The sequence below is a fragment of the Henckelia pumila genome, chromosome 1 (assembly GCF_033568475.1).
Source record: "Henckelia pumila isolate YLH828 chromosome 1, ASM3356847v2, whole genome shotgun sequence".
Lineage (NCBI taxonomy): Eukaryota > Viridiplantae > Streptophyta > Magnoliopsida > Lamiales > Gesneriaceae > Henckelia > Henckelia pumila.
The window spans coordinates 69,981,770-70,053,858 of record NC_133120.1 but is presented as its reverse complement, the minus strand read 5'-3'; positions in this window follow the sequence as shown (position 1 = coordinate 70,053,858).

The window sequence follows — 72,089 nt, the reverse complement described above, 5'->3', positions numbered from 1 at the left end:
AGAAGACCATATCGAATAGGAGGTCTAGAAGTCCTCTCGGATCTTCTAAGTATAGGCGTGTCCATCAATGGTTCCTGAGGTGTAGGATCGTTATTTTGTATTTCGGGTTCTTCTCGAATTTCTTCGAGTTCCATCATCTTGCCTTTCTTATCCAATAAGAACTCCTTCTCCAAGAAGGTGGCATTCCTTGAAACAAACACCTTTGTTTCAGCAGGATAATAGAAATAATATCCGATTGAATTCTTCGGATACCCTACAAAATAACATAAGGTGGATCGACTATCCAACTTATCTCCCACTGTCTGCTTCACGTAAGCAGGACATCCCCAAATCCTCAAGTACGAATACTTAGGAGCTTTGCCATTCCATAACTCGTATGGTGTTTTGTCCACTGCTTTAGTGTGGACGTTGTTCAACAACAATACCGCCGTTTCAAGCGCATAGCCCCAAAACGAAGGTGGAAGCTCAGTGAAGCTCATCATGGATCGAACCATGTCCAACAAAGTTCGATTACGACGCTCCGATACACCATTCAGCTGTGGTGTCATAGGAGGAGTCCACTGAGAGAGAATCCCATTCTCTTTCAGATAGTCCAAAAACTCGATACTTAAGTATTCTCCACCTCGATCCGATCGAAGTGCTTTAATACTTTTACCTAGCTTGTTTTCTACTTCAGCCTTGAATTCTTTGAACTTTTCAAATGCTTCAGACTTATATTTCATTAAATATAAATACCCATACCTAGAATAATCATCAGTAAAGGTAATGAAGTAGGTGTGGCCATATTGAGTACCAACTCTAAATGGACCACAAATATCTGTATGGATCAAATCCAACAGATTTTGACTACGCTCAGGTTTCCCCTTAAAAGGAGATTTAGTCATTTTTCCTTTCAGACAGGATTCACAAGTAGGTAGAGAGTTAATATCAGACATATCAAACATGCCCTCTCCCACTAGCTTGTTCATCCTCCTTGAGGAAATATGACCTAGCCTAGCATGCCAAAGGTTTGCCGGGTTTTGGCTATCAATTTTCCTTTTGTTTGTTGTTGCCGGTTTATCAACATAATTTATTGGAACGTCTTTTAGTTTTAAGTTATATAGATCATTTTCAAGTTGTCCATTTCCAATCAAACATTCATTCTTGTAAATATTGCAAATCCCATTCACAAAATTGCAAGAATAACCATCTCTATCAAGCATAGAAACAGAAATAATGTTTTTAATCAAATCCGGAACAAATAAAACATCTCTCAAAAGTAACTTAAAACCGTTCTGCAAAATTAAATAAATATCTCCCACAGCTTTAGCTTCAACTCTGGAACCATTTCCGAGCCTCAGCTGGGTCTCACCCATTCTAAGCCTGCGACTTCTTGTCATCACCTGCAAATCATTGCAAATGTGAGATCCACATCCGGTATCCAATACCCAAGAAGTAGTATTAAGTGAAACATTTATTTCAATATAGAACATACCCTTCGCAGTTCGCAACTGCTCTAGATATTCCTTGCAGTTACGCTTCCAATGACCGGGCTTCTTGCAGTAATGGCAAACATCCTTGGATTTTTCCATGTTTGAAGCCTTTGTCTTGTAATTCTTCTCGGGTTCGATTTTCTTGGGTGGGGCAGAACGTTTCTTACCCTTTGTACTTGGCCCTTTCTTAGCAGAAGAAGAGGAGCCCACCAAGAAAGCCGGTTTATCCTTCTTTAATGTGGATTCATATGTCACAAGCATATTGACCATCTCCTCAAGGGAGGCCTCTATCTTGTTCATATTGAAATTCACCACAAATCCGTCAAACGAAGAAGGAAGAGATAGAAGTAGTAAGTCCACGTTGAGTTCATGCTCCAACACCAAATCAAGGGTTACCAACTTCTGTATGAGCCAAATCACTCGTACCCCATGATCACGGACCGAAGTCCCTTCACGCATGCGACACGTCATTAGCTCCTTTACAGTAGCGAACCTTTCAGCCCTCGATTGAGCCCCAAAAAGTTCCTTGAGTTGTATGTGAATGTCAGCAACATTCACGGTGTCCTCAAATCGCCTCTGGAGTTCATCAAACATCGAGGCTTGCATATAGCATTTGGCCTTGATATCATGGTCCCACCATGTATCAAGTTTGGCTAACTCTTCCGGACTTATGTCAGCTGGTGCTTCCTTCGGAGGAGATTTTTCTAACACGTAGAGCATCTTCTCCGAAGTCAAGACAATCTTCAACTTACGGAACCATTCCGTATAGTTTGCGCCAGTCAATTTATTTTGTTCGAGGATCGAGAAAGTTGGATTACGCGAATTCATCTTTATGAAATACTGAAAAGAAACAGACAAATATCAGTGATTGTTTAAGCAATTTACTAAGACATAAAATAGGCGAAATTTATTTTATGAATCTCACTCCCACTATTTTAACGATTTCACTACCCTCTAGTGAAAATGGAAAACTGTTTTCCTTAGTGAGAACATGGAGTCCAATTGACAAACTATGTTCCCGAATAATATCAGCCAACCATAATTTTCAAAAGGTAGAGCCCAATTGCTTCCAAATCAACCTCCACGTTTTTACCTCATGTCCAATAAGGGCCCAATAATATGACGCCGTTTATTGTGACATGTCAAGATGACCCATCAATATTAAGTTGTGATGGACGGTCGCCATGTGGATCCCCCAATAATATGAGCCGATCCCATAGGAGTTTCACCCAACTTACAACATGTGTCGATCCAATGTACAGCTTTCCGACGAACGGGCCCCCCCAATAATATGAGCCGGACCGTATCCGCGGGTAGCATCTCATACATTGATCGTTGATGGAAGGTAGGAACATTTAAACAAATTTAAATTTCCTTTATTTATCTTGATATTAATTTTAAATCATATTTAAAATGAGGGATTTTAATTTTAAAAATTTGTCTCATCATTTTTAAAATTTTGTATGCTTGCCGGATTCACACAATTTTGTCTAAAACATGCATACAACAATAATATCACATATTATATAGGATGATCAATTCCATTTCTAATCGACCCGTGGTTGCCAATCACGAGTCTTAGTCCAATCCTAGGTAATATGCAGTATGCAATGCAATCCTATTACATTTTGCTTCCAATTTACATTTCTTCTGTCTTTATTGTCTGTTGGGCCCACCTCCATCTTCAAATCTTCATCTCCCACTAAATCTAATGTATTTACAATAAATAACAATGACAAGTAGGGGATACATTTTTAAGGGGTGGGAACGGGCCATAAACCAAGCCCACTTTTATTACATATGACAATTCATATTGGGCCATAAACCAGGCCCATTAATAAATCCAACAACAATAAAAACAAATGTAAATTCCTAACATACACCTACAAAATTGGTCATGGCAATCGATCATCCTTATCCAATAACATTTAATTCAAAATTAATTTATTGGATAACATGCAATGACAATTTAAATTTAAAAGGATAAAATCATATTTCATATATAAAATCTTATTTTACATACAAAATCATATTTTATATTTTTATCAAATAAAATCATATTTTATCTATAAAATCCAATTTTATACATAAAATCATATTTTACTCAATACATCCATAAGATCATATCTTATTATCAATTGTACCAAAAATAATTAATTTCAAAATTCAATTTAACGGATAAAATATTAAAATTTTCCAAAAATTCAAATTTATCCAAAAATCAATTTTAAAATTTTCGGACTCAAACAATTCGATCCGACGCCTCGTGGACCAATCAAAAACAATTTTCGATCGGCCCAAAAATAGAATTTTAACATATTAAAATTTAATTTTAAAATTAAAAAATTAATTTTTCGCGGGCCGCCCGGGACATTCCCGGGCTGCCCGCGCCCCAAAGGGCTCGGGCCGGGCAGCTCGGCTGCCCCTAGGGCAGCGACAATCGCTGCCCGGGTTTTGCCCGAAATTTTTTTTTTTATTTTAAAATATTTATTTTGTTTCAAAAACCGAGGCTTAAAAATTTTTGTACAATCGATTAATTTAATCGCTTGATCTGAGCAACCTGGCTCTGATACCACTGTTGGAGAACGCGGCGATCAGATCAATCAGAATTGATACCCGGTGCAGCGGAAGTTTAAAAATTTTATATGGAACGATTCCATAATGGGTATCAAAACTTAACGATTAAATTGTGTGTGTAAAAATTAAATAACAATTATAAATTTTTACCTCCAATCTCGAAGCGAGATTATGGACACCAACAGATTGCTCTGCTCTTGTTGTATATCCCTGGAACTGATGGACGAACTGTTCTTCAATCAGGTCCACGAACGGATAATTAATCTCTCTGATAGATTGCACTAGAAAATCTATCAGAAGTTTCTACGAAGAGAATTAACGGATTTGATCCGTTAAACCAGACTGTAATTCAAAATTCACAGACTGGATTTTACCGAGCAGGGGGGAAAAGGGGGCGGCCACTATTGAGAGAAAATAACTAGGTTTTCGAAAATTTGTGACCTGTTGTGTATAATTTCTGTACTGCAATAACTTATTTATAATGTAGGCCGCTAACAGCTTAGGGCCCATTAGTCATAAGTTCAAGCCCGACAAGCAAAGCCCGCATGTTCAGAAATTAATATAAAATTCATCGTGACTCAGATTGATAAACCGATTTCACCAATGTGCACAGAAACCATTTCTGCACCTTTTAAAGTCAAGATAAATTTTTCTGAATCCGAATTCAGTGATTTCCAAAAATGCCCATCCCTATGTCATTTTAGGAAATCTTACTCCTCTACTCATAATTAAGAAGTCCAACTTCTTTGTTCATTAAATTTAACTCTTTAAATTTAACTATCTCAACGGGGATTAAAAAATCCATTACTCTGTGTGACCCTCAATGGTTCAGGGATACAGCTAGCCGTGGGCTCACAACTCCTTGTGACTCGGAACAACAATTTCAGACTTGCCCATCGAATCATGGTAAGAGCGCCTAGCAACATCGCCCCATGATTCCCTAGGTATCACTGATAGTGCCTGCAAGAACCAATAGATTTTGGTTAGCGTACAGTACGGTCCCTTCATCCATATATCCCGATCGAATCAACAACCATTGGTATATCGAGAGTCATTCGAGATTCGATAACTATGCAATACATCTTGAAGATCAAATAGTGACATCGCATGTGTTACTAAGAAACCATTTCTTAAAACACATCATGTACTCTGGCCAGAGATTCGTCACACTAATATCTCCTCAGATCGCATAGGATATCCACACTCGCAAGTATGTGGTGAATCCTTGACAACAAAGCATCGACTCCTATATGTGTTATAACTGTACCCAATCCCGACACCTGATGACCCCAATAGAGTCAGTAAACGAGTCAAAGCACAGTACTAGCATATAGAGTCTCAATGATGTTTCAAGTAGTAAGGACTAATGGTGTACAACCAAAACCGCTGACTTTATCCACTCGATAAGTGATAACCACTTGGAAAGTCCGGATAGGGTAGTTCGATCATTCATCGTATGAATATCCATTTGCATGCTTCGAACATCTCTATGTTCCTTACCAATGAAATGTGGTACTCTGCATCGCAAATGCTAGTCTCAAACTCGAGCGATCCTTATCCTTATTATCGGACGGCTCAATCGACTAGGAATAGTTTAGAATATACAGTGACTATAAGATGTGTTTCATGATAGACATCCCCATGTTCTACCACATCTTACATACACTATAGTATATTCAAGGTCTTTATCAAAACAACAATAGTATATCACAATATAACAATATGAAGAAAGATAAAGTCATTGCCATTAATAAAAGTGTAAATTATATTAAACAAAAGATTGTTTATACAAAGAGTCATCAAAGCCCTTAGCCACAAGTTGGCTCACCGGGCACCTACTCTTTCAGCGTTATTGCAATCCATGGAGACTAGCATTGGGCAGTTGGCAAAAACACTGAAAGACAACAACCGCGGCCAGTTCCCTAGCAATACTGAGGTGAATCCTAAGGAACAGTGCAATGCCATAGAGTTGAGAAGGGAAAAAGAAGTTGGAGTCCAAGAACTTGCTGTTGAAGAGGAGAAATCTGAGGAAAAAGTCGAAGAGAAGGAGTCTAAATGTGAGCCAAAATCGATGTACAAGCCCCCACTTCCCTACCCGCAGAGGTTCAAGAAGAAAGCATTGGATGAGCAATTCTCCAAATTTTTGGAGATTTTCAAGAAAATTCACATCAACATCCCCTTTGTTGATGCTTTGGAGCAAATGCCAAATTATGCAAAATTCATCAAGGAGATGATGTCCAAGAAAAGGAGACTGCTAGAGAACGAGGTGGTGAATTTGAATGAAAAGTGCAGTGCGGTGCTTCAAAAGAAGATGCCACAAAAGCTTAAAGATCCAGGGAGTTTTACTATTCCTTGTTCTATTGGTGGTTCTTATTTTAATAATGCACTTTGTGATTTAGGGGCCAGTATTAACTTAATGCCATTATCTATTTACAGGGCCTTGGAGTTGGGAGACATGAAATCGACTAAGATTTCATTGCAATTGGCGGATCGGAGCATTACATATCCACTAGGAATTGTTGAAGATGTTCTAGTCAAGGTGGATAAATTTATCTTCCTAGCGGATTTCGTGATCTTGGATATTGAAGCGGATCATGGTGCTCTGCTGATTTTTGGACGCCCGTTTTTGGCTACTGCTGATGCCAAAATAGATGTCAAGAAGGGTGAATTATCGATGGGTGTGGAGTACGAATGAGTGATCTTCAACTTATTCACAAAAGCACCCACTCCACCCATTGAAGAATTGTGCTTAATTGAACCGGTTGTGAAGTTGGAGAGCTATCCAAGAGTCGATATTGAGGTTGAATCCAAGAGTAAAGCGCCAAATTTATCGACAAAGAAAACCGCGAAGAAGAAGAAAGCAAAATTTAAAAGGCGGTTTTGGAATTGATTTGGCGAGTTAAAGAGAAAGGGAAGATCTAACACCAGTGAAGGTCGGGCTGACGACTCTAAACCAAGCACTACTCGGAATGTAACCCGAGCATTTTATTTTATTTTATTTTATTTGCTTTTAGTTTCAGTTATTTAATTTTTGGTATTTAATTGTTTTAAGTATTTTTTATTTTAATTTTTTGAGCTTATTTTTTTCTTAATTTTCAATTTTTTTCAGGCTCCAGAAATCATAAATTCGAGCAAGCGACGTGCCCGCCCCATTTATCGGAGCGCTCGCGCTATTCACTGAAGAAATATGCGAGCAATAGGCGCGCCCGCGCCACTCCATTCGAGCGCCCGCGCCTACCCTTCGTTTCACTGATGCACGAACTGCGCTACTCCTTGCGCTATCGCGCTCATCAACCGTGCTCACCATCGCGCTATCGCACAGCCACCCATCAACAGTGCTAGACCATTGCGCTAATGTGCCCCTCACCCCACCATCAGCGCTGCCCGAAGCGCTAACGCGCTCCAAGAGTCTCAACAGCGCTAAACTAAGCGCTATCGCGCATCTTTTCCCCCCTTCAGCGCATGCTCCCAGCCTTCTCCATTAGCGCCTCTCCATGCGCTAACGCGCCTCCTGCTCCCCAAAAGCGCAGCAATCATTCCCATCAGCAGCTCCTCTTGAGCAAACCAGCAACACGCTACTGCACACCATGAGAAAACGCGCTCCTGCCCAGCTACACTCCATGCTGCTTCAATCCTATGCACGAACCAGTTCCTTTATCCTTTAATATGCGCAAACGAGATCTTTATTTGCAATACATGCTGCTGCAACACCACTCCCATTCACAAACGGGCAATCACCAGTGTTTAATCCTATGCGCAAACCAGCTCTTCCATTTGCGCAGCAATAAGAGTAAACGTGCATCTATCTAACTCGGCATCCATGCAATCGTGCATCAAGTTCCTACAACAATGAGCCATCATGAGCAACCCTACAGCTCTGATTCCATGACAGCATAGCAAGCAAGATCTTGTGCTAACAGCTTCTCCAAGGCTCTTCTTTCATGCACCATCGACCTTCATGGCTACTATGCCTAGCATTTGTTCCTTTTCCCTTAGCCATTAAGAGTTGCTATTATTTTGCTTGCTTTGGGCTTTACAGATTAAAATAGATGTGGTTGTTGCTTATCATCTCCTCTCCAATGGTTGCGGTTGCAGTTGCAAGTTTTACTGGAAATTTTAATCACATCGAGTACTGATGCTCGGTGTCGGAGGTATGAGTCCCTTGTTCTTTTATTGTTTTTTAATCATCAGGGACAATGATTACATTAAGTTTGGGGGGGTGAATTAATTTTTGATTTTGTTGATAAGGTTGAAAGTTATTTAGTTGATTACTGTGTGCTTCATAGATAAAATATTTGTTTGATTTGTTGTGTTAGTTGAGTTGAGTTTAAAGAAGTCAAGAAAGAAATGGATGCATGATAGAAAAAAAATTTTGTGCTATAACTGAAATCCATGATTGTCTACCTATCTGACAAATATTTTTGAAAAAATGGAATCAATTGAATGAATAATTTTCTATATACTCTGTGATTAATACTTGAATTGGTTTTTTGAGACATACAGACATAGATATGATTGGGGCATTGTTTGGATTTTTTGGGCCTGATTTTCATTGAATTAATTTATTCCTAGTTGCACATTTGAGCTACATGTATATGAGTACTTTGAGGTACGGAATAATCTGAATTTTGTTGTGAAAATCATCGTTAACTGCTGATGATTATCTTTTCTGCACTGATTGAGATTTGTATGATTTAATTGTGGATTGATACTTGTCTAGAACTAGTTCGAACACTCTTCGAGGCAAAATACGGGTAATACTGTGATTAGGAATGATTTAGGTGATTTTTCTTAATTCGTTTGAGCCTTTCAAGCTACCTATTAATTTATTTTATCCCTAGTACCTTGTTTGAGCTTATTGAAAATCGAATGACATGCGTGTAAACGTGTGATTAAACCCCCATTCGTCATTTTTTCAAGGTCCTACATTAACTACTTGAGTAGCCTAAACACTAATTCCTACCTTTAAGGAAGTAATTTGAATGCTAAAATTTTATATGCTCCTAGTGTTATTTGTGAAAAAGGAATGGTGTGGTGGATGAATTGAAAATGATGAAAGAGGTAGTAGAAAAAAAAAGTTGAAAAATGTGGTTGAAAAAGTTGTGAAAGAAAGAAAAAAATTTGTGAAAGAAGTTGTGAAAAGTTGAAATTAGAGTTTAAGTGAATTGAGAAAATAAAGTGTGGAGTTGTGAAAGAAAAAGAGTCGAAATTAGAATTGAGTTTAAACAATAAATTACTCCTTATTTGAATTCTTATCCTTCATTTGTAGCCATAAGCCAAGCCTTACACTATAAGCTAATTAAGTCCTATTGACCGAGTCTCAGTTGCCCAATATACTAGTGGAAAAGAGTTGCGAGAATTTAGCCTATGGACTATTGATTGATGCTTTTAATGATTATGAATTTTGATCGAAACATGCACACACTATTATTCTTTGCATTTACCTTATTGTGAGTGTTTTTGATTCAATATCCTATAATTTGATCCTATGCTACCTTGAAAAGTCCTCATAATCTATGAATGTTTGAATTGAATTTGGACAATGTTGTTTTGAACGTGAGTTGCGAAGATTGTGAGTTTATGCGGTTATTTTGATATTGGCTAAAACTTTCAATTGTTAGTAGGTTGGATGGGATTGGATTTGAATTTTTGAAATCACTACTGAGGCCATTGCTCCATAATATTTCTGAATAGGACCATTGGAAAATACACTGTTAATTATTTATACAGCTCGGGAGAGTGTATTATTTTAACAAAACTTTTAAAGAGAACATTGTTTTGTGATAGATCACTGCGATAAATTCTTAATAGGGATATTTGAATTGAATTGTAGTTGATAAAAATTATTTGTTGCTCGGGAGAGGGAAATAATAAACTTAAGTGTTCTTGGCTATTAATTGACTGAAATTCATGAAGATTAATTAATTAGGATTGATTTTCGTTTGTTGAATCCGATATTTTGGTGATAACAAACAACAACTCATTGTATAGGAATGTGCTGCCAACCATTGTATTTCAGGAATCTACTACAACTTCTACCGGAAGCTTGTCAACCGCCTTTGCTCTCGACCGGCTGAAGTCACAAGCCTATCGACTGGCTATCAAAATCAGCAGAGGATAAATCTATCTACCGGAAGCTTGTCAACCGCCTTTGTCTCTCGACCGGTTGAAGTCACAAGCTTATCGACTGGTTATTCAAACCAGCAGAGGACAAATATCTCTACAGGTAGAATGCCAACTGCCTATCAGGATATCTCAAGACAAGTACCTGTGACAAGATGTTCTTTGCAAGATCTTTTATTAAAAGCAGAACCGGCGTGTCAGAAGATATGTTGACTCCTGCAATCGAGACAACAGGTTGCACCAAAATGGCAAAAACACAGAATGACTACAGATAAAGCATTCGACCGTTCATTCCAGTTTTGGACCCTGGAAGTTGTCTGCAGTGTACGATCTTCATGCAGAATCATCAATGCATTTATGAGCATTAAATGTGCATTCAATGCAGCATCAGAACGTTCAAAATAAAGACGTTGATGATTGACCTATATAAAGGGAAGATTGCTCAAGAAGTGAGACAACAAAAAAAAAGGTAGACAACAAAGAGAGACAAGCAATTCAGAAAAATCTCAATCAACTCAATCACTTGAATAATATCAGAAGTCCTCATCTGATATACTTGAGCACACTTACAAGATCATTCATTTGCTACTCAAATAAACCCTCGCCTACAGTTCACATATCTGATCGTCAAGGATCATCCTAGGGTTTTCAAGCCTCTCGACCGCTCTGCAGTTTGAGAAGCTCAACTCAACTATACTCATTGTTGAAGAGAATTGAAGCTACTCTGAAAGCTTCCACCAGTCTGATAAGAACTGAGAATCTTATCTGTGTAAATCTAGGAGTTTCGGATTAGGCATTGGATAAGTCCTAAGTCTGAAGTGGGTGTATTACAAGACGTTGTAATAACCAAAGTCTTCTAGTGAATTCCTTCCTAAGTGGAAGAAGGGGAGACGTAGAAGGATTAAGCCTTCGAACTTCCATAAATCGTGCCTTAGTCTTTACTGCTATTTATCTTACATTCTGCTCATACATTGCATTATAAACTTTGCATCACTAAAACCTCTGAACTATTTCCGCACTATCCTCTACCCTCTGAACCGATCCCAACAAGTGGTATCAGAGCGGGTTCCTTTCTCAACTGCTGATCTGAAGTTTTAAAATCATGACTTCTTTCAACAGAATTCCTATGTTTTCTAAAGAAGAGTATGATGATTGGAAAATTCGCATGCAGGCACATCTTGCAGCACTGGATGATGACATGCTATATGTCATAACAGACGGTCCTATCAAAATTATGAAGGTCAACCCAGCTCTAGCCGATGGTGCAGGACAAATGATTGAGAAACCAAGAGCTGAGTGGACCACTGAGGACAAAAAGAAGGCCAATCTTGACAATGTGGCCCGGGACATCCTATACAAAACACTGGATAAGAATATGTTCAGCAAAATCAAGTCATGTTCCACAGCAAAGGAGATTTGGGAGAAGCTCACTCAGCTATGTGAAGGGAATGACCAGACAAAGGAAAACAAGCTCACTTTGGCCATTCAAAAATATGACAACGCCAAAATGAAGCCAGGGGAAACCATGGCTGAATTTGATGAACGGTTCAGTAGTATCATCTGTGATCTTATTGCTTTAGGTAAAACTTATACTAACCGTGAAATTGCTGTGAAGGTTATGAGAGCTTTACCCAAAGAATGGGAGATCAAGACAGTGGCCATGAGAGAGTCAAAAGACTTAAGCAAGGTTGAACTGCATGATCTCTTTGCAGATCTCAAAGCCTACGAGTTCGAGCTCAACATGAGAACAGAAGATGAACCATCTACTTCTCAACCAACCAAGGCCTTAACCTCAACCGTGATATGTCCACCGGTCGAGGAAGCTCCAAAGAGATCAGCTGAGCAAATCAGCAATGAAGCCATGACACTCTTTGTCAAGAAATTTGGTAGATTTATGCGTAAAAACAATTCTAAATTTAAAAATTATCATAAATCGGACCATACAAAGGATGGTCCTACTTGTTTTAACTGTGGCAAGTCAGGCCACTTCATTGCAGACTACACCAAGCCTAAGAACAATGATCAGAAGCAATTCTCCGAAAGAAGAAGGGGTAAGGAGGATAAAAGGACGTTTAGAAAAGGAAGAGACCAAAGGGTTCTAGTAGCAGACGAAAGCAAAAGCAAGTGGGCTGAGTCTGACTCTGACAACTCCAATACCGGAAGCTCTTCAGATGACAGCGATGATGAAAAAGTGGAATGCCTTATGGCCGACATCGAAGAAGAAGCTGAGGAGGTATTTGAATTTGGCTCACCTGAATTTACTCACAGTGATTTAGTTACTGCTTTACACGAAATGGCTAATGAATACAAAGCATTATCCAAGGAGTTCGAGGAAGTAAAGGCAGAAAGAGCTGACCTAAAAGATAAGTCAAGCAAATCAAGCTGCATGCAGCAAAAAGAGCTTGATGGTCTTAAGGTCAAGCTAAGTCTGCTGGCTACTGAGAACGACACCTTGAAAAGAGTATTCCAAGCTACCTTGATTAAGAATAAAAAACTACTTGAAACCATTAAGGCTTGGAATAAATCTTCTGTAACCATTGACAAGATTCAAGAAATCCAAAGACCGGTACATGATAAAACCGGTCTAGGGTTTGGAACAAATGAACAGTCTATGGAATCCTGTATTCAGTCAAGCCTGGACAAAGGCAATCTTAACAAAATAAGATTTGTCAGGTCCAGCACGATATATGAACACGATAAGTGCAGCTTTGACAAAAATCAGAAAGTATCTAACGAACGAAGCTCTAAGCATAGAGGGCTGGGATATGTGGATCCCCAGACCTCTAATCAAAGAGGAACTTGGATCAAACCAAAACCTAATGAAAGAAGAAAGGGAAACCAATCTAATTTCAAAAGGCCATGGAATGAGTCTAACTACTCTAAGAAAAGATGGTCAAAGGAGAAGCCTTACCAGTACTTTAATTGCAGGCCAGTTCAAAAGAGGTACAGGCTAGCTGATGAAAATCAAAAAGGCAAGCAGCACACAGCAACCTCACAAGCACACACATTTACTGCCTATCGACCGCACAGATTTCTGGACACACACACGGGCAAACCTGTAAGGGTGTTCCAGGTGTGGGTCCCGAAAGGGCTAATCCGACCTGGACCCTACTAGATATGGGTACCAAAAGTTCTTCACTCTTTGCAGGTACTAAAAGTCCAAACGGGCGAGAAAACCACTTCTATCAAGGACACTACCTGGTATTTGGATAGCGGTTGCTCACGACACATGACAGGGAATCCAGAACTTCTAACAGAAGTGGTGTTGTGCAAAGGACCAAAGATCAGCTTTGGAGACAACTCCAAAGGTAAAACCGTGGGTAAGGGTAAGATTATCCATGGTAACATCATTATTAAAGATGTGTTACTTGTTGACAAACTATGCTATAATTTGATAAGTATTAGTCAACTATGTGACAATGATCATTCGGTCGAGTTTCACAAACACACTTGCCTCATAAAAAATGACAAAGGTGAGACTCTTATGACCGGTGTACGAGACCTAAACACCTACAAGGTAAACTGGTCTTGCTCACATATTTCTTCACCTACTTGTCTTATTGCTCATCATGATAAACATTGGTTGTGGCATAAGCGGTTAAATCATCTAAATTTTAAGTCCATTTTTAACTTGAGGAAGCATGATTTGGTTTCTGGTCTGCCCGAAGGAGATTTTATAAAAGACAAAGTTTGTCCTGCTTGTCAACTAGGAAAGCAGGTGAGAGCAACCTTTAAAAATAAAGGGTGTATGTCTTCTTCCAAATGTTTAGACTTACTTCACATGGACCTATTTGGTCCTATACCAGTAAGAAGCATAGGGGGAATGAGATATGCTCTTGTTGTTATTGATGACTTTTCTCGATTTACTTGGGTCATCTTTCTCTCTTCAAAAGATCAAACTGCACCTCACCTGATTAAGCTTTTTAAACGCTTGCAAAATGAACAATCTACTGTTATAGATAGAATCAGGAGTGATAGAGGGACTGAATTTTTAAACACCACTCTTATGACTTATCTAGATGATCAGGGAATCAAGCATGAGTTGTCAGCTGCTAGATCCCCACAGCAAAATGGGGTGGCTGAAAGAAGGAACCGTACTTTAAAAGAAACAGCCAGAACTATGATTGCTGATTCAAATGTTTCTCAAAGGCTTTGGGCAGAAGCAGTTAACACAGCTTGCTATACTCAAAACAGATCTATGATTAATAAACGATTTAACAAAACTCCATATGAGATCTGGAATGGCACAAAACCTGATATTTCATACTTCAAAATTTTTGGGTGCAAATGCTTTATCCACAACAATGGCAAAAACCATTTGACAGCCTTCGATGCCAAAGCAGACGAAGGAACTTTTATTGGTTACTCAGCCGTTAGCAGAGCTTATCGAGTGTTCAATCAAAGATCACTAACGGTCGAGGAAACCATTCATGTTGTTTTTGATGAATCTACTCTTTGTACAGAACAAACTCAAGGGAGCATAAATGATCTGAGTCATAGACTGGAAAACACAAATCTACAGGAAGAGAGTGACAGTGATCTATATCCTCAAAAGAAGGATGATCCAGTTCCCTCTACCATGTGTGATCAAACAAGGCCAGAAGAGGATCCACCGGTTGATAACGATCCTCCAGCCAATAATGATCCAGTAAACGAGGACGTTCGTAAACCAATTGATGACAACCCTTTAGGGAATTATTTTAGGTGGAACAAAGATCATCCACCTGGGTTGGTCATAGGTGACCCTTCTGCTCCTCGAAAAACACGTGGTCAAATGATTAATGAATTCTTGCATGCAGCTTTCATATCTCAAGTAGAGCCCAAAAAGATAGATGAAGCTCTATCAGATGCCAGCTGGATTGAAGCTATGCAAGAAGAGTTGAATCAATTCACCCGCAACAATGTTTGGCATCTAGTTCCTCGACCGGAAAATCAAAATGTGATTGGAACTAGATGGGTGTTTCGTAACAAGCTCGATGAACATGGCACTGTTGTGCGTAACAAAGCTCGACTTGTTGCCCAAGGATTCAGACAAGAAGAAGGCATAGACTTTGAGGAATCCTTCGCGCCAGTTGCAAGACTAGAAGCAATCCGCATCTTTCTTGCCTATGCAGCTTTCAATGACTTTAAAGTTTATCAAATGGATGTCAAGTCTGCATTCCTCAATGGTCTACTTCAAGAAGAGGTGTACGTTGAACAACCACCAGGTTTTGTCAATCCTACTCATCCTCAATATATCTATAAACTTGACAAAGCCCTCTATGGATTAAAACAAGCACCGCGTGCATGGTACGATACATTACTAAAATTTTTACTAGAACATGATTTCCAAATTGGAACGGTCGATAAGACCTTGTTTAAATTTGTAAAAGGTGATCATGTGTTACTAGTACAAATCTATGTTGATGACATTATATTTGGGTCAACTAACCCCAAGTTGTGCTCAAAGTTCTCTAAGATGATGCAGGAGAAATTTGAAATGAGCATGATGGGCGAGCTAAATTTCTTTCTTGGATTGCAAGTAAAGCAACTTGAAACTGGAATATTTATCAATCAATCCAAGTATGCCAAGGAATTGGTAAAGAAGTTTGGAATGGAACAGTGCTCAACTGTATCTACCCCCATGAGTACATCAATTAAGCTTGATAAAGATGAAGGGGGAATCCCGGTCGAGGTAACAATGTATCGAGGCCTTATTGGCTCATTGCTTTATTTGACTGCCAGTCGACCGGATATCATGTATTCAGTTTGTTTATGCGCTAGATTTCAAGCAGCACCTAAGCAATCTCATTTCATTGCCGCCAAACGAATAATTAAATATATTAAAGGAACTACTAATGTGGGTCTTTGGTATCCCAAAGATTCAAATCTTAATCTTATTGGCTATTCAGATGCAGATTATGCAGGTTGTAGAATTGATCGCAAAAGTACAAGTGGCACATGTCAATTCCTTGGAGATAGACTAATTTCGTGGTCAAGTAAGAAGCAGACATCAATTGCTACCTCGACCGCCGAAGCAGAATACCTTGCTGCTGGCAGCTGTTGTGCTCAAATACTCTGGATTCAACAGCAGCTTAATGATTATGGGATTTGGTCGAGTGAAGCTCCAATCTACTGTGACAATACAAGTGCCATAGCCATCACTCACAATCCAGTGATGCACTCTAGGACAAAGCACATTGATGTCAGGCATCACTTTATCCGAGATCATGTCTTAAAGAAGGAAATCAGGCTGGAATACATCTCTACCGATCAGCAAGCAGCAGATATATTCACCAAGCCTCTACCGGACGCTAAGTTTTCATATTTTTGAAATATTCTTGGCTTAGTAGATTTAAGTTAGTATGCATGTGTTTAGGGGGAATGATTGTCAATATGACATTAATAGATTAGCTGTTACGTTGCCATAAATATTGGCATATCATCCGCCTTTAACTAGTCTCTGACAGGCTTCGTACTAGCAGCTTGGTGCTTTGAACCAAATGACATTAATTGGGCGCCGTGATTATGCTCTTCAAAACTTTTTGAATTTCAAAAATACTTTTCATGACGTCACCCTATGGCCCATAGGTTCCTATATATACTTCTTTACACTCGTATATCAATCTTTCACCTTTGCTAAAAGCTTTCATATTGTATTAAACGCATCATCGAATTACTCTCTAGATTTTGCTTACTCTCTGCTCGAGTTCTTATCTACAGCTATCATGTCGATCCAGAAGACTTGCCTCGCAATCAACTTTGATTCCGTTGTTAAGGCAAACAACGCAGGAATATCTGAGGTCTTCACCATGCTTGAAGCCTCTGGACTGAAGAAATTTCTGGAATGCAGCGCCATCTGCGATTTGCCTGTTTTGAAGGAGTTCTTCGCAACCGCTCAAATCGAGCATGGGACTATCAAATGCTTGATCAAGACAGAGGTCTACTCCTTCAATCAGAAGTTCTTCGCCAGCACATTTGATCTGCCCTCCAGGGGTTTGACAAAATGCACGGATCTTCCAGATGGTAACTGCTCTTATTGGTTGAAGGAGTTCTCAACTACTGATGCTCCGATCAAACTGCCGGCCCAGAAGACATCTCTCAAAGCTCCATTCAGGCTACTGACTAATATCGTGGCCAAGAATCTTCTGGCCAAGGCTGGATCTTACGATAAGGTGACGCTGGAGAAATTTCAATACATGGCTTGTATTGCCTCCAAGATCAACATAAACTGGTCAGACATTCTGTTCAATATTCTATGTGAAATGATCAGGGCAAAGGGCAATCCGAGGGATTTGCTTTGCAAATCTGCCACATCTTGGGCGTCCTTGGAGTGGACTTTTCCAAGACTGAGCCTCTGCATCCCACCAAATGGCTCAACAAGTCTACGATTCTCAAATTCCTGAACAAGAAAGAGACTGCGGTCGACACCTTGCCCTCAACCGCAAAGGTTATTGCTATCCCTCAACCGCTTTCAACGGTTCCGGTCGTGGCCAAACCAGTCCATACCAAAAAGTCTGCCAAGCGTCAACTGATCATCGAATCTGACTCTGAAGATGAATCACGTGAGAATGTTCCACTGATTCAAGCTTTCAGCAAGTCATCCCCTTCGGTCTCCAAAGCAGCTGTGTCATCCACGCCTGCAGGCGAGAAGAAGAGGCAGCACAAGAAGCTAAAGTCTCTTTCTGGACTTGCTCCTACCCTGCCAACGGTCGAGACTACTACCGTTGTTGCTTCTACTGCTCCTCGTCCTACAAAGGGTGTGATAATCCGGGAAGGTGCCTCATCAGCTCCTGAGGTCACTCTAGCTGATCCCAAAGACAAAGGGAAAGGTGTGATGATCTACACACCCAAGGCTCAACCAGCAGCTATGATAGAACTCAATGTGATCATCTCTCACGTGCTCCGTACTGTCAAGCGTCATCTACAACGTTTTGACAGATGGCATCACTCCCGCACTCACTTGACACTCGCTCAAATATTTCCTAAATGGAAATCTCTAAACGTCATTGAGCAGAAGATGCTTCTATTTGCTGATACTGAAGACATCGTGGAGGCTCTGGGAAGAAGACATCTCATAGACTTGAAGCTTCGAGGAAGCCTGCTATCTCTGCTAATTAATGAGCGTGTCAAGAATTTCAAATCCAAGAGTCCTACCGCTGCCGATGACTTTGTGATTTTGACTGGACTACAGGATAGTCTACGTCAAATCACTCAACTACTTCAGCACTTCCAAGCTCTCAACAATGTCAAAACACCAGCTTCAGCAGCCTGTTTACAAGCTTATGTGCTGGAAGCACAAGTGATGATGAAAACCTTTCTCACTCAAGATCAGGGTGAAGAAGACGTCTATGCTCTCCCTTTTTCAGATGGGATTCTGACCGATCTCATCACTGCTGACCTCTTTCAATCATCTGCTCTAAGATCGAGTGTGGCAGCATCTTCATCGGTCGACCCCTCCTCAACCGCAGTCCAAGCAGTTACTCAACCGGAAGCAGTTGTGATTGCTCACTCCTCTCCAGTGACGACCGCTCACACTTCTCCCGGTCATTCACAAGATGTTTTAGAAGTGGTTGCACAAGAGATACCTGTCACCTCTGTGACAGAGGCTCCTTGCAGTAGTGAAGCAACAGTGCCCCCAACGAAGATATCAAGCACTATTGTATCACCTGCATCTCCAGAACAGCAAGTGACTGATGCTGATCCAGCACTTCAACCGTCTCCATCTACTGAAATGTTTATGGAAGATCTCATTATGGATGAACCAAGTGCTGATCCTGGTACTCCACCAACCATATTGGCTGCAGTCGAAACTATTACATCTCCAACTGTACCATTATTGGAAGGTCCATCGGGTAGCTCTCCAGCCAGTTCACCCGCACCACATCATCGTGAGTCTAGCCCGGTTTCACCAAGAAATGACCCAGAAGGGCAAATGCTTCAGACTGATGATTCTTTAATTGAAGCCATGGCCGCAGCTCTAGATCATACCTTGATAAATCGGCTTCATGAGCTCATGCAAACGGTTAGGTCCTTCTCTCAAGACATAACAAACTCATCCTTATCGGTCGATAATTCACGCCAGACGATGATTCGGCATTTCGAGACCGTGTCTCGAGACCTTGCTCGTCTGTCCACAGAGATCACTAATCATCATCGCACTCAAATCAACACGCTCTCTACCGTCTCCGAACAAGTTATCCGATCCGAAAACCGCCTTCATAAGCAGTTGAATGATCGGATGGACACTATGCAAGCCACTCTACTTGCTCAAATCGATGCAAAAATGGACACTATGCAAGCCTGCCTTGGCACTCAACTCACTGAGGTCATCCTTAGACTCAACCAAGGTGATGCCAAAAAGGGGGAAGAAGAGCAACGTAGAGCAGCAGAGGCAAGAAGACGTGAAGAAGAGTCCAGAAGAAAAGAAGAAGCCGACAGAAAAAGAAGAGAAGGCGATAGGTCAGGAGGAGCCAGTTGGTTCAAAAGATGAACAACTTATCTCTTCTTTACTTATCGCAGCTGCATCTTATTTTTTTCTGTAGGTGTAATAAAAATGCTTATTGTACTTAATGAAATTCATTCTCTCAATGAAGTTCATTTTAATGCTTTCATATTGTTCTTGGAGCACTTAAGTTTTGTCATCACCAAAAAGGGGGAAATTGTTGAATCCGATATTTTGGTGATAACAAACAACAACTCATTGTATAGGAATGTGCTGCCAACCATTGTATTTCAGGAATCTACTACAACTTCTACCGGAAGCTTGTCAACCGCCTTTGCTCTCGACCGGCTGAAGTCACAAGCCTATCGACTGGCTATCAAAACCAGCAGAGGATAAATCTATCTACCGGAAGCTTGTCAACCGCCTTTGTCTCTCGACCGGTTGAAGTCACAAGTTTATCGACTGGTTATTCAAACCAGCAGAGGACAAATATCTCTACAGGTAGAATGCCAACTGCCTATCAGGATATCTCAAGACAAGTACCTGTGACAAGATGTTCTTTGCAAGATCTTTTATTAAAAGCAGAACCGGCGTGTCAGAAGATATGTTGACTCCTGCAATCGAGACAACAGGTTGCACCAAAATGGCAAAAACACAGAATGACTACAGATAAAGCATTCGACCGTTCATTCCAGTTTTGGACCCTGGAAGTTGTCTGCAGTGTACGATCTTCATGCAGAATCATCAATGCATTTATGAGCATTAAATGTGCATTCAATGCAGCATCAGAACGTTCAAAATAAAGACGTTGATGATTGACCTATATAAAGGGAAGATTGCTCAAGAAGTGAGACAACAAAAAAAAAGGTAGACAACAAAGAGAGACAAGCAATTCAGAAAAATCTCAATCAACTCAATCACTTGAATAATATCAGAAGTCCTCATCTGATATACTTGAGCACACTTACAAGATCATTCATTTGCTGCTCAAATAAACCCTCGCCTACAGTTCACATATCTGATCGTCAAGGATCATCCTAGGGTTTTCAAGCCTCTCGACCGCTCTGCAGTTTGAGAAGCTCAACTCAACTATACTCATTGTTGAAGAGAATTGAAGCTACTCTGAAAGCTTCCACCAGTCTGATAAGAACTGAGAATCTTATCTGTGTAAATCTAGGAGTTTCGGATTAGGCATTGGATAAGTCCTAAGTCTGAAGTGGGTGTATTACAAGACGTTGTAATAACCAAAGTCTTCTAGTGAATTCCTTCCTAAGTGGAAGAAGGGGAGACGTAGAAGGATTAAGCCTTCGAACTTCCATAAATCGTGCCTTAGTCTTTACTGCTATTTATCTTACATTCTGCTCATACATTGCATTATAAACTTTGCATCACTAAAACCTCTGAACTATTTCCGCACTATTTAAGTTGTTCAAATCGTTTTAGAAGTTGAGAAAACAGATTAAGTGAACTAAACCTCACTTGATCATTTTGAAGAAGAAGAAGAAAAGTTTCAGAGTGTATTCACCCCCCCTCTACCCTCTGAACCGATCCCAACATCGTTGAAACCAGGTGAAATCTATACCTCTAGACCATTTTTCTCTGATTGATATTATCTGAAAGTTGTGTGCGTGCTTATCAAAAACATCTTGCTATTTTATTATTCTGCAAAAATTCTCAAAGTTTGATTTTCTAGATAAAGTTTAGACTATTTTAATTACAAGTACTAATTATTTTCATTTTACTCCCTTTGGGGTCGATATCTGAATTATTCACTATATTAAAACTTGACACTCGTACGCTTGCGAGGAATTTTCACAACAAGTCTCTAACTCTTTACTAAGTTTGATACATTCTAAAGAATAGTCTTTCAGCTACAACCCAAGTTCTCACTTGCTAAATCTCGCTACCGAGCTATCAATGTCGTCGTTGACTAGCTCCTGCCCCCTCTGTTGCCATGCACACATACAAAACAAAGCAACAGCCGGATAAACTCCGGTGAGAAAACATTCCCAGTATAATCGACATATATAAAGCGTTAAATAAATCATATCGACTCTATCATAATCGACTCAACAATAGAGTAAATAACGCATATATCGATTAAGAATTGATTCATGAAACGTCATTTTCCATCAAGATTCGTAAACGATCTTGACATGGATATCCATATATCGAAATCATTCCTGATTCGAAAATAAGGTCACCATCCGACCTCGGCATAGAATCAATTCAATATCATCTCGTATCATAATCATATCGACTGAAATCAAAGATCCATTACCTGGGATGGATCGAAAACATCAAAATTAAATCGAAACATAAACAAGTATGTGGTTTTGGCGGGACAACTCAAGAATAATTGTTCTTGAGTTTCAAAATCCCTGATTTGCGATGTCGTCATTATACCTTCGTGTTTCTCGGTTCTGAATACTTCAAATCTGAAATATAACATCAAAACATTCATATCAAACTTTGTTCAAGTCTATCATATCAAAATCGAATCAAAACCATCAATAGATCATCAATCATTCTCATTTCAACCTCAACTTCTTCTTCTTCGGTTCAACTCGGAGTCTGGAGTCGTTAGCCTTCAAAACTCAACTGAAACTGAAGAATAAAAATGCTATAACATCAATAACATCTAAACAAAGATCTCAGCTCAGTCATATGTTGGAAAACTGGCGAGTTCCCAGACCAATTACGATTGATACCCGGTGCAGCGGAAGTTTAAAAATTTTTCATGGAACGTTTCCATGGTATGGGTATCAACCGTTCATCGATTGAATTACGTGTGTGTGTAAAATTTAAATAGCAATTAAATAAATTTTACCTCAAATCTCGCAACGAGATTAATGGACACCAACAGAACAATTCTGCTCTTGTTGTCTCTCCCTGGAACCGATGAACGCCTTCAATCAGGTCCACGAACAGAGGTTTAATCCCTCTGATAGATTGCACTAGAAAATCTATCAGAAGTTTTCTGCGAAGAGAATACACGAATTTGATTCGTTATTCCTTACTGCGATTCAAAATCACAGACCGGAATTTTCTCGGGCAGAGCAGGAGGGGGACGGCCGAAAATTCTTTGAGAGAGAAGGGTTTCGATTTTTTTTTTCTGTCTCAAAAATTATGACCTATTGTGTGTAATTTCTGTACTGAAATAACTTATTTATAATGCAGGCCACTAACACCTTAGGGCCCATTAGTCATAAGCTGGGGCCCGACAAGCAAAGCCCACTCGTTCAGAAATTAATATAAAATTCATCGTGACTCCGATTGATGAAACGATTTCACCAATGTGCACAGAAACCATTTCTGCACGTTTTAAAGTCAAAATAAATTTCCTGAATCCGAATTCAGTGGTTTCCAAAAATGTCCATCCCTATGTCATTTTAGGAAATCCTACTCCCTTACTCTTATTTAAGAAGTCCAACTCCTTAGTTCATTAAATTTAACTCTTTAAATTTAACTATCTCAACGGGGATTAAAACTCCATTACACTGTGTGACCCTCAATGGTTCAGGGATACAGCTAGCCGTGGGCTCACAACTCCTTGTGACTCGGAACAACACTTTCCGACTTGCCCAACGAATCATGGTAAAGCGCCTAGCAACATCGCCCCATGATTCCCTAGGTATCACTGATAGTGCCTACAAGAACCAGTAGATTTTGGTTAACGTACAGTACGGTCCCTTCATCCATATATCCCGATTGAATCAACAACCATTGGTATATCGAGAGTCGCTCAAGATTCGATAACTATGCAATACATCTTGAAGATCAAATTAGTGACATCGCATGTGCTACTAAGAAACCATTTCTTAAATCACATCAAGTACTCTGGCCAGAGATTTGTCACACTAATATCTCCTCAGATCGCATAGGATATCCATACTCGCAAGTATGTGGTGAATCCTTGACAACAATGCATTGACTCCTATATGTGTCGTAACTGTACCCAATCTCGACACCTGATGACCCCCTCAGAGTCGGTAAACGAGTCAAAGCACAGTACTAGCATATAGAGTCTCCATGATGTTTCAAGTCGTAAGGACTAATGGTGTACAACCAAAACCGCGGACTTTATCCACTCGATAAGTGATAACCACTTGGAAAGTCCGGATAGGGTAGTTCGACTATTCATCCTATGAATATCCATTTGCATGCTTCGAACATCTCCATGTTCCCTACCAATGAAACGTGGTACTCCGCATCGCAAATGCTAGTCTCAAACTCGAGCGATCCTTATCCTTATTATCGGACGGCTCAATCGACTAGGAACGGTTTTAGAATATACAGTGACTATAAGATGTATTTCATGATAGACATCTCCATGTTCTACCACATCTTACATACACTATAGTATATTCAAGGTCTTTATCAAAACAACAATAGTATATCACAATATAACAATATGAAGTAATATAAAGTCATTGCCATAAAAGTGTAAATAATATTAAACAAAAGCTGGATCGACTATCCAACTTATCTCCCACTTGCCCTATAGCCAACTAGTCATACTACGTAGACCCATTGCTTCGCGATGTTTGTCAAACAATGGTCCTGGCAAAGGCTTAGTAAGTGGATCAGCGATATTGTCTGCAGAGGCCACTCGTTCGACACTGATGTCTCCTCTTTCCACAATCTCCCGGATTATGTGGTATTTCCTCAGTACGTGTTTGGATCTTTGATGAGACCTTGGTTCCTTTGCTTGAGCAACGGCACCCGTGTTGTCGCAGTACACCGGGACTGGACCAACAAATTCAGGAATGACGCCCAACTCTTGGACGAAATTCCTCATCCAAACGGCCTCTTTAGCAGCAGCTGATGCTGCAATGTATTCAGCCTCAGTGGTGGAATCCGCTGTGGTGTCCTGCTTGGAACTCTTCCAAGAGACAGCACCACCATTGAGCATGAACACAAATCCAGAGGTTGACTTCGAGTCATCCACATCACTTTGGAAGCTAGAGTCGGTATAGCCTTCCAGTTTGAGTTCTCGTCCTCCATAAACCATGAACATATTCTTAGTCCTTCGCAAGTACTTAAGAATGTCCTTCACGGCTTTCCAATGCATCTGACCAGGATTAGACTGATATCTGCTCGTGACACTCAGAGCAAATGCTACATCCGGTCTGGTAGATATCATCCCATACATGATACTACCTATAGCTGACGCATATGGTACATGTGTCATATTCTCTATCTCTGCTTCAGTCTTGGGACACATAGACTTGGATAGAGAAACTCCATGACACATGGGTAGATGTCCTCTCTTGGACCCATCCATTGAATACCGTTTCAATATGGTATCGATGTAGGTTGATTGAGTGAGTCCTATCATTCTCTTAGATCTATCCCTATAGATCTGTATCCCAAGAATGTAGGATGCCTCACCCAAATCCTTCATCGAAAATCTACCTGATAACCATATCTTTGTTGACTGCAACATCCCTACATCATTCCCAATGAGTAGGATGTCATCAACATAAAGTACTAAGAATGTCACCGCATCCTTAACTACTTTCTTGTACACGCAAGGTTCCTCCGGGTTCTTGATGAAACCAAAATCTTTAATTGTTTCATCAAATTTATGGTTCCAACTTCTTGATGCTTGTTTTAGACCATAAATTGATCTCTGAAGCTTGCATACCTTATGCTCGCTTCCCATGGATGTGAACCCCTCAGGCTGCTTCATATAGATTTCTTCCTTAATGTCTCCATTAAGAAAAGCAGTCTTCACATCCATCTGCCATATCTCATAGTCATACCATGCAGCTATGGCAATTAGGATTCTTATGGACTTGAACATTGCGACTGGTGAAAAGGTTTCATCATAGTCAACTCCTTGCCTTTGAGTATAACCTTTCGCCACCAATCGCGCCTTGTAAGTCAATATCTTACCATCAGGCCCAAGCTTTCTTTTGTAGATCCATTTACACCCTATTGGAACAATTCCATCGGGAGGATCCACTAAAGACCAGACTTGGTTAGTATGCATCGAATCCAATTCTGACTGCATAGCTTCAAGCCATAAATTCGAATCCGCATCAGAAATTGCTTCCTTGAAGCTTCTTGGATCACATCCAATGTCGGGTTCATCTTGACCCTCTTCAAGAAGAAGACCATATCGAACTGGAGGTCTAGAAGTCCTCTCGGATCTTCTAGGTGCAGGCGTGTCCAGCAATGGTTCCTGAGGTGTGGGATCGTTATTTTGTATTTCGGGTTCTTCTCGAACTTCTTCGAGTTCCATCATCTCGCCTTTCTTATCCAATAAGAACTCCTTCTCCAAGAAGGTGGCATTCCGTGAAACAAACACCTTTGTTTCAGCAGGATAATAGAAATAATATCCGATTGAATTCTTCGGATACCCCACAAAATAACACAAGCTGGATCGACTATCCAACTTATCTCCCACTGTCCGCTTCACGTAAGCAGGACATCCCCAAATCCTCAAGTATGAATACTTAGGAGCTTTGCCATTCCATAACTCGTATGGTGTTTTGTCCACTGCTTTAGTGTGGACGTTATTCAACAACAATACCGCCGTTTCAAGCGCATAGCCCCAAAACGAAGGTGGAAGCTCAGTGAAGCTCATCATGGATCGAACCATGTCCAACAAAGTTCGATTACGACGCTCCGATACACCATTAAGCTGTGGTGTCATAGGAGGAGTCCACTGAGAGAGAATCCCATTCTCTTTTAGATAGTCCAAAAACTCGGTACTCAAGTATTCTCCACCTCGATCCGATCGAAGTGCTTTAATACTTTTACCTAGCTTGTTTTCTACTTCAGCCTTGAATTCTTTGAACTTTTCAAATGCTTCAGACTTATATTTCATTAAATATAAATACCCATACCTAGAATAATCATCAGTAAAGGTAATGAAGTAGGTGTGGCCATGTTGAGTCCCTACTCTAAATGGACCACAAACATCTGTATGGATCAAATCCAACAGATTTTGACTACGTTCAGGCTTCCCCTTAAAAGGAGATTTAGTCATTTTCCCTTTTAGGCAGGATTCACAAGTAGGTAGAGAGTTAATATCAGACATATCAAACATGCCCTCTCCCACTAGCTTGTTCATCCTCCTTGAGGAAATATGACCTAGTCTAGCGTGCCAAAGGTTTGCCGGGTTTTGACTATCGATTTTCCTTTTGTTTGTTGTCGCCGGTTTGTCAATACAATTTACTGGAACGTCTTTTAGTTTTAAATTGTATAGATCGTTTTCAAGTTGTCCATTTCCAATTAAACATTCATTCTTGTAAATATTGCAAATCCCATTCACAAAATTACAAGAATAACCATCTCTATCAAGCATAGAAATAGAAATAATGTTTTTAATTAAATCTGGCACAAATAAAACATCTCTCAACAATAATTTAAAACCGTTCTGCAATATCAAACAAACATCTCCAATGGCCGTAGCTTCAACTCTGGAACCATTCCCGAGCCTCAGCTGGGTCTCACCCATTCTAAGCCTGCGACTTCTTGTCATCACCTGCAAATCATTGCAAATGTGAGATCCACATCCGGTATCCAATACCCAAGAAGTTGTATTAAGTGACATGTTTATTTCGATATAGAACATACCCTTTGCAGTTCCCAACTGCTCAAGATACTCCTTGCAGTTGCGCTTCCAATGACCCGGCTTCTTGCAGTAATGGCAAACATCCTTGGATTTTCCATTGTTTGAAGCCTTTGTCTTTTGCTTCTTCTCGGGTTCCACTTTCTTGGGTGGGGCAGAACGTTTCTTGCCCTTCATACTTGGCCCCTTCTTAGCAGAAGATGAGGAGCCCACCAAGAAAGCTGGCTTATCCTTCTTAAGTGTGGATTCATATGTAACGAGCATATTGACCATCTCTTCAAGGGTGGCCTCTATCTTGTTCATATTAAAATTTATCACGAATCCATCAAATGAAGAAGGAAGAGATAGAAGCAGCAAGTCCACATTGAGTTCATGCTCCAACACCAAATCAAGGGTCGCTAACTTCTGTATGAGCCAAATCACTCGTACCCCATGATCACGGACCGAAGTCCCTTCACGCATGCGGCACGTCATCAACTCCTTAACAGTAGAGAACCTTTCAGCCCTCGACTGAGCCCCAAAAAGTTCCTTGAGTTGCGCGTGAATGTCAGCAGCATTCACCGTGTCCTCAAATCGCCTCTGGAGTTCATCAGACATCGAGGCTTGCATATAGCATTTGGTCTTGATGTCATGGTCCCACCATGCATCAAGCTTGGCCAATTCCTCCGGACTAACATCAGCTGGTGCTTCCTTCGGAGGTGCTTTCTCTAACACATAGAGCATTTTCTCCGAAGTTAAGACAATCTTCAACTTCCGGAACCATTCCGTATAGTTGGCGCCAGTCAGCTTGTTTTGTTCGAGGATCGAGAATAAAGGATTTCGCGAATTCATTGTATGAAATACTGAAAAGGAAAACAGACATATATCAATGATTGTTTAACAATTTACTAAGACATAAAATAGGCGAATTTAATTTTATGAATCTCACTCCCACTATTTTAACGATTTCACCACCCTCTAGTGAAAACGGGAAACTTTTTCCTTAGTGAGAACATGGAGTCCAATTGACAAACTTATGGTCCCGAATAATATCAGCCAACCATAATTCTCAAAAGGTAGAGCCCAATTGCTTCCAAAGCAACCCCCATGTATTTACCTCATGTCCAATAAGGGCCCAATAATATGACGCCGTTTAAAGTGACATGTCAAGATGACCCATCAATATTAAGTTGTGATGGACGGTCGCCATGTGGATCCCCCAATAATATGAGCCGATCCCATGGGAGTTCCACCCAACTTACAACATTTGTCGATCCAATGTACAGCTTTCCGACGGACGGGCCCCCCCAATAATATGAGCCGGACCGTATCCGCGGGTAGCATCACATACATTGACCGTTGATGGAAGGTAGGAACATTTAAACAATATTTAAATTTCCTTTATTTATCTTGATATAAATTTTAAATCATATTTAAAATGAGGGATTTTATTTATAAAAATATTTGTCTCATCATATTTAATTTATTGCATGCATTGCCGGATTCACGCAATTTATGTCTAAACATGCATACAATCATAATATCACATATTATATAGGATGATCGATTCCATTTCTAATTGACCCGTGGTTGCAAATCACGGGTCTTAGTCCAATCCTAGGTAATATGCAGTATGCAAATGCAATCCTATTACATATGCTTCCAATTTACATTTCTTCAGTCTTCATTGTCTGCTGGGCCCACCATCTTCAAATCTTGATCTCCCACTAAATCTAATGTATTTACAATAAATAACAATGACAAGTAGGGGATACATTTTTAGGGGGTGGGAACGGGCTATAAACCAAGCCCACTTTTATTACATATGACATTCATATCGGGCCATAAACCAGGCCCATTAATAAAACCAACAACAATAAAGACAAAATGTAAATTCCTAACATACACCTACAAAATTGGTCATGGCAATCGATCATCCTTATCCAATAACATTTAATTCAAAATTAATTTATTGGATAACATGCTGTGGCAATTCAAATTTAAACAAGATAAAATCATATTTTATATATAAAATCACATTTCACATATAAAATCATATTTTATCTCCATATCAAATAAAATCATATTTTATCTATAAAATCCAATTTTACAAATAAAATCATATTTTACTCAATATATCATAAGATCATATCTTATCATCAATTGTACCAAAATAATTGATTTCAAAATTCAATTTACGGATAAAATATTAAAATTTTCCAAAAATTCAAATTTATCCAAAATCAATTTTAAAATTTACGGACTCGAACAATTCGATCCGAAATCTCGTGAACCAATCAAAAACAATTTTTGACCGGACCAAAAATAAAATTTTAAATATTAAAATTAATAAAAATATAATTTTTCCCGCGGGCCGCCCGGGACACTCCCGGGCCGGCCCGCACCCGGGCGCGGGCCGGGGGCAGCCCGGCTGCCCCCTTAGGGCAGCGCCGAGCGCCGCCCCTGGGCAGCGCCGAGCGCTGCCCTGCGCAGCGCCCAGCGCTGCGCTGGGCAGCGCACAGCGCTGCCCTGCGCCGCCCTGGGCGGCGACGGTCGCCGCCTTGGGCGGCGCCGTGCGCCCCCTTTGGGCGGCGCCGTGCGCCGCCCGGGGCAGCAACAATTGCTGCCCCACCGGGCAGCGATCCAATCGCTGCCCGGGTTTTGCCCCGAAAAATATTTTTTTTTTTTATTTAAAATATTTATTTTGTTTCAAAAACCGAGACTCAAAAATTTTGTACAATTGATTAATTCAATCGATTGATCTGAGCAACCTGGCTCTGATACCACTGTTGGAAAACTGGCGAGTTCCCAGACCAATTACGATTGATACCCGGTGCAGCGGAAGTTTAAAAATTTTTCATGGAACGTTTCCATGGTATGGGTATCAACCGTTCATCGATTGAATTACGTGTGTGTGTAAAATTTAAATAGCAATTAAATAAATTTTACCTCAAATCTCGCAACGAGATTAATGGACACCAACAGAACAATTCTGCTCTTGTTGTCTCTCCCTGGAACCGATGAACGCCTTCAATCAGGTCCACGAACAGAGGTTTAATCCCTCTGATAGATTGCACTAGAAAATCTATCAGAAGTTTTCTGCGAAGAGAATACACGAATTTGATTCGTTATTCCTTACTGCGATTCAAAATCACAGACCGGAATTTTCTCGGGCAGAGCAGGAGGGGGACGGCCGAAAATTCTTTGAGAGAGAAGGGTTTCGATTTTTTTTTTCTGTCTCAAAAATTATGACCTATTGTGTGTAATTTCTGTACTGAAATAACTTATTTATAATGCAGGCCACTAACACCTTAGGGCCCATTAGTCATAAGCTGGGGCCCGACAAGCAAAGCCCACTCGTTCAGAAATTAATATAAAATTCATCGTGACTCCGATTGATGAAACGATTTCACCAATGTGCACAGAAACCATTTCTGCACGTTTTAAAGTCAAAATAAATTTTCCTGAATCCGAATTCAGTGGTTTCCAAAAATGTCCATCCCTATGTCATTTTAGGAAATCCTACTCCCTTACTCTTATTTAAGAAGTCCAACTCCTTAGTTCATTAAATTTAACTCTTTAAATTTAACTATCTCAACGGGGATTAAAACTCCATTACACTGTGTGACCCTCAATGGTTCAGGGATACAGCTAGCCGTGGGCTCACAACTCCTTGTGACTCGGAACAACACTTTCCGACTTGCCCAACGAATCATGGTAAAGCGCCTAGCAACATCGCCCCATGATTCCCTAGGTATCACTGATAGTGCCTACAAGAACCAGTAGATTTTGGTTAACGTACAGTACGGTCCCTTCATCCATATATCCCGATCGAATCAACAACCATTGGTATATCGAGAGTCGCTCAAGATTCGATAACTATGCAATACATCTTGAAGATCAAATTAGTGACATCGCATGTGCTACTAAGAAACCATTTCTTAAATCACATCAAGTACTCTGGCCAGAGATTTGTCACACTAATATCTCCTCAGATCGCATAGGATATCCATACTCGAAGTATGTGGTGAATCCTTGACAACAATGCATTGACTCCTATATGTGTCGTAACTGTACCCAATCTCGACACCTGATGACCCCCTCAGAGTCGGTAAACGAGTCAAAGCACAGTACTAGCATATAGAGTCTCCATGATGTTTCAAGTCGTAAGGACTAATGGTGTACAACCAAAACCGCGGACTTTATCCACTCGATAAGTGATAACCACTTGGAAAGTCCGGATAGGGTAGTTCGACTATTCATCCTATGAATATCCATTTGCATGCTTCGAACATCTCCATGTTCCCTACCAATGAAACGTGGTACTCCGCATCGCAAATGCTAGTCTCAAACTCGAGCGATCCTTATCCTTATTATCGGACGGCTCAATCGACTAGAAACGGTTTTAGAATATACAGTGACTATAAGATGTATTTCATGATAGACATCTCCATGTTCTACCACATCTTACATACACTATAGTATATTCAAGGTCTTTATCAAAACAACAATAGTATATCACAATATAACAATATGAAGTAATATAAAGTCATTGCCATAAAAGTGTAAATAATATTAAACAAAAGATTGTTTATACAAAGAGTCAACAAAGCCCATAGCCACACAGTTGGCTCACTGGGCACCCACTCTTACATCATAGGCTATCAAATGTCTCAAAACACGAATCGACGGCGTAGCGATTGAAAATCGGTAACCGACAAAACATCGAAACCATTTCTAACTTCATATAAAACTCATCAGCAGTATAACATCAATAAACCAAAATTTCAGAGGCTATATATATCGAGCTACATGCTGGAAATCATAACAAGTTCATTCAACAATCAATCTTCGATCCGGTTTCACATATACAAGCAATAGAATTCCAAGAACATGATAAAAACATAAAATCTGATCTCTGCTCATAAACTGATTTTGAAACCTATTAGAAACATCATAATACTTACACAAAATCGAAGCCCTCGTTGCAAGGATTCCAGAACACTTTTCGGAATCGAAATCGGATAACCGGATTAAAAGATATAAGGATTTAAAGATCAATAACAAATGAAGAAGATGGGCTCTCGGCTTTGCTCTGTTCTTTCCTTCTTCTATTTCTGAATTTGCACGCATTCTAGCTTAGTCATCAAAGCCAAAATTGGATATATTCAAGGAAAATTGCAATTTAGTCCCTGACACTTCAAAATTTGCCTTTTAGTCCTCGGCCCTCTTTTTAATTTAATTTCAATCCTAAATAATTTAAGAATATTAGAATTTAAATCAAAACTCTAAATATTCCCAAATTAAATATACTCGGATTAAAATTAAATAAACTCGGATTAAATTAAATAATCCCGGGCCTTACAACTCTGATACCAATTATAGGACCGAGCCCTTGCCGCTTTACCATACAGATATCATTCCAGCTTATTAACTCGTGATCTTTCTCTTGATCTTTCAATTTGGGGCTTTGGTTGCATTCCCAAAAATACTCCCTTCAAACAAAGTTCCACCATTATTTTCATGGTCCGGGCCTCCATTTAAATCTATCTTTCCTTCAATCGAAGTCACTCATCTTCCTTGCATTAAAGCGCAAGCCTTACATGAGTTACCAGAAGCATATTCCACCTCGAGAGCTTATCACGTATTTTTACCTGGAGCCTTCAACTTCTTCATTTAAGTTTCTGAGGATTTCGTCCACATGATTCGATCACACCATGGTTTTGATACCACTTTATTGAGATGGATTGATAGTGTGTGTAGAGGATGGTGAATACACACTTTAAACTTTTCTGCTTCTGAAAATTAGCATAGTTGAGTTATCAATTGAACCACACGTTCTTTTTTTACTGTCAATGTCAGTCAACCAACAATAGATGTGTCAATGGAGTTATCATTCCATATATTAACTCATGATATTTCTATTGATATTCCAATGTGAGACTTTGGTTGCATTCTCAGCAATCATCCCATCAAATGAAGTCCCATCATTATTCACATGGTTCGAGCCTTCCCTAAATCCATCCTCCAATCGAGGCCTCTCTTCTTCACTGCGTTGGGACACATGCTTTACATGAAAAACCAAGAGCATCACCTCCTCGAGTGCTTATCGCGGTATCACAGATTTCACCGGGAGCCCTCACATCCTTCATTTAAGTTTTCGATTATTTCACCCACATGGCTCTATCTAGACCATGTCTCTGATACCACTTGTTGAGCGCAACAAATCCAGATATCTTCACAATGGTATGATATTGTCCACTTTGGGTCTAAACTCACGTAGATTTGCTTTTGGACTTCACCCAAAATACCTCATATCAATGGAGATATCATTATATCTTATTAAATCATGATCTTTCTCTCGGTCTTTCGATGTGGGACTTTGGTTGCATTCCAACAATAATTTGATGTTAGTATCATATCGATGGACCAAATCAGTTAACTCAGGTGCCTCAAGTTTTATGTATAGTGTAGTGACCCTACATGTAATCACCTACTAACTGGAAAATAATAGCATGCATTAAATTTAATAAGCAAAAATGCTTAACAGAGTAAAACGTGCGGAAACATAATCCATAATTTACATATCAGCTTAGTAAAACATATCCAGGCTTAATACTGTAGTGATACAACCATATAGAAAAGCTTAAAATAAACTGTCTAAAACATATATACGGCTAAACAAATCCTGCTGTATAAAATCCCCTGAAAAGCTCCGGCTCCCTAGTCCTGCCTCGAGCTACCGGCTTCGTCCATCCTGCGACCTGCCCCGTGGAATAGGGTGTCCAAGATAATAACTAGGACGTGAGCGCTAACGCCCAGAGCAAATCCGAGAGCCCATATTGTTATTCATATTGTTGATATACTACGTGAAATTACATGTCTGGTTATTGGTGTATCATGTTTTGATATATTAATTCATATTTCCTGTTTTGTTGCTTTTACTGAGAATTGTATTCTCACCGGAGTTATCCGACTGTTGTCTTGTCTTTGTATGTGTGCTTGGCAACAGGTAGGACAGGTTCGAGATCGAGGCAGCATGATTAGACTAGGATCGTGAGGATAGAAGTGAGGACTTGGTTTTAGAGTCTTTGGTTTTTTGAACTTGTTGTATCATGTATTGTATTTTGAATTGTAGAACCTAGAGTTGTTGCATGTTTTGCTTTCCGAATAGTTGATCAACCTTAGAACTATCATGCACTATTTTTATGCGAGTTTTATGGATTTATGCATGTTGAAATGAGGATTTTTAGAGTTGGATTTGATTGCATGTTCTGTTGCTTATGTTTTATTTTTCAGAAAATTTGCAGGGCATGGACCCCGTGCCTACGTCCGTGTAGGGGTCCGTGTACCTTCGCATTCTTGAATATATGGTTTTTGTTCATGCACGGACCCCGAACATGCATCCGTTCATGGCTCCGTGTGAACTTGGCTTGAGGCAGTAACTTGAAGATTTTGAAATGTTGGGCACGGACCCGGGTACGAAGGGTGCACAGGGTCCGTGTATAAAACAGAGAGTTGGGTTTTTAGTGCATTAGTTTTGCACAGACCCATGCACAGAGGGTGCACGGGGTCCGTGTATTTGCAGTCTCTGAACCCATGGCTACAGGTTAATGCATGGACCCGGGCACGGAGGGTGCACGGGGTCCATGCATGCTTTTAGAAAAAAAATTTATTTACCTTTTGGTTCCGGACTCTCTGTCGATTATTTAAAGATTCATTTGATTAGATGATTAGAATCAAGGTCCTCACATTAAGTGGTATCAGAGCGATAAGTTCTTGGACTGATTAGAAGTGAGCGGGGTAGATCGAGTTCGCTTGATTTAATTCTTCTCGCGTGTGATTGAATTCTTTATTGATTATTAAATTACATGCGAGCATGCTTTATTACTTGAGAATTATTTGAATTACATGATTTTGTGATTTAAATTACGAAGCATGATTAATTGTTAAATAGTAAAGCATGATATATTAGAAATGCGGATTTGAATATTCCTAAGATGGAATGAAATTTTTTTTGAATAGAGATTATGGACACAAAATTACTGAAATTGAGATATTGTGTCCTAATTCTCTTGAATATGAAATATGTTTTCTCGATGAATGTTGAACCGAAAAAAACCAGCAGCGAACCCCTATTGAATAGAATTGTACTGCGACTAAACTAATGGATGTCACTCCGACACCGATGGACGCGTTACTGATGAGGTTTTAGTCGTTTAACCCACCGACTCTGAAGAGTACTGAAAATTCCAATGGGTGTGAAAGCTGGTTAGAGGAAATCGATCAGTTGTTTGATTCTCTGGGGTCGAATCCGGTTAGTGTTATACCAACTTCAAGGTATTGCAAAAATTTGGTGGATTTCGAAGAAAAAAGCCTTGGAAAATCAAGGTACGATCATTTCTTGGAGTCTGTTTAAATACGAATTTCTTCAACAAATTCCGTTTCATCATTTGACTGGATATAGAGGGAGTAACTTTAGAGAGCACCTACAATCGAGGGGAAAACAATTCAAGAAATCTGGGAGTAGTTCTTCTAGTTCCAATGATTCGAAACATTTTAGCTCAGGATGGAGTACGAGAACTTCAGGCATGACCTGTAGCAATTGTGGAGGTTGTCACCACAGTGAGAATTGTCATGGAATCTGAGGAAGCTGTCATGTTTGTCAGCAGCCCAGAAACTATGCCAGAATTTTTCCTCAGCGTGGGCGACCTCAGAATTTCATTCTTTTCAGCCACAGCCGCAAAATCAATTGGGAATTAATCATAATTTGAACCAATCTCCGAGGAAACAGGCCTTAGTCTTTGCTCTTAGCGAGGATCCTCAGACTCAGGCTGCACCTGATGTTGTCATAACAGGTAACTTTTTGATCTTTGATTATTCTACTTTTGTATTGATGGATATGGGTGCCTTTCATTCCTTTCCATCCAAAAATCTGTTTGATGCTTTCGTTACCATCTGAGGCCTGGCCTGCTGCTGTTGCTATTCTTCGCCTTTCGTGGAGGAATTGTATTTTGTGAGGTTAGTTCGGAATTTTGAACTTCGATTTGATATGAATAAGATTGAACTGGGTAGTATGGTACTTAGGTTATCATATTTTGATAACATTGTCTGTATAGCTGCTTTAACCAAGTACATGACAACCGTGGATTGATTCAGAAAGTTGTCAAATTCAGATCCGAGATGTTATATGAGAGGAAGTTACGAAGGATTCTCGATATTGTCGTTGATGTCCTGGAATTCAGCCCGAATTGCTTGATTTAACCGAGGTTATAGAATTGTTGACGCCGTCTCGGGAGAGATTCCGATTTGCCTCCGATTCGTGAGAATAGAATTCAACATCGACTTGAGATTGGGACATCACAGCTGAGAGTTCGTGAAGAAAAAGTTCCTTAGACTGCATTCAGAACAAGGAGTATTTAGCCGAATTCATGATTATTCTTATCGGTTATTTTCTTATCATTTCGAAGAGTCGTACTGATTATGCAGAGTGGTGTGATGATATTTTCCTATGTTTTATTGAGTTAATTTGTGATGATTAGGTGTATTTTTATTGGCTAAATTCATGTTATAGTTCCTAATCATTGTATGTGATTTGATATAGGAAAAGTGAAGAAAATGAGCTAAAGATGGAAGAAAGAGCCGAGATAAGAGAAGAATTACGAAGCAGCAATGATCAGAAAATCATATTTAATTTTATAGACGTTTAAATCAGATCTCTATCGTTCAGAATGAATTCAAGATTTTTTAAAGCAGCTGTCTAAATTTCAGCTCAATCCGACGGCTAGATCTCTAGATATGAATTTTTCAAAATCGCTGCTTGCTGGAAAAAAGTCGTGCTCGATCCTGCGAACTCGTGCGCCCTAGCGCGCCTACAAGAAAGTGCAAGGCAGTAAGTTGGATTTTTTTTTTGCGCGCTCGATCCGCCCAACTCGTCAGATCGAGCGCGCGAGACGTGAATTTAGGGAATTAGAATTTAATTAGGAAACTTTCTTGGGAAGGACTCTAGTCTTTAAATACATCATATTATTTGAAAATTACTATCTTTTGATCAATTCTGAAGATCTTTGGACGGCAGAAAGCTTGAAGAACTCTCTTGGCGACTAGGTTTTATCTTTCTTGTTCTTAGATTTAATTCTTTCTTAGTACTTGGTTAAGGAAGACGAAACCCTTGATTTTATTCACTTTGTGAGATTTTGATTTTCAATGTTTGATTTTTATCGAGTAATTGTTTGAATCATCTAATTTGTGAAGCAACTGTGTTTAATATTTTCTGCTGTTGAATTTGTTAAATCGTAGGAACAACAATTGACTAGGCTAAATACATCCGCTGGTGCATGTGTTGTCTAGATTCATCAGTTTCACTCATATGAATGCTACATTAGATTTAAATCTAGATCGCTGGTATTTGAGTTGATTTATTGGTAAGGGTTAATCTAGAACGCTGGTGTCTAATTAACTAAAATTAAGGTGAAACATGAATAAAATTTTCAATGGTGAATATTCCATGAGAATTAGTTATTTTTAGAGAATCGATGATCGAGTGAATGATTTCAAGAGTGTAGTCGACCGATACCAAGTCTCGTTATTTATTTGATCTTTTTTATTTTAATTCTTGCATAGTAGTTTTTAAAATCCAAAAACCTCCTTTTATTTATTTTCAGTATTTTTAAGAACACAAATAAATTTCACTTTCCTCGTGGAAACGATCCCTACTCTCGCTACTACATGTTTAATTGTTTAATCTGAGTTGGGTTAATTTGGGCGCGACACGACTAAGCGCTACCAAATTTTGGCGCCGTTGCCGGGGAAGACGTTTAATTTATTTGTGTTTTTGTTTTTGTTTTTGTTTTTATTTTTTTATTCCTCCTATTGCTACTCTGGTTTGTTCGTGCGTGAAGGTGAATCTTCGGAAGAAGAAGAATTTCCATACTACCCAGAGATAGAAAGAACTTTACATAGGCGAAGGGGGATTCTTGCGGTGTAATACTACGAGATGTTAAATCAACAAGTATTCACAAGTTTTACCCAGCAACACGGAGAACCATTCTACGCAGCATGGAAGAGATTCAAAGATTTGGAAGCCATCTTCTGGTATCACGAGTTTTCTAACTATTCTCTCCTTACAATTTTTCTTGATGGTTTGGATGCAGTGACAAGAAGATGGGTAATTGATGGAGCTTTCACAATCGGTATATCAATATTTTGCCGAGATGCTGATACTATGAGACAGCTGTTGGATGATATGGCCGAGTTTGACTATTACCGGTATTCGCACTCTCAATACCCAGATTTTACAGACCAAACATTTGAGCTTCAAAAGGAGAAGGGAAGTTGTTCGCAATTGATCTTACATTCGCTGGAGGATATTATGAGCAAGCTTGTGGCATCAACTGAGGAAGCTATATAAGATTTAAAAAATTCTAGACGTCACCTTGTGGAGCACATAGAGAATATCAATAGATCAATCGTTCATGAACACCGAGAACATGAAGTGAAGCAAGATACTCAAGCAGTGACCAACCCAATTTGGTTTGATGATGATGATTCAAAGAACCAGGATTGGGAGTGCGAATCAATTCATGCTGAAGATTTAGAGGTGTTTGAGTCTTCTCTTATTATTGAACCTCAGCCGGAAAATGTTCTGGAAGAAATAGAGTATGATAGAAATATGTTACCACTCAAGTTTGAGAATGACGGAGTTCAAGAGTCTATCGATATGAGCTCATCGATAGTATTATCATACACACATCCCCAAAATCCTTCCTTTCCATTAGTACCAGTTTCAAAAGATGTTAGCTTCCGAGAGCCCGCAGAGATGTTCTCTTCCCATGTTTATCAGCTACTTTGGAGTGTTGTTGAGGTGACGAGCTTAAATTGTATACATCTAGCCAAGATTGAGGGCACATGGAACAAAGACCCATTTGTGGTGTCATATGAAACTTATTTTGGGCGTTAGCCGCTCTTTGAGCAGTGCTTCTGAGGGTCAAGCTGAAGACTGAAAATCAAGCGCTGCTTGGGAGGCAACCCAAGAGGAGTATTTTCTTTCATATCTTTTATTTGTTTTTCTTTAGTTTTTGTTTTTATTTTGCATTTTTACTTACATTGGGGACAATGTAAGATTCTAAGTATGGAGGAGAGGACTTAGCCAGTCAGTTAGAGCATTTAGCAATATTTTTGAAAAATTTTAGAGCTCATAGTTAGCAATTAATATCACTGATGAAATTCACTAGCCTATGACGATGAAGTTTTGTAAAATTATTTTTGCTGAAAAATTTTACCCTTGATTGGATATGAGAAACTTGAGGTTGAGTAGTGAATAATTTTAAGCACACATATTAAACCAATGAACTGTAGCGATGTATTAGATGATGTTTGTGTCTATTGGACCATTGCATGATAATAGGTGTTTGTGGAGCCTGATAGTGTTTTGTTGAACCCTGATGATCTTTTTGACTTGACATAAACGATCTTGGGTGCACCTAGAAAAAAAAATTTATATACAACTCCATCCGGGCCTAGAAAGGATTGAAATCCTAAAAGATTAAATTCAAAGCTAAGTATGCGGATTAAATGGGTTTGATACTCCATCTAGGCTATACACGAGGGGATTGAAATTCTAATCCTGTCTTAGTTATAGCTAAGTTAGCGGGTAATTATTGGGGTTAAAGCAATACCGGGTGCAAAATCTGGAGGTGCGTAATTTTATCTCAAGAGAGTTGTGTTTTTGTTTGAAGATTGTTGGGAGGAAAGGTCTCTTGATGGGGATACTCACACTGATTTGTCATAGGTTGGCGAGCAGTCTTAAAACTGACTCTTTTGAAATTGCATGTAGCTGGAATAACATGACACACACACACACACGTTTCACGCTTGACTGATGGTGTATTATGGAAAATCGAGAGTATTCATAATTTTGGTTTGTATTTGAAAACTTCTTTGAGGCTGTGATTTCATTATTCATTTGTGTTTATGTTTTGTGTTGCTCGAGGGCGAGCAAGATTTAAGTAGGGCGGAGTTTGATGTGATGATATTTTCCTATGTTTTATTGAGTTAATTTGTTATGATTAGGTGTATTTTTATTGGATAAATTCATGTTATAGTTCCTAATCATTGTATGTGATTTGATATAGGAAAAGTGAAGAAAAGGAGCTAAAGATGGAAAAAAGAGCCGAGATAAGAGAAGAATTACGAAGCAGCAATGATCATAAAATCATATTTAATTTTAAAGAAGTTCAAATCCGATCTCTACCGTTCAGAATGAATTCAAGATGTTTTAAAGTAGCTGTCCAAATTTCAGCTCAATCCGACGGCTAGATCTTCGGATATGAATTTTTCAAAATCGCTTCTCGCTAGAAAAAACTCGTGCTCGATCCTGCGAACTCGCCCTAGCGCGCCTACAAGAAAGTGCAAGGCAGTAAGCTGGATTTTTTTTGCGCGCTTGATCCGCCCAACTCGTCAGATCGAGTGCGCGAGACGTGAATTTTGGGAATTAGAATTTAATAAGAAAACTTTCTTGGGAAGGACTCTAGTATTTAAATACATCATATAACTCAAAAATTACTATCTTTTGATCAATTCTGAAGATCTTTAGACGGCAGAAAGCTTGAAGAACTCTCTTGGCGGCTAGGTTTTATCTTTATTGTTTTTAGATTTAATTCTTTCTTAGTACTTGGTTAAGGAAAACGAAACCCTTGATTTTATTCACTTTGTGAGATTTTGATTTTCAATGTTTGATTTTTATCGAGTAACAAGAGTTGTTCTGGTTTATTTCATGCTTGTGTGTTTGATTATTAGATTGATCACCTGATAATTTTTCGTACAATCTACCGCTAAATTAAAATTGAAATCCATAATTGTTTGAATCATCTAATTTGTGAAGAAACTGCGTTTAATATTTTATGCTGTTGAATTTGTTAAATCTTAGGAACAACAATTGACTAGGTTAAATACATCCGCTGGTGCTTGTGTTGTCTAGATTCATCAGTTTCACTCATATGAATGCTACCTTAGATTTAAATCTAGATCGCTGGTATTTGGATTGATTTATTAGTAAGGGTTAATCTAGAACGCTGGTGTCTAATTAACTAAAATTAAGGTGAAACAGGAATAAAATTTTCAATGGTGAATATTCAATGAGAATTAATTATTTTTAGAGAATCGATGATCGAGTGAATGATTTCAAGGGTGTAGTCGACCAATACCAAGTCTCGTTATTTATTTGATCTTTCTTATTTTAATTCTTGCATTAGTAGTTTTTAAAATCCAAAAACCTCTATTTATTTATTTTCAGTATTTTTAAGAACACAAATAAATTTCACTTTTCTCGTGGGAACGATCCCTACTCTCGCTACTATATATTTAATTGTTTAATCTGAGTTGGGTCAATTTGGGCGTGACACGACTAAGCGCTACCACAGAGCAATTGAGAGTCGTTTGCAGATTTTGCATGCCGAGCAGTTTATGCTATTCTATCGACATATGAATTTTGATTGGATCGAGTTGTCCTTCCTCAATCATATTATCTCTGGAGCTAGAATTTCTGTTGATCACCTCAAGACTGAAGCCGATTACTCAGCTAACTTCGAAGAATGTGCTTTATGTTTGAACTGAATCTTATGAGACTAGTTCTTATTGATCTGAAGAAGTGATTGACCAGAGCTCCAGTGTTCTTATCTTTTACGTGTTGATGATCTTACAGTTTATTTCGATTCTTCTTATCGAAGTTCGGGAAGTGTTCTTATTCAAAGGTAGCACATGATAGCTTAGGCATCGAGGCTGCTGAAGCTGTACGAGACTCGATATCCGATTCATGACCTTGAATTGGTAGCGATCTTATTGTTTGGAATATCTGGCACCACTTTCTTTACGAGGAGATTTCCAAAATCTTTTCTGATTGTAGTATTTGAAGTATTAGTTTCACATACTGAATTACTTTTGGAGACAAAGAAGAGGGTTATATTGTGAGGGATTTCTGACTGTGAATCTATTTTATCCGGGGAAATTGAATGCAACAACTGATGTTTTGAGCCGAAATATATGTTCATATTTTATCTACTATCGGTGTTCTTCGATGATTGCTGCACTTCTGAGTTAGAGTTTGAAGCAGATAGGAGGTCTATCATAATTTTGCTTTCAAGCCGAATCAGAATTGATTGTGAAGATTAAATAAGCACATAAATCAGAGTTTGATGAAGAAAAGTCAGATCTGGACACAATATTAGTTTTAGGTCAGTGTAGATGCCTTATTTGTGAGTAATTGTATTGTTGTGCCAGATGTTTCTGATTGAGACATCGTATCTTGAGATTGACACATTGCAGTCTATTCAGTATTCTTTCAGATGACCGAAAGATATTCAATGATTTGAAGAATTGATTCTTGTAGGAGCAGATAAAGAATGATGTCATGAGGTCTGTTTTCCGATGTTATTGAACTGTGAGCAGTCGAAAGCAGAGAGAGAACGATCGAGGGTTTGTTGTATAGTTTATTCTGATTAAGAATGAAATAGGGATCACGGCTTGACATATTTGTCACGAAGCTATGATCAGTCTGAGATTGAGATGCTATCTGAGTATGATTGACCGATTGATGAAATCTGCTACTGTATTCCGTACAGAATGACTGTCAGACTTGATCAGATGGCCGATATTTTCGTCTGAGATGTGGTCAGATTGCATGGTCTGCCAAAGTCGATCGTTTCAGACCGAAATCCTTGATTTAGTTCTCCTTTGATATAGTTTTTAAGAGGTTCGTTGATATTCAATTACATCTGAGTATAGCTTTAATCCTCAAAATGACAGACAGCCAGAGCGAGCGATTCAGACTTTAGAGGATATTGCTTGAGTTGTAGTGCGCGACTTTAGCACTAGTTGACAGAATTTTTGATTCTTGTGGAGATTTCGTACAACGGCAGCGATCAGACGAGTATCTTGATGGTATCTTTCGAAGCGTTGTACGAGAATAAATGAAAATATAATTTGTATTGGGATGATTTTTTCCGAGTCACCTGAGTTGGGACCAGATTTGATTCGAGTTATGGCTGAGCAGATGAAGATTATTCTGACGAGAATGAAGACGACTCTTGATATACAGACGTAGTATACAAATTTTAGACGCAGATCTCTGTATTTTGTTCAGGGAGACCGAGTAGTTCGGAAGATTCTACTTTCAGAGGCTTTGTCAGATATGAGAAAAGAGAGAAGCCGTCTCTGAGATTGATCGATTCTTAAGAAATTTTGGAGATGATAGGCATCTTGCCTACAGACTTGCTTTTGTCCAACCTTCTTTCCGATATTCAAGATGTGTTTCACGTCTCCTTGTTGCTGAATTAACCAACCATATACTTCGATGTTCTTTAGCCGATGGAACCAAATTTTACGAGAAGCCGAGTTGCCTTGAAATGACCGATTCGGATTCTTGATCAAAAAGAGAAATAGCTTCGAAATAGACCGTTTCAATTTTTGGAAGTGCAGTTGTTTCGATATGGATTTGAAGAAGCGACTTGGGAGATAGATTCCGAAATGAAGCAGCGATTCCGGAATTATTTTTGGGAGGTGAGTTCTTATTGCAGTCTTTGATTCTATCTCTTATCTTATGTGATTGAACCATTTTCGATTCCGAGGACAAAATCAGTTCTTAGAGGGGAAGATTTGTAACACCCCAAAATTAGCTTAATTGAGATTACAGGAGTTTATTATTGATAATCAGAGTTTATGAGATCCGAGGTTGAATTGATATTCGATCAGGGATTGAATTGCAAATTTGGGAAAATTCAGGGACCAAAGTGCAAATATGAGAGTTTGACTTGGTCTTTTTAAATTTAAGGGCTTGACTAGGCGTGTCATCACTATTCTTCTTCCCATTTATTCTTCTCCTTCACGCCTTCCACCATTAAAACGCCCCTTTGAGCTTTTTGATTTCAGTTCTTGCTCGATCCGTCCGTTAGAAACTCAATCTGAAGGTATATTCGCGATCACGGCTTCAAAGGCTTTGTTCTATCATAAGTATTTCTCCGATCAGTCATACTTCATTTTTTCGGATATTGTTAGAATCGTATGATTTTCGGATATGTTGTTCTTGAGCTAGCATAGATCGTATATTCGAAGTCGGATCGGAAAAAGAACGACGTTCGGATTTGTTATGATTTTTGAAAGAAAATTCAAGAATATGGATTTTTGGATTTGTTGGTATTGTGTTGAATTGGATGAATTGTGATTGTTATGAGTTGGTTGGATCGTTATATTGATGTCTGTGGTTTTTCGGTTAGCCGTTTTATAGCCGTTATGCCATCGGTTTGAGATTTTCAGAATTTAGGAGTTCGATTGAGTCTTTGGGATTGATTTGAATTGGATTGTTTGATATTGAGCTCTTTTGTATCTCCGTACAAATTTGGTTGAAGATTGTTGAGTACAGAGTTTGTGGAATCCAAAGCGTTGCAGAATTGATCGAGTTTTGGTAACGAGTTTACCTTAATAGTTGAATTACGATTGAATGGAATTTTGATTGGAAATTCTTGTCCTTGTAGCTTGTCCAGATTGCAGTTACATTGAATCATAAAAAAAGGTAAAAGACGACATCAAATGGAAAAGGGATTAATACTCGAGTTTCGATTGATTCACGAGTCCCTAAATCACATACATGCATGATTACCTGTTTTGGTTGATTAAATGCACTGAGTTGAATTTCTTAAATGTATTACGATTATCATATGCATACATATTGAGCCAATGATTTGTTCGCTGTTCGAATTAGACAATTTGGGGATTATAGTTGAGGGGCATTGGTAGTTGAGACGAACTACAATGATCCGGTTAACTCTCTATAGTGCTCCAAAGTCTAGAGGAGCGAGATATGCCGCGTTCACCTCGATCGGGATATTCGGTGAGATTGCGATGATATATCTTGGCCTCGGGATCCCAATAAAAGAAAGAAATTCCCTTTTATTATCTTATTAGATAATCTTAAAACCTAAAGACATGCATTGCATTTTATTGCATTTCGAATTGAGTTATTGTTATTCATATTGTTGATATACTACGTGAAATTACATGTCTGGTTATTGGTGTATCATGTTTTGATATATTAATTCATATTTCCTATTTTGTTGCTTTTACTAAGAATTGTATTCTCACCGGAGTTATCCGGCTGTTGTATTGTCTTTGTATGTGTGCTTGGCAATAGGTAGGACAAGTTCGAGATCGAGACAACATGATTAGACTGGGATCATGAGGATATATGTGAGGACTTGGTTTTAGAGTCGTTGGTCTTTTGAACTTGTTGTATCATGTATTGTATTTTGAATTGTAGAACCTAGAGTTGTTGCATGTTCTGCTTTTAGAATAGTTGATCAACCTTAGAACTATCATGTAATATTTTTATGCGAGTTGTATGGGTTTATGCATGTTGAAATAAGGATTTTATAGAGTTGGATTTGATTGCATGTTCTGCTGCTTATGTTTTATTTTTCAGAAAATTTGCAGGGCACGAACCTCGTGCCTACGTCCATGTTGGGGTCCGTGTACCTTCACATTCTTGAATATATTATTTTTGTTCATGCACGGACCCCGGACATGCATCCGTGCATGGGTCCATGTGAACTTGGCTTGAGGCAGTAACTTGAAGATTTTGAAATGTTGGGCACGGACCCGGGCACAGAGGGTGCACAGGGTCCGTGCATAAAACAAATATTTGGGGTTTTAGTGCATTAGTTTCTTACGGACCCATGCACGGAGTCCGTGTATTTGTAGTCTCCAAACCCATGGCTACAGGTTAATGCATGGACCCCGGGCACGGAAGGTGCACAGGGTCTGTGCATGAATTTTTTAAAAAATTTATTTACATTTTTGGTATGGACTCTCTGTCGATTATTGAAAGATTTATTTAATTAGATGATTAGAATCGAGGTCCTCACAAATTTACTTCCAGGCATGCGGGCCAACCTAAGCCCGTCGTAGGCTGCCCCGCTTTGACCCGTGACCCATGTGGGATGGGTCATTTAGGCATGTTTTTAAATGAGTACTTGAAAAATTTTCAACTCAACTCACTTAAATTATGAGTAATTTGCTTTACCTTTGATTGTGTGATGAATTAGAGAGGATGGTGAATTCTTTTTGGTGGGGAAAGAAAGGGGATGTAAGGAGATGTTTATGTTGACGAAGGTGGGGAAAACTTAGTATACATAATATTGATGGTGGGTTGGGCTTTCGGCGAATGCATGAGTTTAAACATTGTTGTATCGGTCAAACAGAGTTGGAGACTCTTGACTGAACTTCATTCTCTGGCATCACAAGTGTTAAAAGCTCGATACTATCCTCCTGAAAATTTTTTAATGTGAGGATTGAAATCAACCCAAGTTATGTATGGTGAAGTATCTTGGTTATTCAAGATCTAGTAAAACGAGAAGCACTCAAAATAATAGGATCGGGGCTACAAACAAATATTTGGAAAGGTCCTTGGTTACCAGATTCAGATAATCCTTACCTTGAAATTGTAGGCCTTCACAAACTGAATTTGACATTTGTTATTTCCTTAATTGAGTGAGAATGGAAACTGGAATTTGGACATATTAAAACAAATCTTTACTGAAAGGGATCAGCAGCTAATCCTTTCAATTCCTTTAAGCAATTTAACTCATGATGGTTGTTGGTTTGGATGGGGGGAGGGAGATAAGAAAGCATCTTATAATGTTAATAATGGGTATAAGAGCATCTCTGTCATTCTTTCTAAAATAAAAAAATTACCTTAAAATTTAGATTTTGCACAAAAAAATATTCTACATCAGCTATCCAATAAGTTCCCTAAATTTAGATTTTATGAATAATGAATACGTAAATTTGGAGAATAAGATTCATTCATCTAATTAATAAAATACTATTTCTCTCTCATCCATCTCAATTCTCACTTTCCTTTTTTTCGGCCGCTTCTTGTTGACTCTCAAGCTTTAACCCTCATATCTTCTTCCCTTAACAACAAATTTATTGATGATTTACGACTGTCGATTCTAGGCCATTCTTGTAGCTTGGGGATAATTGATTGAGTTTTTTCTTTGTTTTAGTAAGTTATATAAAAAGCCATCGCTTCTTATGGTTCAATGCATTTTGGGTACACTCGCCTACCCCTTCATTCCTTCATACATTTTGTGTCGTGAGTATAGATTTACAAAGCCCTTGATCAATCAGTAGAGGGAGGAAAAAATAGTAATTCAAAGCCAATGGAATACTGATACATGTTGTTTTTTTTCTTCTTTATGTTTTGTAAGATTGATCTTTGTTATAAATCTTTGGTATACTTGTGTCTTCGCTCTTTACTTTTCCGAGATTTTGTATTTATATCTATTTTGGATTTCTGTAGTACTGGTTAAATATATTTGGCTCTTCTTAATTCTTATTCCATGTTTCTAAAAGGCAAGTTCTTGATTACTATGGTTACTAGTTTAGATTATATGACTTATCTAATGATAATAATTATTGGGGTGTTATTGAATTTTGTAAAAAGGAGAGATTTATGAGGAAAAATTACTTTTTCAAAGAGACGATCGAAAATATTGGTATGAAATTATTGGAGATTGTAGATTAAATGTGGAAATTAGTGTTCTTTGTGATAAAAATGTGTTTGAGATCAGTTTGTGATCATAGTACACCGGCGAGATCAGCTCATTAAAATGATATTTTTGGTTGTGTTTGTTGATTGTAAATGCATTTGTATAACATGATTCGATTTCAGAATTATATTGAACAAATATATAGTCCAACACAACAGATAAAATAATAATAAATCTATGTTGCAAGAATCAGTCTTCTTCTTCACCAACCAGAATTGAATTTTCTCATCATCTTCTATATTTTTAGGTATTATTTTAGATATTTTTGGTTGGGTGACTGATACGGGTGTCAGTTAGTAAATGGAGGAATCATCCCAGCTTTTAAAATTATTTTTTTAACAGAATTCTCATATACATATACATATCAAAACAGAACGTGTGGAGACCTCGGGTTCGAACAGAAAAACTCCAAGACAAGCCTAGGAGGAAAAGAAGAATTTTTTTTTAAAATAGTGTCGCACTCGAGCGCGAGCCACTCTGCCCGAAAAAAAATTGCAATGCGCACTCGAGCGCAAAAAGTTGTGCTCGAGCGAGAAGCCTATTGGAGTACTATTCATCTATGTACTAAAAATCCCGGAACAAGCCACGCATGTAACGCCCCAAATTATCTTAATTGATTTTATTTGAGATAATCAGTGATTTCAAAATTCGAGAGCCGACTTTTTATTGATCAGGGTCTATTTTGCAATTTTTGGAATTTTCAGGGATTAAAACACAAATTTGGACTTTGTTATATAAAATGACTTTGACCAAGTCATTCCTCCATCACCACTTCATCCCCTCCATCGATCCTTCTCCATTAGGGGCGGCCAAAGCTTTTCCCAAGCTTTGTGATTTCATTTTCTGATCGATCAACCCGATAGAATTTATTTCTGAAGTGATATTTTGCAGTCATGACATTCAGAGCTTCGTTTTGTCGTAAGTTTCTCTCCGATCAGATATGCTTTATTTTTTGGATGTAGTTGGAATTTGATTCTTATCGGGTATGATGTTCTTGAGATTATTCTTATCATTTATTCTCAGACAGAATTGAAATAGAGCGTCGATTGGATTTGTTATGAATTTTCTAATGATTTTTGAAAAGATGGATTTTTTAGATGTGTTGGGTTTGAATTGGAATGGATGTTTGTTGATTGTAATGAGTTTATTTGATTGATATTATGCTGTCTGCGTTTCCGTTTTATCTGAATATAGCCGTTATGCTATCAGTTTGAGTTTCGGGATATCGTTTATATTGATTTGATTATACCGAGTTTGATGAGGTTTTGCTATCGATATTGATCATGTGACTTCTTCTGTTAGATTGGTTCGAAATCCTGGGAGTTGCGAGATTGCAGCGTAGATCAGTTTGGAAGATTTGAGCCAGTATAGTATCGACTTTCTTACTTATCGATCGTAGAACTTGAATAGATATTGAATTGAGAATTGTGTTTTACAGATTGAAGATTGTGAAACGACAAAAAGATATAAGACGAATTTGGAATGGAATAGGACGATTAACTCGAATCCGGATTGATTCGAGTGTCCTAGAATAAATCACATACTTACATATTTATATGCTTATTTGAACTTATGATTGAATTGATATTTGAATGCATGAGATTTCATATGCATTCATATTGAGCCTATTGATTATTCATTTTGAATTAGAAGATCTGGAGATTATAGTTGAGTGGCCTGGGTAGGCGATTTACTACAAGTGTCGATTAACTCACTATAATGCCCTAGAGTCTAGAGGATTAAAATATACCTCGTCCACCTCGAAAGGGGAGTTCAGTGTGATTGTTGGATATTTTAACCTCGAGATCCCATACCGAATAAAGAAAGAAAGAAGAACTCCTTTTGATTATCTGAGTCTGATAATCCAGAAGTTTTAAAGTCATGCATATCATTTTATTCCGCAGTGAAATGAATTACTTGAAGATTATGTGGAATTTGATTATACATCACGCTTTGTTTTATTATGTGATATTGCATGCTAGTCTCTTTTACTGGGAATTGTATTCTCACCGGATTATCCGGCTGTTGTCTTTGTTTGTATGTGTACTTGGCAGCAGGTGGGGCAGGACCGAGCCAGAGAACTCATGGATAGGTGATCAAGAGGATAGAAGTGAGGCCCTTGGTTTTAGTAGTTGAAACTATATTTCAAACTTTGTGATGTATTTTGGATTGTAAACTAAGAATCGAATGCATGTTCTATTAGTTGGAGGATTGTATAACTTTAGAACTATATTGTAATGTAATATGCACGTTGGATGTATTGTTGCATGTTTTAGATTGAAATTTGAATGGTGTTTTAGTTGGAAGTAAGCCTGCTCTGTTCTTATGTTTTTCTGGGCAGAGGGTGCGCTCGATCGCACGAGTACGTAGGATCGAGCACGGCCCTCATTTTTGTTGAGGCAGAGAATTGTTTTTTTTTGTGCGCTCGATCCTACGAGTTCATAGGATCGAGTGCATGGATTGAATTCTCTGGCAGAGCATGAGGTATAATTGGTGCGCTCGATCGCACGAGTTCATGCGATCGAGCGCGACCCTGTTTTTTTAAAAAATATATATATTTTTTCCTTTACTTTTAATATTGTATGCTTTATTATTGTTTATCCCGAGATTAAAGGATTAGAATCAAGGTCTCACATTAAGTGGTATCAGAGCGATACGATCTTGGACTGAATTTAGAAGAGAGCGGGGTAGAACGAGTCCGCTTGAATTGGCTTCTCGCATGTGTTGTGTTATTTAATTGATTTATTAAATATGATGCGAGCATGCTTTACTGATTGAGAATTATTTGAATTACATGATTATGTGATTTAATTTATAAGCATGAAATTACTTGAGATATCAAATGATGGTTTCTGGATCGAATGCGAATATTCTCGTGGTGGTGCTATTATTCAGAGAAGGTTTTGGACCTTATGGAATTATGGGAATTGGATTATCTGTGTCCTAACCTTTGACTATCAGATTATGGGTTCCCAAAGAGAGTTGAATAGGAACCCACCGCCAGTTGTTCCTCCAAATGAGAATCCTCCTGCAGTCACTCCTCCGAATGAATAGGGCAGTACGGTGACTGATCAGATGGATGCCACCGCTACGCCGATGGAAACCTTACTGCAGAGGTTCCAATCTTTACGCTCCCCGATTTTTAAGGGTACGGAGAATTCAGTTGACTGCGAGAGTTGGTTGGACGACATAGACCAGCTTTTTGATTCTCTCGACTATTCTGATGACCGTAGAGTCAGGTTAGTTATTCATCAATTGCGAGGAGTTGCGAAGAACTGGTGGATCGCAACAAAGAAGGCATTTGAGAATCGAGGTACAACTATTGACTGGAATCTTTTTAAATCTGAGTTCTATAAACGGTTCTTTCCTGTTTCGTACCGAAAAGATAAAGGTGCCGAGTTCGCAAATCTGAAGCAAGGAAACTTGAATATCGAGGATTATGTTGCCAAGTTTGATAGTTTTTTGAGGTTCGCACCTCACATTGCCGACAACGAAGAAGCTAAAGCTGATCAATTCATCAATGACTTGAATCCTGATATCTTAACTCTGGTGAATACTGGAAGGCCCAATAAGTTTGCTGAAGCAATAGATCAGGCCAAGGGTGTCGAGACAGGGCTGATGAGGCAGAGAGGGAATCATGTTGCATCTAAGCAGCAACAGAGGCAGTTTCAGAACCAACCGTCTCAATATCAGAATCCGCCTCAGAGATCCGAGGGTGGTAGCAATGGAGGCAATATAAAGGATTACTACCGACCGAAGGGAAAACAGTTTAAGAAATCAGGAAACAGTTCTTCAAGCTCTGGTGGCTCGAATCAGTTCAGTTCTGGACAGGGTTCAGGTTCCTCTGGAGCTTCTTGTAACAAGTGTGGAGTTCGTCACTCCAACGACCAGTGTAGAGGAATTTTTGGGAATTGCTACATCTGTCAGCAGATGGGACATTATGCTATACTTTGTCCCCAGAGAGGCTCGGAGAAAGCTCAAAGTGGTAATGCTTCACGACAGTCATCTCAGCCTCAGAGGCAGACGACTGTAGTTCACTCATTTCAGCCCCAGCAGCAAAATTGTCAAGGAGGTAACCAGAATTTGAATCAACCTCCTTGACAGCAGGCGAGAGTTTTTGCTCTGAATGAGGATCAGGCTCAGGCAGCACCTGATGATGTGATTGCAGGTAACTGTTCAATCTTTGGTTATCCTACTTATATTTTGATAGATACGGGTGCGACTCACTCTTTCATATCTGAGAAATTTGTATTGATGCATGCCTTACCTTTTGAGCCATTGCCTGCCATGGTTTCTATTACTTCACCTTTGGGTGGAGGAATTGTTTCGAGGAATTTTGTTAGGAATTGTGAATTGAGTAGTGAAGGGAATTTGATAAAGTTCTACTGTGTTATACTTGGTTTGTCTGACTTTGACGGCATAGTTGGTATAGATGTTTTGACTGAGTACAGGGCTACAGTGGATTGTTTTCAGAAGGTAGTCCGTTTCAGAACAGAGATGACCGATGAGTGGAGATTCTTTGGTAAGGGTTCTCGATCTAGAATTCCTTTGATTTCTGTTTTGTCTATGACTAGACTGTTGAAGAGGGGAGCAGAAGGTTTTCTGATCTATGCAGTGGATGTTTTGAAGTCTAGCCCGGTGTTGACTGACATACCAGTGGTTAGAGAGTTTCCTGATGTGTTCTCGGATGAGATTCCGAGATTACCGCCTATTCGTGAGATTGAATTTGGCATTGAACTGACGTCAGGTACTCAGCCAATTTCTAAAGCTCTGTATAGAATGACTCCGATAGAATTGAGAGAACTGAAGGAGCAACTCGAAGATTTGATCTCCAAGGGATACATTTGGCCTAATGTGTTGCCTTGGGGTGCTCCTGTTCTGTTTTTAGAAAGAATGATGACTCCATGAGACTTTTCATCGACTACCGCCAACTGAACCAGGCGCCGGTTAAGAACAGGTATCCTTTACATCGTATAGATGATCTTTTTGATCAATTGCAGGGTTCTTGTGTTTATTCGAAGATAGATTTGAGGTCTGTGTATCATCAGCTGAGAGTGCGAGAAGAGGATGTTCCTAAGACTGCGTTTAGAACGAGGTATGACAATTTTGAATTTCTTGTCATGACATTCGGTTTGAATAACGCCCCAGCAGTCTTTATGGGGTTGATGAACCGAATCTTTCAGCGCTTTCTAGATGAGTTTTTTTATTATTTTCATTGACGATATCCTGATCTATTCGAAGAGCTGTGCTGATCATGCAGAGCATCTGAGGATTGTTTTGCAGATTTTGAAAACCAAACAGTTGTTTGCCAAACTGTCGAAGTGCGAGTTTTTTGGTTGGACCGAGTCGTTTTTCTTGGTCACATTATCTCTGGAGATGGGATTTCTGTCGATCCCAGCAAGATCGAGGCAGTTTTGAACTGGCGAAGGCCGACTTCTGTGCCTGAAATTCGGAGTTTTATGGGTTTAGCGGGTTACTATCGCAAATTTATTCAGGGTTTCTCTTTTATTGCGAAGCCAATTACCCAGCTGACTTAGAAAAACGCGCCTTTTGTTTGTACTGAAGAGTGTGAGACCAGTTTCATTGAGTTGAAGAAGAGATTGACTAGCACTCCGATACTTTCTATTCCATCAGGTTCTGGAGGTTTTACGGTGTATTGCAATGCTTCCCATTCTGGTCTTGGATGTATTCTTATGCAGAGGAAGCACGTGATAGCGTATGCGTTGAGGCAGTTGAAACCGCACGAGACTCGTTATCCAGTTCATGATCTTGAACTCGCTGCTATTTTTTTTGCCTTGAAGATCTGGCATCACTATCTGTACGGTGAGTCTCTTGAGATCTGTTCTGATCATAAGAGTTGTTAGTATCGATCAGAGAAGCACAAAAATCCGATGAGAGTATTTAGCTTTCGATAGAGAAGGTGAGATCTGGGCATCAGTTTGAGTTTCAGGTCAGGGATGATGTTTTATTTGTGAATAACCGTATTGTTGTGCCTGATATTTCTAAGATGAGACAGCGTATTCTGCGAGAGGCACATTGCAGTTGGTTCAGTGTTCATCCTGGAGGCCGAAAGATGTATAACGATCTGAAGAGTCAGTTTTGGTGGAAGAAGATGAAGAGTGATGTTGCGAGGTTTGTATCCCATTGTTTGAACTGCCAGCAGGTGAAGGCCGAGAGAAATAGGCCGGGTGGTCTTCTGCACAGTTTATCTGTTCCGGAATGGAAGTGGGATCATATCTCGATGGATTTCGTCACGAAACTACCCCGTTCTGTTCGAGGATGCGATGCCATTTGGGTAGTGGTTGACCGTTTGACGAAGTCTGCTTGTTTTATTCCGTATCGGATGACATATCGTCACGATCAGATGACAGACTTGTATGTCAGAGATATTTTCAGATTTCACGGTGTGCCGAGATCAATTGTTTCAGACCGAGATCCTCGGTTTACTTCTTATTTCTGGCATAGTCTACAGGAGGCTCTTGGTACTCGTTTGCACTTGAGTACATCATACCATCCTCAGACCGACGATCAATCAGAGCGGACGATTTAGACTCTGGAGGATATGCTACGAGCAGTAGTGCTTGATTTTGGCACTAGTTGGCAGGATTCGTTGCCTCTTGTGGATTTTTCGTACAACAACATCTTCCAGACGAGTATAGGAATGACACCATTCGAAGCGTTGTACGAAAAGAAGTGCAGATCTCCTCTGTACTGGGATGAGATGTCTGAGTCCCCAGACTTGGGACCAGATATGATTCGTGATATGGATGAGCAAGTGAAGATTATTCGATTGAGAATGACGGCTGCTCAGGACCGAAAAGCGAAGTATGCGAATATCCACCGCAGACCTCTATCTTTCGATCAGGGAACCGTGTATTCTTGAAGATTTCTCCGTTTAGAGGTATTGTTAGATTTGGGAAGAGGGGAAAGTTGTCACCGAGATTCATCGGTCCATATGAGATTTTACAGAAGATAGGCGATCTAGCCTACAAATTAGCAATTCCTCCTTCTTTATCTAGTATTCATGACGTATTTCACGTCTCGATGTTGAGGATATACCACCACGATCCTTCTCATGTTCTTCAACCTGACGAAGCCAAACTTGATGAGACTCTGAGCTACTTCAAGAGACCGATTCAGATCCTTGACAGAAAGGAGAAACAACTTAGAACCAAATCGATTCCTTTGGTGAAAGTACAGTGGAGTCGTCATGGAGTCGAAGAAGCGACTTGAGAGACAGAATCTGACATGAGACAGAGATTTCCAGACTTGTTTGTTTGACGTGAGTCCTTAATTCTGTTCTTGAATTATTTATTCTTTCTTATGAGTTGATATTATTGATTTCGAGGACGAAATCTTTTCTTAGAAGGGGATAATTGTAACGCCCCAAATTATCTTAATTGACTTTATTTGAGATAATCAGTGATTTCAAAATTTGAGAGCCAACTTTTTATTGATCAGAGTCTATTTTGCAATTTTTGGAATTTTCAGGGACTAAAACACAAATTTGGACTTTGTTATATAAAATGACTTTGACCAAGTCATTCCTCCATCACCATTTCATCCCCTCCATCGATCCTTCTCCATTAGAGGCAGCCAAAGCTTTTCCCAAGCTTTGTGATTTCATTTTCTGATCGATCCGTCCGATAGAATTTATTTTTGAAGTGATATTTGCAATCACGGCATTGAGAGCTTCGTTCTGTCGTAAGTTTCTCTCCGATCAGATATGCTTTATTTTTTGGATGTAGTTGGAATTTGATTCTTATCGGGTATGATGTTCTTGAGATTATTCTTATCGTTTATTCTCAGACGGAATTGAAATAAAGCGTCGATTGGATTTGTTATGAATTTTCTATTGATTTTTGAAAAGATGGATTTTTGAGATGTGTTGGGTTTGAATTGGAATGGATGTTTGTTGATTGGAATGAGTTTATTTGATTTATATTATGCTGTCTGCGTTTCCGGTTTATCTGAATATAGTCGTTATGCTGTCAGTTTTAGTTTCGGGATATAATTTCTATTGATTTGATTATACCGAGTTTGATGAGGTTTTGCTATCGATATTGATCATGTGACTTCTTCTGTTAGATTGGTTCGAAGTCCTTGGAGTTGCGAGATTGCAGCGTAGATCAGTTTGGAAGATTTGAGTCGGAATAGTATCGACTTTCTTACTTATCGATTGTAGAACTTGAATAGATATTGAATTGAGAATTGTGTTTTACAGATTGAAAATTGTGAAACGAAAAGAAGGTATAAGACGACTTTGGAATGGAATAGGACGATTAACTCGAATCCAGATTGATTCGAGTGTCCTAGAAGAAATCACATACTTGCATGTTTATATGCTTATTTGAACTTATGATTGAATTGATATTTGAATGCATGAGATTTCATATGCATTCATATTGAGCCGATTGATTATTCATTTTGAATTAGACGATCTGAAGATTATAGTTGAGTGGCCTGGGTAGGCGATTTACTACAAGTGTCGATTAACTCACTATAATGACCTAGAGTCTAGAGAATTAAAATATACCTCGTCCATCTCGAAAGGGGAGTTCAGTGTGATTGTTGGATATTTTAACCTTGGGATCCCAAACCGATTAAAGAAAGAAAGAAGAACTCCTTTTGATTATCTGAGTCTGATAATCCAGAAGTTTTAAAGTCATGCATATCATTTTATTCCGCAGTGAAATGAATTACTTGAAGATTATGTGGAATTTGATTATACATCACGCTTTGTTTTATTATGTGATATTGCATGCTAGTCTCTTTTACTGGGAATTGTATTCTTATCGAATTATCCGGCTGTTGTCTTTATTTGTATGTGTACTTGGCAACAGGTGCGGCAGGACCGAGCCAGAGAACTCATGGATAGGTGATCGAGAGGATAGAAGTGAGGCCCTTGGTTTTAGGAGTTGAAACTATATTTCAAACTTTGTGATGTATTTTGGATTGTAAACTAAGAATCGAATGCATGTTCTATTAGTTGGAGGATTGTATAACTTTAGAACTATATAGTAATGTAATATGCACGTTGGATGTATTGATGCATGTTTTAGATTGAAGTTTGAATGGTGTTTTAGTTGGAAATAAGCCTGCTTTGTTCTGATGTTTTTTTGGGCAGAGGGTGCGCTCGATCGCACGATTACTTAGGATCGAGCGCGACCCTCATTTTTGTTGAGGCAGAGAATTGTTTTTTTTTTGTGCGCTCGATCCTACGAGTTCATAGGATCGAGCGCATGGCTTGAATTCTCCGGCAGAGCTTGAGGTATAATTGGTGCGCTCGATCGCACGAGTTCATGCGATAGAGCGCAGCCCTGTTTTTAAAAAAAATATATTTTCCTTTACTTTTAATCTTGTATGATTTATTATTATTTATCCCGAGATTAGATGATTAGAATCGAGGTCTCATAACGCAACATATTTCCAATTCTTACAAATATCCGGGGGTTCTAAATACATGATTTACAATAAAATACAACGTGTTCGATATATACACATAATAAACATATCTAAAACGAGTTCAAAAACAAGTCGACTGCTAAATCCATGCTCCACTTCTACTCTCGATCCATAGCCCTCAAGGTCTTCTACATCTCAACCCTGACCCACCTGTTAACATGCACACATACAAACAAAGCAACATCCGGAGAACTCCGGTGAGAATAATATTCCTAGTATAAGAGACACATACATGCAACATAAAGTAAACATATCAAACTCATGATTCTCATATCATATATGCTCTTCTATGGCCAAAACATAAGTGAAATGCATGTTTTAGAAAGGGCTATCAAAATATGATTTCAAAATGAATCTTGGTTCTTGGGATCCCAGGGAAAAGAATGCACAACAATCTCCCACCTAATCTCCCGATCGAGGTGGCGTTGAGATTCTTAATCCCAAACTTTGGTCCAACTATATTGAGTTTTCTGGCTATAAGAGTTGATCTACCTCTTATGCCACTCTAATATAATTTCAAATGTTCATTGCAATCTATGACGGTCTGCCATCTATATTTAAAGGTTTATGGCTTAATATGAATGCATAAATAATCAATATGCATCAATCCATGAACAAGGAAAATATAATCTCATGCTAATCAAGCAATAACAATAAAACACATAATTCAAACAATAACAATCAATCATGTAAGTATGTGCTTTCAGGAAACTCAAGAATCTCATCTATCTCGAGTAATATTTCCTATCTTGATCGATGTCAACTCATACCTCTTATATTGATTCCAACTTGCTCAAATCTGATCAATCTACAACAACAAGTTCATATCAAAATTTGCTCAAACCCATATCAATATTCAAGGGTAAAATTCACTACAAACCTTGATCAACTCTTTACCGATTCGAATTCTGAATTTCTCGAGTTCGAAAACCTTCAATATCTGAAATGAAGTATAATGGTGTTCGAACTCAGTATTCAAACTCAATCAAATCATAGCTCGATCAAATATACAAAAGTTCAACCAATCGCGAATCGGCGACGTAACAGCCCAAAACTAGTGTTTCCAAAATCTCAACACCATTATCACAACAGTATACAACTCATATCATCATCCAACTCAACCTCAAATTTCGAAAATATAACAGCCCCAATATCCATATTTTCAAAAATTACTTCAAAAATAAAAAAACATGCTCAAACGACAATCTTTTCTTGATCCATTTTAGATATGCTATCGCTATCAATGCTATAACATGTTTACCAACTCAAATCTCGAAATTCACATCATCCAAAAATTCAAAATTGACAGAATTTAATCAAACTGACGTAAGAACGAAGCTCTCGCTGCGAGGATCACGAATATACGATCAATCTTGAATTCTAACGGCCGGATGATAAGAATCAAAGCTTGGAGATGAAGAAAAATGGCATGATGGAGTTTTCCCAAACCTTCTCTCTCTCTCTCTCTCTCTCTCTCTCTCTCTCTCTCTCTCTCTCTCTCTCTCTCTCTCTCTCTCGTGAAGGTGATGATGAAGATGGTGAGATACAAGCTATTACTTACATGTGGCTTAAGTCAAAGTCCAAGATTCAACTTTTGCAACTTAGTCCCTAAAAAATCCTAGAAACTTTAATTCAGTCCCTTAATTTATCAAACTCGTAATTTTATTCATAATATATTACATTAAATCGGAACAAAACAGAACAAGAATTCGATATTTATCAATAATAACAGAAATCGGTTTTATGCACTAAACGGACTTATGAAGTTAGTGGCTAACTTATACAGTCTCTTATATGATAATCTTCTAAAAGGTGATGCCAGTAATAAAATATCAGAAATCAGAATTCAGTAATGTTCAATATATATATATATTCTTATCACTAGTTCACAAGATTCAGTGCATTAGAAATCAGTAGTGCAGTTTTCAAAAATCAAGATTTGCACACAATATCATGCTGGAATTAGTTTTAAAGCATGTGACCAGTTTTAAATCGGAAAGCCCACTGGATGATTTTCTCTCGCTCAACTGAATGCTCACTGGTCGCTCATCTTATCTTCTTTCACTCGAATCTTATGTAGTGTATTTGTTTAGAGTTTGTGTAACCCTTAATCAGAAGTTTGGGTGCTATTTATAGACACAAATCTGACTATTACACGCCCATTAATACATTTATTTTCCTTGATTTTGAGTTATTTTGTTTGTTACAAAAATCTCAGACGATCAGTTGTCTGTTATGAATGACGACTATATGCTCAACTGGATTGTTCAGTCGATTGAATGTCCATTGCGTGACTTCTTTTGTTCCTCAACTGGTGACTGGTGATCGAGAATTGGTCAATCGACTAGTATTCGGTGACTAAAATTTTGGTCATCAACTGATCCAATTTCCTCAACTGGTTAACATGACCAGTTTTCTTCTAGTTTAGTTCAATGTGTCCTTCAGATCAGTTCTAGGTTCCTCCCTTTCAGGTTCAATTCCAGTTTCCTCAATTTTAGTTTAAGTTGTATTTTCTTAAGTTCAAGTGACCACTTTTTTTCCCACTATTCAGTTTTTTCATGTAGTAGCCCGTACCCTAATTGAGTAATTAAAGGATTAATGCTAATTAAATAAATTGGGTATCGGACGGATCGGACGCTCCGAAGGCACGATCGGAAGCTTCGATCAAGATCGGAAGCTCCGATCAGGATCGGAAGCTCCGATGAGCGATTGGAGGCACCGATGATATTACGTCATCCATGACGTGTGATTGGATCGAAAGCTCCGATCAGGATCGGAAGCTCCAATCACCCCTATCCGAAGTCAACAAGTGATATTTTGACACATGGCAGATCAGGATCTTTAGAAGCTCTGATGGCAGGATCGAATGTTCCGATCGAGGTTCGGAAGTTCCGATCGAGGTTCGGAAGTTCCGATCGAGGATCGGAGGCTCCTATCATTGTCTATAAATAGAAAGCCAAGAATTCACTTTCAATTGCCAATTCCGGATTTCCTCTCTACTCTAGTCGTATTCGAGTTATTCTAGCCTTCCTAGGCCTTACCCGGGAGTTGTCGAGGCGTTCGGAAGTCATAGCAGAGTTGTGCCCAAGTTCTGGTGGCATCGACTTCAAAGGGCTAACGACGGACGAAGGTATAACTTTTGCTTCATATAAATATTTAGGAGTATGGAATAGCTTAGTTAAGGCTTTTAGAGCACTTTAATGATAGTAGTATCATTTGACAGTGTAGAGCAGACTATAGGCGTGGACCTAGAGTTGGTAGAGCTTGCACTGATTTTGAGGTACGAAAGTACTGTTCGAGATATCCTGACTGAGTATGCATGTATTATGTGACTGCATGGTTTATATGTCATTGATTTATGCTGCATTCATTTGCATACTGAGCTATCTCCTTCGAGATGTCTGTTAGTAGGGTTTTTACCTATCCTGTTAGTGGTTGGACTTTCATCGATTTGGGTCCGGCATATCCACCGATATTATGGTATGGGAGCCACCTCCTGAAGCGACGACACAGCGTGCTACATACCAGGGCCCGGTCTGTCTCTGTTATCTGATCCTTGACCTTGAGTTTATAGGGAGTTCACTTTGCATGCATGTATACTCATACTCTCGTACTGAGTGTTTTATGCTCACGTCTCGTACTCTGTGTTTCTGGACACCCTATTCCATGGGGCAGGTTTGCGTTTGGATGAGGCGGGTGGATCCAAGAGGGGCTAGGCAGTGGTTGGTCAGCTGGAGCTTCGCCTAGGTTTTATTTCTGTTGTCATTGGATTGATACAGCTATTCGATTTGGTTGTATTATATTTGGGTATTTACAGATTCCTTGCCTTGGGATTGTAATTTTAGTAATGTTTCCGCAGTTTATTCTGATATCTGTTTATTAAGTTAATTGCATGCCTAAGTTCTGTTTAGTAGGTGATCCGGGTAAGGGTCACTACATTTATGGTATCAGAGCATGCAAAGTATTCTTGGGATTTAGATTCTACATAAAGATAACCGTTAGGTTAATTTTGTAGATGGCAGATCGTGACGACCAGAGTTCTCATGGTAGTATTGGTGGGCGTTGGGATGATGCCGACCGGGAGCCTCGTCGGGAATGCCGCCATCGTCATCGAGATGAGGACCGTTTCAGTGTTCGTCGATTCTTGCAGATGGCACCTAAGCCCTTGGTTGGAGGTGAGTCTCCGGAGGATGCGGAGAACTGGTTAGACCGCATGGAGACGACTTTTTAGACTTTCCAATGCACCGAGGAGCAGAAGATGGAGACACTGGGTTATCTTCTAGATGGACGTGCGCCCAGGTGGTGGAGGTTTACTTCTGCACCTTTGTTGTGGTGAGAGGAGTGGCCACCTGGGCCGAGTTCCACACAGCTTTTCAGAAGCTGTATTTTCCTCCTGCACTCCGTCAGTCGAAGGCGGGCGAGCTACTGAGTCTGCGACAAGGAGCCATGTCTATTGATGAGTATCAATAGAAGTTCTTTGATCTGCTATCCTATTGCCACGAGATTGCCGACAGCTCCGAGATGAAGTATAATCTGTTCCTTCAGGGCCTTAACCCTGAGATCCATGACCGTGTGGCGGATGAGTCTCATATTTTGCAGCGGTCTGAGGTTCTGGTGAGCAAGGATTTGACCTATGTTGAGAAACCTATTCGTATCCTGGATTATAAGGATAAGGTTTTGCGGAACAAATTCATTCCTTTGGTTTTCGTTCAGTGGCAGCGCCGAGGCACTGAGGAAGCTACTTGGGAGCTTGAGGACAGGATGCGTGAAGACCATCCTGAGTTGTTTTGATTTCATTCTTAAGTTGTATTTAGTTGCAAACTCTGTAAATGTTTGATTTCAAATAAAGAATGTTTCTGATTTTTTTATTACATTCAGTACTTAAGATCTGATTTCGAGGACGAAATATCTTAAGTGGGGGAGAATGTAGTAGCCCGTACCCTAATTGAGTAATTAAAGGATTAATGCTAATTAAATAAATTGGGTATCGAACGGATCAGAAGCTCCGAAGGCACGATCGGAAGCTCCGATGAGCGATCGGAGGCACCGATGATATTACGTCATCCATGACGTGTGGTTGGATCGAAAGCTCCGATCACCCCTATCCGAAGTCAACAAGTGATATTTTGACACGTGGCAGATCAGGATCTTCGGAAGCTCCGATGGCAGGATCGAACGTTCCGATCGAGGTTCGGAAGTTCCGATCGAGGATCGGAGGCTTCGATCGTTGTCTATAAATAGAAGGCCGAGAATTCACTTTCAATTGCCAATTCCGGATTTCCTCTCTACTCTAGTCGTATTCGAGTTATTCTAGCCTTCCTAGGCCTTACCCGGGAGTCGTCGAGGCGTTCGGAAGTCATAGCAGAGTTGTGCCCAAGTTCTGGTGGCATCGACTTCAAAGGGCTAACGACGGACGAAGGTATAAATTTTGCTTCATATAAATATTTAGGAGTATGAAATAGCTTAGTTAAGGCTTTTAGAGCACTTTAATGATAGTAGTATCATTTGACAGTGTAGAGCAGACTATAGGCGTGGACCTAGAGTTGGTAGATCTTGCACTGATTTTGAGGTACGAAAGTACTGTTCGAGATATCCTGACTGATTATGCATGTATTATGTGACTGCATGATTTATATGTCATTGATTTATGCTGCATTCATTTGCATACTGAGCTATCTCCTTCGAGATGTCTGTTAGTAGGGTTTTTCCCTATCCTGTTAGTGGTTGGACTTCCATCGATTTGGGTCTGGCATATCCACTGGTATTATGGTATGGGAGCCACCTCCTGAAGCGACGGCACAGCGTGCTACATACCATGGCCCGGTCTGTCTCTGTTATCTGATCCTTGACCTCGAGTTTATAGGGAGTTCACTTTGCATGCAATACACTCATACTCTCGTACTGAGCTTTTTATGCTCACGTCTCGTACTCTGTGTTTCTGGACACCCTATTTCATGGGGCAGGTTTGCGTTTGGATGAGGCGGGTGGATCCAAGAGGGGCTAGGCAGTGGTTGGTCAGCTGGATCTTCGCCTAGGTTTTATTTCTGTTGTCATTGGATTGATACAGCTATTCGATTTGGTTGTATTATATTTGGGTATTTACAGATTCCTTGCCTTGGGATTGTAATTTTAGTAATGTTTCCGCAGTTTATTCTGATATCTGTTTATTAAGTTAATTGCATGCCTAAGTTCTGTTTAGTAGGTGATCCGGGTAAGGGTCACTACAATTCAATACTTAACTACTTATGTACAATCGGTTGTCTACGGCCATGAATGTTAATCAACTGCTCTTGTTCTCGCGAGCTAAATTTTTGGGTTCTCACATAGTGATTCGCTTAGTACGAGCTTAGATGCAATTTTTGGGAACGATAAAAAGTTCACTGTATCTTTCAAGAAACCTAATTTTCAGGAACGAATCATTCACTCAATAAAAAATCGTTGGAGCGTTATCCAACGTTCAACCAATAAGTTTTGTGCTTTCTTGGATCAAATCCAAAGTTTGCATCAAAGTGATCATAGTGAGAATGATACGGTACACGTGTTTGGCTAAAGTAATTTTGTTCGATATGCAAACACTTTTTAGATTTTTGTTTACCTTTGATTTGTGTGTAAAATTTATACTCTTTGAAGATTAGGCTAGCCAAAGCTAGCTACAAAGAGAATGAAGCTATGAATTCATATTTGAGCATTGTTGGGAAATGTAGTGACCCTTATCCAGAATTTATCATTAAGTGATAATTAATCATGTCATCATGTTTATATTAAATAAAATATGATTAATGGATTTCCTAAAGGGGTTAAGGAGTTGAGAATCGAACTCAGGACACTCGAAAATGGCCCGGAGGGTCACATAGGATCGGACGGACCGATAGAGAATGGACCATCCGATGGGCAGATCGGACCATCCGTCGGCAGGATCAGATGCTCCGATCTGGACTAGATAGATGTCCAGGGTGACATCATCATGATGGCAAAAGCAGTGACATCTAAGAGGTGTCAATTGGATGCTCTGTTGGTGACGATCGGACGCTCCGAATAGTGTCTTGGACACGTGGTTGGACAGGAGGGATCGGAAGCAACGATCGGATGGTCCGATCTCTGTTTATAAATAGGGGAGCCAAGCTCATTTCTCAGTGCACCTTTCCTCTTTCTCCTCTCTTCTTCTAGTTATTCTTTTAGCATTTTAGGGGTTTTTTAGGCATCGAAATGAAGAGCCGGAAGTGGCAAGGCGCTACGGGGCTAGTAGCGGAGCTGTGCCTAAGTTTTGGGACTATCGTCATCAGCGGGCTGACGACGGACGCATGTATAGCTTTTGATTTTTAAAAATATTTAGGAGTATGCAATAGCTTAATTAAGGCTTTTAGAGCTTAAATAATGATGCATGGGTATTAGCATTGTAGAATTGATGATAGGCTTGGAACCTAGAGCGAGACTGCTAGGACTGATTTTAGTGAGGTACATAAGTACTGACCGAGATAGTCGGCATGATATATGATTTATGTGTTTCATGTGTATATGCTATGTGTTTACCATGTTTTTACTGCTTTAGCACATGCATGTTTTTATACTAGAGTGCATCTCGTGAGAGGTGGGTCATTGACAATTTCCATAGGGAGAATGTATCTCATTTTGGACTCGAGTCGGGTATTGACAGTTTCCATATGGGACTTGTATTCTGTTTTAGATTCGGGTTAGGATTTGGGGAGGCTCAACCCCTGGTTTTATTATCACTAGAAGCGACCACGACGGTGGAGTAGACGCTATAGTTGATGGGTGAATATACGAGTACCCCCGCGGACTAGCTATCTGGAATGGTGCTGTATATTCGTGGCAACCTGAGCATACTGTTTTACCTTGTTTTAAAGTCACTTATGTGTTGCATATATTTTATATATCATTGCTTTCGTATTGAACATAGTCGCTCACGTCCAGTATTTTCTGTATTTCTGGACACCTCATTCGACAGGGCAGGTGCAGGCAGTGCGCCCAGTAGCTTGGAGAGGCCAGCGACCAGTGAAGACAGAAGGTTTAGTTGTAGGTTATATTTGCCATTAGGATTAATTATTTGATTGGGTTGTACAATCGAATTTGTTTAGTCGGTTGTATTCTGCCGACCAGCACTTGTTTAAGATTTCCGCAGCTTAATTCTGATTAGTGTTAATTGCATGCTTAATTATGCTCTAAATCTCCTCTTAGTAGTAGATCCGAGTTGGTTCGCTACAGGAAATATTAAGATATCAACCCAAATGGATCAAGGGGAAAAAGGAGAAATCACTTGCGCTTCTCCTTATACCCTAGAAAATATAAATTTGGGAGATGAAGACGCGCCCCCAATGTCCCCTCATTGGGGAGACCACAGGGCAGAAAGGCTAAAAAATTCAAGAAAAAAAAAACACACGAAGAAGAAGAAATCTACACAACTAGAAGCTGAAAACATAAATTGAAAAGGAAAAAGTGAAGCAGAAAGATTGTTTGATCACGATGGTGGAGGAAGGGAAAAAATGAAAAGATTAAGTTGATGGATATTAGTGGATTGGATGCAATTCAACAAGAGTACATCATGAAAATTCGATTAAAAATTATTAAAAATATGAAGAATTGATATATACACATAATATTAATATTAATATAATAAAATGTTGAAATGCTCTAATTCCTAACCCTATCTATTCACGCCGTATTTGCTCTTACCTCTTGCTCAACCCTATCGGATGGCATATCGTCACAATCAGATGGCCGACTTGTATGTCAGAGAGATTTTTAGATTTCACGGTGTGCCAAGATCGATTGTTTCAGACCGAGATCCTCGGTTTACTTCTTATTTCTGGCATAGTCTACAGGAGGCTCTTGATACTCGTTTACACTTGAGTACATCATACCATCCTCAGACCGACAGTCAATCAGAGCGGACGATTCAGACTCTGGAGGATATGCTACGAGCAGTAGTGCTTGATTTTGGCACTAGTTGGTAGGATTCGTTGCCTCTTGTGGAGTTTTCGTACAACAACATCTTCCAGACGAGTATAGGAATGGCACCATTCGAAGCGTTGTACGGAAAGAAGTGCAGATCTCCTCTGTACTAGGATGAGATGTCTGAGTCCCCAGACTTGGGACCAGATATGATTCGTGATATGGCTGAGCAGGTGAAGATTATTCGATTGAGAATGAAGGCTGCTCAGGACCGACAAGCGAAGTATGTGAATATCTGTAGTGACCCTACCCGGATCCACTAGCTAATCAGAGTTAAGAGCATAATTAAATATGCATTAAATAAATCGCTGCGGAAGACTTAAATAAAAATAGACCAGCAGAATACAACCGGTTAAACCAATTCGATTTATACAACCAAATTTAATTAATAGCCTAAAGGAAAAACCTACAGCTAATCCTGCTGTCTTCACTGGTCACTGGCTACTCCAAGCTCCTGGTGCTCAATCCTGCACCTACACCTGCCCCGTCGAACGGGGTATCCAGGTACACAGAAAAGACTGGACGTGAGCTCTAAGCTCAATACGAAAGCACTGGGTAAAACATACAAATATGATGCATGCAAATGATAGGGTATCCATATCTGGGATAACTGTATATAACTTCTCAATAATGGCGCCTAGGACATGAGTGGTACAACCCGGGGAGCAAACCGTGTCGACACTGCTCATTCCTATAGGACGTGGACTGTGTCCCCAGATGCTACTCACCCATGACCCGTCAGTCATTGGGCACTAGACATCACCCGTCCAGACAGGGCTGAGCAGCCCTACATGGCTCATCTCACAAGATGGACAGGCACAATATGATATGCACATGCTGCCTAATAATATGACACACAAATGCAACATATAAACATGCAAAACCCGCTGGCTATCTCAGTCTGTACTTACGTACCTTACTACAGGCAGTTCGTAGCAGTCCCGCTCTAGGTTCCAAGCCTATATCAGCTCTACAATGCAAATACCCATGCATCAATAATTAAGCTCTAAAAGCCTTAACTAAACTATTGCATACTCCTAAATAATTTAAGGAGACCATAGCTATACCTGCGTCCGTCGTCAGCCCGCTGATGACAATTTCCTCAAAACTTAGGCACATCTTTGCCTCGACATCGGGATCGCTATGCCGCTTTCGGATTTCCAATAGGATGCCTAGAACTCCCTAGATCTGAGTTAGAATGCTTAGGAATCAGAGAGAAGAGAGGGAAAGGTGCACTTTGAAATGAAATCTTGGCCCCCTATTTATAGACGGAGTTCGGAGCCTCCGAACCCGATTCGGAACGTCCGAACACGATCGGATCCTCCGATCCCATCTTTGGAGCGTCCGATCGCTCAATATTACGTCAGCCATGACGTCACCTTACTGACGTCAGCGATGACACATGCCCTGGTCCCGATCGGAACGTCCGATCTTACCGACAGAGCTTCCGATCCACTTCGGAGCCTCCGATCCTGAGTTTGGATCCTCCGATCCAGTTCGGAGCCTCCTGACTTGGTTCGGAGCTTCCGAACCCTCCGGACCTTCGGGACCTTCCCGGCTATTTTGAGTGTCCTGAATCCATTTCTGGACTTCGTTAACCCATTTGGGATTTCCTGAATCATGTTTTACTTAATCTAAACATGATTACACGATTAATATACTCATTAATCGCTAATTCTGGATATGGGTTACTACATTCTCCCCCCCTTAAAAAATTTCGTCCTCGAAATCTAAGGTAATACCTCGTGAACGTATAAGAAACCTTTGCTCGAGTGTCTGGTCGAAATATCCTCCGACACACTCAGACTCCCGTTGAATTCTCTGCAAGCTTCATTAATGCTGAACCGCATTAACATTTTCCCAGTTGAAAATTACTGCTCTACTGGTCGACAATCGAACTTCCCTTGCGCTAGCGTATCGTAACACTGATACCTCTTCCAAACTGACCCCGATCTCTCTGGTCACGAAAGATACAATACCCGCTTGATCGAGATCATCATCTCAAGTAAATCTTAAGTTAACGAAGACCAAGTCATAACTTGACTGGCTTACGACATTCGTCGAATCACTAATCAGATTAACCGTCTAATGGTTTCCAAAAGTTCTCGGTGCTCAACACCTCTAGTCAGGAAAACACTAATCCCAACATTGTGCTGACACATTCTAACATGAATCTCGCTTTAAGATAATCCAGTGGACTCAAGTCTATACTTCAAAGTAACTGTTCACAATGTTCCCTACACTGGTTACCCTCTCCACTCTCCCTGAAGCACAATCGGCTTCCCAAGGAATACTGGAAACTTAAACCATCATGTCTAGTACATTCTATTGTCCACGTTTCTTAGTATAACCTCAACACTGTGCCCTGATGATAACTATCATCACTTGCAATTTATGACGCTACGTCATCTCCTAGCCATTGACCTGCGAAATCACGCATACATTGCAATGGAAGTCATCACGCCTCTGGTGATCTACATCATCTCAACCATAGGTTATTCACCTCATGAATTTGATCGATGAACGTCCTCCTGATAGTTATACATACTCGCAATCACTGTACGCTCATCAAAACTAAGGCAAGCTCCCACCAATATGCTCGACTGGGACATTCCACAGTGCACAGACATATGGAAACGCTTCCTATTCCGTCTCGAAACTCGACAGTCATTGCACCTGGTATAACTCAACTCAGAGTCTTTGATAATACCATCAGCTCATACAAACCTCCCAAGGTTGAACATACTGATCCTCGAACTAAATCCCAACGGATTCTCAATAGTCAAACCGCTCCCTTGCCGAACGCATCAGTCTCGGCACTGAACGATCTAACTCGTCGATTCCCTAGTCAATCCTGAGAAATACTTGTGCTCGAAGTAACTTGCCAACCGACGCACATCCGAATATCGATTATTGCTAACGCGCAATATTCTTGACAAAACAATCTGTATAGATGTGACTCACTGACTCGAAAGAACAATTTCGATCCATCACGATCTTGCAAAATCTTCGATCCCAAAGGCAAACCTCGTTGGCTACTAAGTCGATCCTTGACTATCTCAGCCACATATCTCATGTCACTCACTGGAAGATTAGTGACACAACCTGCTGGATCTCGAGAATCAGATCCTAGCTAATGTCACATAGATCAGACAACTGATGTTTTCTTGCTAATGTCCATTAGCATTTCCTACTACTCGTCGGATCCAATCACAACGGTACACATAGATCCCCTCACTTAACCGAAATGTCCGGTCAATAATCTTCACTATTGATGTTCAATGGAAAACTCTCACATAAAACAACATCATGATGCTTTCTTGACCTATTGCTATCACTAAGCAATTGATTGGATCAATAACAGCTTCCTTCTTAACAAGAATGCACTATACTGGAAACTACCAACTCCCTTGCTTGTCTCCACTGTCAAGTTAGCACCTAACTTGATCATACAAGTCAATTGCAATCGTTCCCGATTGCAGCAATCCTAGAAGATTCATCTCTGGCAATCATTGAGACTAAATAACTCAAATCTCCGATTTCTCTGAGATAGTATTCAGTACTCATCCCATAATCATTTACTCGACAAAATATTATCTCAAGTATTTTTAATTGCTACATCCCTGATTGGCTCAACCAATTGAATTTGTCGATCTACTTAAGCTCGCACTTATCAGATCAGACCACCACTGATCATCCAACCTACATGGCTCGGTCAATAACCATGACTTAGCTACCACAAGGAACCATTTCCAAACGGTGTCAGATCACGGTACATAAGTAGTTTACTTGGCACAAGTCCTGCGCCTTTTCAGCACTACTAACCGCTGCTTAGTATTCTGAACTTAATCATCCCAACTCTGACAGAGTTACCCAATAACCACTAGTAGTCACTAGCACAGATCCCGTGCCACCTTAGCACTACTAATCGTTGTCTTGTTCACCCAAGGCAAACATCAAGAGAAACTAATGTTGAAAAACTGGCGAGTTCCCAGACCAATTACGATTGATACCCGGTGCAGCGGAAGTTTAAAAATTTTTCATGGAACGTTTCCATGGTATGGGTATCAACCGTTCAACGATTGAATTACGTGTGTGTAAAATTTAAATAACAATTAAATAAATTTTACCTCAAATCTCGCAACGAGATTAATGGACACCAACAGAACAATTCTGCTCTTGTTGTCTCTCCCTGGAACCGATGAACGCCTTCAATCAGGTCCACGAACAGAGGTTTAATCCCTCTGATAGATTGCACTAGAAAATCTATCAGAAGTTTTCTGCGAAGAGAATACACGAATTTGATTCGTTATTCCTGACTGCAATTCAAAATCACAGACCGGAATTTCTCGGACAGAGTGGGAGGGTGATCGGCCGAATTGAGAGAGAATAGGGGCTAGGGTTTTCGAAATTATTGCTCTCAAAATAATGACCTGTTGTGTCTAATTTCTGTACTGAAATAACTTATTTATAATGCAGGCCACTAACACCTTAGGGCCCATTAGTCATAAGCTGGGGCCCGACAAGCAAAGCCCGCTCGTTCAGAAATTAATATAAAATTCATCGTGACTCCGATTGATGAAACGATTTCACCAATGTGCACAGAAACTATTTCTGCACGTTTTAAAGTCAAAATAAATTTTCCTGAATCCGAATTCAGTGGTTTCCAAAAATGTCCATCCCTATGTCATTTTAGGAAATCCTACTCCCTTACTCTTATTTAAGAAGTCCAACTCCTTAGTTCATTAAATTTAACTCTTTAAATTTAACTATCTCAACGGGGATTAAAACTCCATTACACTGTGTGACCCTCAATGGTTCAGGGATACAGCTAGCCGTGGGCTCACAACTCCTTGTGACTCGGAACAACACTTTCCGACTTGCCCAACGAATCATGGTAAAGCGCCTAGCAACATCGCCCCATGATTCCCTAGGTATCACTGATAGTGCCTACAAGAACCAGTAGATTTTGGTTAACGTACAGTACGGTCCCTTCATCCAAATATCCCGATCGAATCAACAACCATTGGTATATCGAGAGTCGCTCAAGATTCGATAACTATGCAATGCATCTTGAAGATCAAATTAGTGACATCGCATGTGCTACTAAGAAACCATTTCTTAAATCACATCAAGTACTCTGGCCAGAGATTTGTCACACTAATATCTCCTCAGATCGCATAGGATATCCACACTCGCAAGTATGTGGTGAATCCTTGACAACAATGCATTGACTCCTATATGTGTCGTAACTGTACCCAATCTCGACACCTGATGACCCCCTCAGAGTCGGTAAACGAGTCAAAGCACAGTACTAGCATATAGAGTCTCCATGATGTTTCAAGTCGTAAGGACTAATGGTGTACAACCAAAACCGCGGACTTTATCCACTCGATAAGTGATAACCACTTGGAAAGTCCGGATAGGGTAGTTCGACTATTCATCCTATGAATATCCATTTGCATGCTTCGAACATCTCCATGTTCCCTACCAATGAAACGTGGTACTCCGCATCGCAAATGCTAGTCTCAAACTCGAGCGATCCTTATCCTTATTATCGGACGGCTCAATCGACTAGGAACGGTTTTAGAATATACAGTGACTATAAGATGTATTTCATGATAGACATCTCCATGTTCTACCACATCTCACATACACTATAGTATATTCAAGGTCTTTATCAAAACAACAATAGTATATCACAATATAACAATATGAAGTAATATAAAGTCATTGCCATAAAAGTGTAAATAATATTAAACAAAAGATTGTTTATACAAAGAGTCAACAAAGCCCATAGCCACACAGTTGGCTCACTGGGCACCCACTCTTACAATCTCCCACTTGCCCTATAGCCAACTAGTCATACTACGTAGACCCATTGCTTCGCGATG